Consider the following 72,089-nt stretch of genomic DNA (forward strand, 5'->3'; position numbering starts at 1 on the left):
AAAATATTTAATAAAAAAATAAATTAGAAATAAGGTGAGGATACTTATAAATCATAAGTTTAGAAAATAAAATAAAGTAAATATACGATACTTAAAAATATTATTAACAAATTTAAATAATTTAAAATTCTCGAGCAATATTTTTAAAACAAAACAGCTATTTATTTTATGATTAAACAATTATATATTTATCTATATTATACTAGAGAATAGTAGTTAATAATGATATAAAATAAAGTTACAAGTTAATGAAAATCCACATAAAACATAATAAGACTACATATTAGATTAGAAAAATAGTAAAATTAAAGAAAATTATTAGAAATTTACTATTTGAAATGAAAGGGAAAGACTATTTGAATTTGATATTAGAAATTTCTTAAAATTATGATGAGAATGCTCAAACTATGGATAATACCACGAAATTGAAGGCTTATTAATGAAAAATAAAATTTTATAAATACAAAATAAATTTTTAATATAGGTAATTTTATTAATGAAAATTAAAAATTAAATTTGTATCTTAAAACTAAAAATGAAAGAAAATTTACATAAAGAAATAAAATGAGAGTGAAAATACTAGTACAACATTTAGATATAATGTGTTCAAACAATTAAGAAAATATTCTTTTATGATTAATATCAAAATTAAGTGCAGTTAGTTTAAGTTTGAAAGCATAACATAATTTTTGAAACTACGGTCCACTTTAGAAAATAGAATGATAATAACTATTTGAATTTGAGATGAGATTTTTTTATTTCATAATTTTTTTATTTTTTCTGAAAATATTACTTAAAGAAATAAAATGACAGTGAAAATACTAGTACAACATTTAGATATAATATGTTCAAACAATTAAGAAAATATTCTTTTATGATTAATATCAGAATTAAGTGCAGTTAGTTTAAGTTTGAAAGCATAACATAATTTTTGAAACTACGGTCCACTTTAGAAAATAGAATGATAATAACTATTTGAATTTGAGATGAGATTTTTTTATTTCATAATTTTTTTATTTTTTCTGAAAATATTACGTAAAGAAATAAAATGACAGTGAAAATATTAATATAATATTCAGATATAATGTGTTCAAACAATTAAGAAAATATTTTTTTATGATTAAAATAAAAATTTAAAATCTAAATAAATTTTTAATGTAGGTAATTTTATTAATAAAAATTATAAATTAAATTTGTATCTTAAAACTAAAAAGGAAAGAAAATTTAAGTGCATCTAATACAAAAATAATTATAAAAAAACTCAATACATTTGGAACATAATAAAATGTATTAATATTTTAGACTAATTCAAAGTTACAATTTAAAATAAAATGTGATTTTATTTTGGTTATAGGTAAAACATTAATATAAAAATTAATTAAAATCGCGCGCAAGCTCGCCCCCTTATGTTATGGAAGAATTGAGCTTATTGTTGGGCTGGTTATTCAGAGCCAGCAATTGGCTATCGGATTTCGTCCCTCGACTAGAAGAAAATCGCTTCGGGGTCACTGTGGTATGGCTTAATTTATAGTAGGGAAGAGAATGTATAAAAAATAAAGGTAGTGTGAGGATACTTACAGTTTAAATTAATTTAAAATAAATAAATTAAATAATTAAATAATATTTAAAAATATTGCTTATAGATTTAAATGATTAAAAAATTCTGAATAAGAGGATACAAACATAAAAATATATAAATTTTAAGAATAAAAATATGTATTTATTAAAGACTATCAAAAGGATAATAAGCAAGACATTGAGTTAATTATTAAGCTAATAAAAGATTATATGATAGTATAATAATGTTAAATAATAAATAATACAATAAATGTAAGTAAAGAACAAAAAGAAAAAGAATTTGCATAAAAATGATGTGATGAATAAGACATATTTTGCTTTCGGATAAAAAGAGAGTGATAGTAAGAATTTTGATAAAATAATATGATCTAATATGCTTAAACAAGACAGATCACGACATGACATGTTTAGTATTCTATAATATTGCCAGTGAAACGAAATATAAGTACTAAAGTCAAGGGGTTGGGTTGCTACAAATAAAATAAAAATAGGTTGCTACAAATGAAATAAAAATAGGTTGTCCACTACGAGATTTGAATAATAATTTCATATCTTGCTTTTTAATTAATATCTAATGATTTTTTTAAACCTCTCCCAAATTAGGAGGATCTATAGTGTTTTCACACTTTCCCTCCAGCGTGACTCGAACCCAGGAGCAAGCCTCACTTGTCATCTAATGATTATATAATTTTTATATGAAAGGTTTATATTTTAAGGTTATTTACACATGATTCAATTAACCTACATCATAATTTGATATGATTTGTGTCCGCGCATCGCACAGCATGAAGAGATCAATGACTTTGATCATAAGTTCAAGGTCTGCCAAATAACCATATAAAGTAACATTAGTTACCATTCTCATCATTTGGAAATTTAATAAACTCACCCAACTTGTATTCAACTTAAATAGTATTCGAGAAAGAATGCAAGTTCACCATCTTGTTTTCCAAAAAGCGAAAGATTGGACGTCTCAATTATGTAATTAAATGCTTTTAAAAGGCGTGTGGCGAGAAGAAATGTTTTACCCGATATGGGGCAAGATGTAAGTCTCGAGGTGATGGGCATAAGTCAGATAGATCATTAATTTTTAAATTTTATAAATTAATATGATAGAAATAAATATAAAAAGAAGGTAAAATTATATAGAAATTATAAAAAATGTAAAAAAATAAAATAAAAATTAATGGAAGTATATATAGAACAATTTTCTTTTTGTGGGATTTCACTAGGGTTGTTGTTGTTGTTGTTGTTGTTGTTGTTGTTGTTATTGTTGTTGTATATTAGCAATTGACTAAAAGCTAATTAGAAATGCTTTATCTAATAAAAACTAATCACACTTTAAAAAATATTTAAGTAACAATTTATAAACTAATTTGAAAGAGTAAAAGAACTTGAAAAGAAAGAAAAGTGAAGAAGGAATATACAATCAGAAGCGTAGAATGATGGGTTTTTGCTTTATATTTTGCAAATTGATACTTTTTTTCTTTACTCGGAAGAAGATGAAGAGAAGAATAAAATCATGGCTAAGAACAAATAATCTATTGACTTTTAAGTTTTTAATATTTTTAATATAACTAGTCTTAGGGTACGCGCATTGCGCGTGTAATTATATTAATAAGAATAAACTTTTTGATAACAACATAAATAATATTCAAAAAATATTTTTGAATTGTAAAATAAAAAATTAACAAAAAATATTTCTTAAATATAAATATTGGTCGTATTTATATTTAGGGCTTTGCATCAACTACAAACTTCGACTTTAAACAGATTTTTAAAAAAAAAGTCTATTAAATAGTCACTCTATTAAAAGAAATTCTTATTATATTCTTTCAAATAAAGCCTTGCGAGGTATTTCAAAATTTTTGGTTATCTCAAAGAAAATGAAACAGTAAGGAAAATAAACATGTAATAGGCCTATCACGCACTACAACTATTTGGATGAGAACTTTTTAACCAATAGGCATTGTCACGACCCAATTTCACCTATAGGTTGTGATGGTGCCCAAACCAATAGCTAGGCAAGTCAACTAATAAATTAAACATATATCGATGAAATTTCAATCCAAGGAAATAATAAGACACTAAATTCTTCCAACGTGTGTGTCAAGACCTGGTGTCACAAGTGTATGAGCATCTAGTAGATTATACAAAACTCCAAGTACTGTCTGAAATGAAAATAGACAGAATAAAAATAATACAAGAAGAGGCACTGGTAGCTGCAGGACAGCTCAGAAAGGCAACTCACCAATACGCCCTTGGATAACGAGGATGCGCGATGATAGGTCATCCACTAGTATCTGTCTCAGATCCTGCACAAAAGTGCAACAAGTGTAGCATGAGTACGTAAACAACGTGTAGATAGTAAGTATCAAGCCTAATATCGAAGTGGTAGAGACGAGATAGCCGACTTTGACACTCACTAAGGGTCAACAATAATAAATGGAATAAATTATAATTATTCAAAGTAGCATGATTCACAGAGTTAACAATAATTTTATTCAATTAGCAGAAATAATAAAAATCTTTCAAATGCAGCAATTTTCAATCTATTAATTAAATCCTTCACTCTCAATAAATTTTTCATTTATCAAATAGCTTTACAAGCTGCAATAAACTATCCAAGTATCGTATAATTTTTTTTTATTATTAAGCACGATTTCTGTCGAGGTCGGCCCGATCTAGAGTTTTGTGTACACTGCCGAGGGACGTGCGGCACGATCCATAGATGCATCTATCCTGCCGAGGCGTTCGGCCCGATCCACAAGAAAGGAGGACATTTTCTTATGTACCTCCGGAATAAGAGTATTTATTATTTTATTCGAGAAGATAACAATTTATTTCAATAATTAATTAATCTAAACAAAAATTTAGCATATGAGAATTTCATCTTTTAATATCCTTATCTAACAATTCACAATATATATATATATATATATATATATATATATATATATATATATATATATATCAAATAATTTAATTAATAAAGAATATAATTTACACAAGTAATTCATGCTCTGAGTCCTAAACTACCCGGACTTTAGCATTTATAGTAGCTACGCACGGACTCTCGTTACCTCGTGCGTACGTAGCCCCCGCAAATAGCAAAAAATATTTAATTTAATTCCTATGGGGAAATTTTCCCCTCACAATATTAGACAAGAGGCTTACCTTGTCTCAAAATCCACTTTTCGATTACCGCGTCGCGTAACATTCTCGATTCGGCGCCGAAAAATCCGAAACTATCCAAATATTATACAAAATAATTAATATATGCTCAATAATTTGAAATTCATCTATTAAATAAATTACCCTATCCAAAATGGTAAAATCCCTAAAATTCATCCCGGGCCCACGTGCCCGGATTCTGGAAATTTTTAGATGAAAACGTTACCCATAATCTCAAGAACTCAAATATATAACTTCTATCCAATTCCATAACCATTTTTGTGGTCAAAATCTCATTTTTATAAAAATCTAGTTTTTTTTACCTAAACCCTTGATTTCTATGATTTACTAGTTATAATCTACCCATAATTTATGTATTTAACTCAAGGGGTGTAGAATTAACTTACCTCCAAATTGCTAGTTGAAATCTCCTCTGAAAGAGCTCTGAAATCGCCCAAACATAGAAGAAAAATGAATAAAAATGGACTGAGCTTCGTCCATTTTAAGGTTCTGCCTAACAGTGATTTTCGCATCTGCGACTCCGCATCTGCGGAAATGCCCTCGCAGATGCGGTTTTCCCTTAACCGGCTTCGCTCACACCTGCAGTCAGTGGCTCGCTTGTGCGAGTCTGCTTCTGCAAGTCTCACGTCGCACCTGCGCCGTTACCGCATATGCGCCCCTCTTTTTTGCACCTGCGCCTTCGCAGGTGCGGTCCTACTTCCGCTCCTGCTATTCTGACAGAACTGGGGAGCTTCAGCTTGGCTCTAAATTTTTAACCTAGTCCGAGCCTCGTCTGATTAATGCTCGGGGTCCCGCCCGAACATACCAACAAGTTTGAAATCATAAAACGGACTCGCTCGAACTCTCGGAACGTGTAAAACATCATCAAATCTAAAAATCATACCCCAAACCAAATTGATTCAAACTTAATGACATCAAGTTCTTCAATTTACTACCAACGCTTCGAAATATACTTAAACTACTCGGAATGACACGAAACTTTGCGTGCAAGTCTTAAATTACTATACAGCACTATTTCCAAAATCGAAATTCCAAACGGACTTCAATTACTCAAAAACCTACTCCAAACCAAATTTAAAGAACTTTAAATCTTCAAATAGTTGATGTTTCACTATTAAGCGCCAAAACGCTCCCGGATTATCCAAAACCCGATTCGAACATACGCCTAAGTCATACAAACCTATTGGAACCGTCAAATCTCGATTCCGGATCGTTTTCTCAAAATGTTGACCGAAGTCAAACTTGGCCTTTTAAGGTTAACTTAAGGAACCAAGTATTCTGATTTCAATCCAAACACTTCCAAATCCCGAACCAACCATCCCCGCAAGTCATAAATCAATAAAAGCACATACGGAAAGTTTTATTTTAGGGAACGGAGTTCTAAAAGTCAAAATGACCGGTTGGGTCATTACATTCTCCACCTCTTAAACAAATATTCGTCCTCGAACGAGTTTAGAATTGTACCTGGAATACCAAATAAGTGTGGATATCTGCTCAGCATATTTTCCTCGGCCTCCCAAGTCGCTTCCTCGACTGGTTGGCCCCTCTACTGGACTTTTACTGCAGAAATCCTCTTGGACCTCAACTTGCGAACCTGTTTATCAATAATGGCAACTGGCTCCTCTTTATAACCCAAACTCTTATCTAGCTGAACTGTGCTGGAGTCCAACACATGTGACATGCCGGCATGATACTTCCGGAGCATAGATACATGGAAAACCGGATGAACTCCTGATAGATTGGGAGGCAATGCAAGCTCATAAGCAACCTCCCCAACTCGTCCCAACACCTCAAATGGACCTATAAATCTTGGGCTCAACTTGCCCTTCTTCCCAAATCTCATAATTCCCTTCATCGACGAAACTTTCAAGCGAACCTTTTCACCTACCATAAATGATAAATCACACGCTTTCTGATCCACATAACTCTTCTGTCTGGACTGTGCTGTACAAAGTCGCTCCCGAATCAACTTTACTTTTTCCAAGACATCCTTCACTAAATCAGTACCATATAACTTAGCCTCACCGGGCTCAAACCACCCGATGGGTGAACGACATCGCCGACCATATAAAGCCTCAAATGGAGCCATCTCGATGCTGGATTGGTAACTATTATTATAAGCAAACTCGACTAAAGGCAAGAAACGATCCCACTGACCTCCAAAGTCAATCACACATGCCCTGAGCATATCCTCCAAAATCTAAACTGTCTGCTCTGACTTCCCGTCGGTCTGCGGATGAAAGGCTGTACTGAGCTCTACACGGGTCCCCAATTCACTCTGTACTGATCTCCAAAAATATGAAGTAAACTGAGGGCCTCTATCTGATATAATGGAAATTGGCACACCGTGCAACCGAACTATCTCCTGAATATAAATCTGGGCCAACCTCTCTGAAGTCTATGTAGTCACAACAGGAATAAAGTGTGCCAACTTGGTCAACCTGTCAATAATCACCCAAACTGCATCAAACTTCCGCAAGGTCCGCGGTAACCCAACTACAAAGTCCATAGTAATGTGTTCCCATTTCCACTCCGGTATAGTCATCTGCTGAAGTAGGCCACCTGGCCTCTGGTGCTCATATTTAACTTGCTGGTAATTTAGACACCTAGCTACATACTCGACTTTGTCCTTTTTCATTCGCTGCCACCAATAATGCTGCCTCAAGTCACGATACATCTTCGTAGCATCTGGATGAATAGAATACCGAGAACTGTGTGCCTCCTCCAGGATCTTTTTCCTCAGTTCATCCACATTAGGAACACATAGACGATCTTAGAGTCGTAGAACACTATTCGCACCAATAGTAACTTCCTTGGCACCATCTCATAGTACCGTTTCTCTAAGAATCATTAAGTGTGGATCATCATACTGGTGAGCCTTGATCTGTTCAAATAGTGAAGAGTGAGCCACAACACATGCAAGTACTCGACTGAGCTCTGAAATATCCAGCCTCACAAGTCTGTTAGCCAAGGACTGAATATCCGAAGCTAATGGCCTTTCCTCTACTGAAATGAAAGCCAAACTACCCATACTCTCCGCCTTTCTACTCAAGGCATCTGTAACCATATTTGCTTTACCCGGATGATATAGGATAGTAATATCATAATCTTTCAGTAATTCCAGCCATCTGCGCTGCCTCAAATTTAGGTCCCTCTGCTTGAACAAATATTGCAAACTGCGATGATCAGTATAAACTTCACATGACACCCCATAAAGGTAATGCCTCCAAATCTTAAGAGCGTGAACAATCACAGCTAACTCCATATCATGTACCGGATAATTCTTCTCGTGGGGCTTCGGCTGGCGTAAAATATATGCAATAACTCACCCTTACTACATCAGTACACAACCCAAGCCAACGCGTGAAGCATCACAATACACTGTATACATCCCCAAACCGGAAGGCAACACTAACACTGGTGTTGTAGTCAATGCTGTCTTGAGCTTCTGAAAGCTCACCTCACAATCATCGGACCATCGGAATGGAGCACCCTTCTGGGTTAATTTGGTCAAAGGTGTTGCAATAGATGAAAAACCTTCCACGAACCAACGATAATAACCTGCTAAACCCAGAAAACTCCTGATTTCAGTCGCCAAAGTGGGACGATGCCAATTCTGAACTATCTTAATCTTTTTGGGATCAACCTTAATACCATCACCTGATACAATATGCCCCAGAAATGCTACAGACTCTAGACAAAACTCACATTTATAGAACTTAGCATATATCCTTTATTCCCGCAATGTCTGAAGCACTACTCTCATATGCTGCTCATGCTCCTCCTTACTGCGCGAGTAGATCAAGATGTCATCAATGAAGACAATGACAAACGAATCAATATATAGCCTGAATACCCTATTCATCAGATCCATAAATATTGTTGGGGCGTTAGTTAAACCGAAGGACATCACCAGAAATTCATAATGACCATATCTAGTCCGAAAAGCAGTCTTCCGAACATCCAAATCCTGAATCTTCAACCGATGGTACCCTGACCTCAAGTCAATCTTAGAGAATACCCTAGCATCCTGCAACTGGTCAAATAGATCATCAATACGCAACAACGGGTACTTGTTCTTAATAGTGATTTTGTTCAGTTGGCGATAATCAATACACATCCGCATTGTTCCATCCTTCTTATTCACAAATAATACCGGTGCACCCCAAGGCGATACACTCGGTCTGACGAACCCTTTGGCTAGTAACTCCTCAAGCTGTTCTTTCAATTCTTTCGGAGCCATGCGATACGGTGGGATAGATATAGGCTGGGTATCTGGAGCCAAGTCAATACAAAAATCAATATCACGATCAGGTGGCATACCTGGAAGATCTGAAGGAAATACATCGGAGAACTCCCGAACTACAGGCACTGAATCAATAGCCGGAGTCTCTGCAGTAGTATCCTGAACATAAGCTAGATAAGCTAAACAACCTTTCTCAACCATGTGTTGAGCCCTCATAAAAGAAATAACCCGATTAAATAAATTAACAGGTGAACCCTTCCACTCCAACCTAGGCAAAGATGGAATAGCCAAGGTAACAGTTTTGGCATGACAATCTAGAATAACATGATATGGAGATAACCAGTCTATACTCAGAATAATTTCAAAATCGGTTATCTCGAGCAATAAGAGATCTGCTCTAGTTTCATAACCACAGAATATAATAATATAAGACCTGTAGATCTGGTTCACAATAACAGAATCGCCCACAAGAGTGGACACATAAACAGGAGTACTCAAGGACTCACGAGAAACACCAGGAATGGAGCGAATAGAGATGACACATATGAGTACGTAGATCCTGGATCAAATAATACTGAGGCGTCTTTGCCGCATACAGAAATAATACCTATAATCACGGCATCTGAGGCCTCTGCATCTGGTCTGGCCGGAAAAGCATAGAATCGGGCTGGAGCGCCAACTGGCTGGCCTCCACTTCTAGGATAGCCCCTACCCACTTGTCCTCCACCTCTTGGTGGTCGGACTACTGGTGGGGAAACTGATGCGGTAATCATAGGCTGCTGACCCTGCTGCACTGGTCTACCCCGCAGCTTGGGGCAGAATATTCGTATGTGATTGGGATCCCCGCACTCGTAACAACTTTGCGGTGCAATAAGCCGCTGACTAGAAATCTGGCCCTAGGGACCTGAATAACCACTGGAAGAACCCTAAATAGCCGGTGGGCGTTAAGAACTCTCTGGTATAGCACTGAAATAAGGTCATACTGGAGCACCTCGAGGAGGTGGTGGTGCTGGATATGGGGGCCTGCTGGACTGCCCTCTCACAAACTGACCTCTGCCCCCAGACGGAGCACCTCTAAACTCTCCAGAATACCTAAAGCGCTTATCTCTAGTAACCTTCTCTCGGATATGCTGAAGTACATCCTCAATTCTGCGGGCTATCTCCACGACTAGCTCATAAGAAGTTCCCATCTCAACCTCTCAAGCCATAGTGGCATGAATGCCGGTATGTAAACCCGCAACAAACCTTTGCACTCTCTCTGCCTCAGTAGGGAGTATCATAAGTGCATGGTGAGATAACTCATAAAACCTCGCCTCATAATCGGTCACTGACATCTGACCTTGCTGGAGCTGCTCAAACTGAAACATCAACTCTTCCCTCTGAGAGGGTGGAATATACCTATCCAGGAAGATACGGGTCAACCTGTCCCAAGTTATAGGAGGAGAATCTGCTGGTCTGCCAAGAACATAAGACTGCCACCATCTACGGGCTCTGTCCTCTAGCTGAAAAGTAGCAAAGTCTACCCACCCCATGAGACTCCAATATCCTCATGTTGTACAGTCTATCCTTGCACCGATCAATGAAATCCTGGGGATCCTCATGTCGCTCACCCCCAAAGACAGGAGGATGTAGTCTAGTCCATCTATCAAATAGTTTCTGAGGATCAGCGGCTGCAACTGGCCTGGGCTCAGGTGTAGCTGCTGCCACTGGCTAGGCTCCACCCACGAGTAGTGGACCCTGGGTCTGATATACATTAGCTGTTTGTCCATGAGCCTGCGCGGTAGGGGTATGTGCTCCCCCGCCCGCCTGGGATGTGTCTGAGTCTACCGAAAATAAATCGGCCTGAGTCATATTGTCCATGAATCGCAGCATACGACCCATAACATCCTGAAATCCCGGTGCAAATATGAAATCCACCAGAGCTGGCTCTGCCACAGGCACTTCACCCTGCTCCTCAATAATGGGATCCTTTGCTGGGCCCACTGGTGGAATAACCGGAACATTCCTGGGATGTCCTCGCCCTCTACCACGGGCTGGAGCCCTCCCTCGGCCTCGGCCTCTAGCAACTGGGGAGTAGCTCTTCCCTGGTATGAAACCTCATTAGAGTGTGTTCTCACCATCTGTGAGAGAATAAGAGAAAGATATTTAGTACTACATCAATTGCACGATTAAATATGAAGAAAGGTAGTTTCCTAACACCATATAGCCTCTCGAAGATAAGTACAGACGTCTCCGTACCGATCCGCAAGACTCTATTAGGCATGCTCATATCTTGTGAGACCTACGTGAACCTAGTGCTATGATACCATGTTGTCACGACCAAATTTCACCTATAGGTTGTGATGGCGCCAAACACTATAGCTAGGCAAGCCAACTAATAAATTAAACATATATCGATGAAATTTCAATCCAAGGAAATAATAAGACACCAAATTCTACCAACGTGTGTGCCAAGACTTGGTGTCACAAGTGTATGAGTATCTAGTAGATTATACAAAACTTCAAATACTGTCCCAAATGAATATAGACAGAATAAAAATAATACAAGAAGAGGCACTGGTAGCTGCAGGACGGCTCAGAAAGGCAGCTCACTATTACTCCCCTGGATAACGAGGATGCACGATGATAGGCCCTCCACTAGTATCTGTCTCAGATCCTGCACAAAAGTGCAGCTAGTGTAGCATGAGTACGTAAACAACGTGTAGCCAGTAAGTATCAAGCCTAATATCGAAGTGGTAGAGACGAGATGGCCGACTTTGATACTCACTAAGGGTCAACAATAATAAATGGAATAAATTATAATTATTCAAATCAGCATAATTCACAAAGTTAACAATAATTTTATTCAATTAGCAGAAATAATAAAAATCTTTCAAATGCAACAATTTCCAATCTATTAATTAAATCTTTCACTCTCAATAAATTTTTCATTTATCAAATAGCTTTACAAGCTGCAATAAACTGTCTAAGTATCGTGTAATTTTTATTATTATTAAGCACGATTTCTGCCGAGGTCATACGGCCCGATCCAGAGTTTCGTGTTCACTGCCGAGGGACGTGCGACATGATCCATAGATGCATCTATCCTGCCGAGGCGTTCGGCCCGATCCACAAGAAAGGAGGACATTTTCTTATGTACCTCCGGAATAAGAGTATTTATTATTTTATTCGAGAAGATAATAATTTATTTCAATAATTAATTAATCTAAACAAAACTTTAGCATATGATAATTTCATCTTTTAATATCCTTATCTAACAATTCACAATATATACATCAAATAATTTAATTATTAAAGAATATAATTTATACAAGTAATTCATGCTCTGAGTCCTAAACTACTCGAACTTTAGCATATATAGTAGCTACGCACGGACTCTCGTCACCTCGTGCGTACGTAGCCCCCGCAATTAGCAATAATTATTTAATTTAATCCTTATGGGGAAATTTTCCCCTCACAAGATTAGACAAGAGACTTACCTTGTCTCAAAGTCCACTTTCTGAATATCGCGTCGCGTAAAATTCCCGATTCGGCGCCGAAAATCCGAAACTATCCAAATATTATACAAAATAATTAATATATGCTCAATAATTCGAAATTCATCTATTAAATAAATTACCCTATCCAAAATGGTAAAATTCCTAAAATTCATCCCGGGCCCACGTGCTCGGATTCCGAAAATTGTTGGATGAAAACGTTACCCATAATCTCAAGAACTCAAATATATAACTTCTATCCAATTCCATAACCATTTTCGTGGTTAAAATCTCATTTTTATAAAAATCTAATTTTTTCCACCTAAACCCTTGATTTCTATGATTTACTAGTTATAATCTACCCATAATTTATGTATTTAACTCAAGGGGTGTAGAATTAACTTACCTCCAAATTGCTAGTTGAAATCTCCTCTCAAAGAGCTCTGAAATCGCCTAAACATAGAAGAAAAATGAATAAAAATGGACTGAGCTTCGTCCATTTTAAGGTTCTGCCCAATAGTAATTTTCGCATGTGCGGCTCATAAGCCGCTTCTGCGGCTCCGCATCTGCGGAAATGCCCTCGCAGATGCGGTTTTCCCTTAGCCGGCTTCGCTCGCACCTACGGTCAGTGGCTCGCTTCTGCAAGTCTCATGTCGCACCTGCACCGTTACCGCACTTGTGCCCCTCTTCTTTGCACCTGCGCCTTCGCAGGTGCGGTCCTATTTCCGCTCCTACGATTTTGACAGAACTGGGGAGCTTCAGCTTGGCTCTAAATTTCCAACCCAGTCCGAGCCTCGTCCGATTAATGCTCGGCCCCCCCGGGCCCCGTCCGAACATACCAACAAGTTTGAAATCATAAAACGGACTCGCTCGAACTCTCGAAACGTGTAAAACATCATCAAATCTAAAAATCATAACCCAAACAAAATTGATTCAAACTTAATGACATCAAGTTCTTCAATTTACTACCAACGCGCCGAAACATACTTAGACTACTCGGAATGACACGAAACTTTGCGTGCAAGTCTTAAATTACTATACGGAACTATTCCCACACTCGAAATTCCAAACAGACTCAATTACTCAAAAACCTACTCCAAACCAAATCTAAAGAACTTTAAATCTTCAAATAGTTGATTTTTCACTATTAAGCGCCAAAACGTTCCCGGGTTATCCAAAACCCAATTCGAACATACGCCCAAGTCCGAAATCATCATACAAATCTATTGGAACCGGTAAATCACGATTCTGGGGTCGTTTTCTCAAAATGTTGACCGAAGTCAAACTTAGCCTTTTAAGGCTAACTTAAGGAACCAAGTGTTCTGATTTCAACCCAAACACTTCCAAATCCCGAACCAACCATCTCCGCAAGTCATAAATCAATAAAAGCAAATATGAGAAGTTTTATTTTAGAGAACGGGGTTCTAAAAATTAAAATGACCGGTTGGGTCATTACAGGCATACTGCTTGATTCTTAGCATAATTTATTCATTTTTTTGTGATTTAGCCAATGTAATATAGGTAGAAAATATTAATAAAAATTTCTAAATATATTTACTTTTTCGAAAAATAAAGGAAAAAAGGACGTAAAGTCATAAAAAATTCAGTTTATAGGCATATGGTATATATGCTACTTCCTCTCTTCCGCAATGTCATGCATGGAATTTCTACCATATCTTTCTTTAAGTCTCCTAGCAAGCTCGTTAATACTTCATTGGTCTTCCATAAGTTATGCACAAATAATGTAAAGTTGCTAGAGAATACATTTTTTTTTGTTGTCAGAATTAAATTCGGTATCATTAATGAAAATCATCTTTGCCCTCTTCCCCCGTTCCTTCCTCATCATTGTCAACGTCTGATTTGCTTATGAGTTGAAGAACTGTTAAATATATTTGTATAAACCATGCAATCCACTTCTCAAATTTATTTAGTAAAGAGATTCCTTTGCAAACATGATTTTTTAAGTGATATTCTATTACAAAACAAGCTATATAATTTTAGTTAATTTTAAAGTCCTAAATCTTGGGCAAGTGATTTTTTTATTTATAAAATCTTGATTTAAAATCCAAAAATATTAAAACTTCCCAATATCCTTAATATTACAGCATATGGTTCATGCCTTTGTCACTGGAAGTTAGAAACCAATTCCAACTAATTTAGCTGAAGGCAAATAACTATGCTCCAAAAGAATAAACCCAATAACTAAAATTTTGTGAAATTTAACCTTGCAAGTAGGGGTTGGACTCCTTAATGATAAAAGTGCTTATCAGCGTAGATAAGTGTTTAAAACTAATAAGATCGTGAGACAGATAATTAGAAACTTACAACAAATATTATGTCTTCGTAATTTGTGTAGTCAATCAAACCAAAGTTTCTGATATGAATAATAAAATTTTGAATTATACACATAAGCACAGTCAAAGACAAGTGACTGCGTTCCTTGCATATTAGTTTTTGTGGAAATAATAGGGTGAAGTTATTTGTGTTGCTAGAATTAATCGGTTAGAATTTATAATAAAGAACAAAGACTCCTAAACTAAAAGGAATTTTAAGTTCGAACTTTTCCTACTTTTATTTTTCTTTTATTGTTGATTTTCTTTACAAATATGGTATATCACATAGTGCAAAATAGATAAAATTTAATATATTAAATCTAATTAATTTCAAACGCCTAAATATTAGAAAAATAATTAAAAGACTATTTCTAAATATTAAAAAAATAATAAAACGACTATTTTATCCAATGTGAACTCTTATTTAAAAGGATAAAAAGGGCGAACGATATTTTGCTAAGGGCCTTCGTTCATACGCGTAAAGATTTGATGTTATTTAATCATACTTTAATTATTAAATTTATATAAGGTAAAACTTTAATGATTTTAAAGTCCTAGTTATAAGGACTTCTTACTTAATTCAAATAAGGAAAATTTAATAAGTAATAAATCTGATTTAATTTAAAACTCCTAAATATTAGATAGAAGAATAATCAAATGACTATTTTGTCTAGTATGATATATATTTTTAAAGGGTAAAAAAGGCGAACGATATTTCGTTAAAGGCCTTCGTGCTTTTAATATAGTATAGATAATAAGTTGCTTTTATGCTATGGGGTATTAAATTATGGACTTGCAATTTTAATTCTAATTTTGAGAGGTTTTCTGGACTGACACCCCAAAGAAAAAACTCGCCCAGGCGTACACCCAAAACAATGGAGCTAACGCTTCACGATACGAGTCTTGGAGCAACGGTAAAGTTATTTCTGTGTGACCTACAGATCACGAGTTCGAGTCGTGTAAACAACCCTTAATGCTTGCACTAAGGTACGCTATCTACATCACACCTCTTAGGATACAGTCTTTTCCTATACCCTGCGTAAATATGAAATGTTTTATGCATCCTTTTAAGTGTGGCATTGTATAAGGTCAAAACTGGTTTCGACCTTCGTACGATTGGTGAAGATGGATCGAAGAGCGTCTTCATAATATCGAGGTGAGATTTGAAGAAGGCACGAACTAGCTTCGAGTTTCGGGGTCAGATTAAATACCGAGCTCGAGTCCAAATCGAGCTATGATGAGAAGCGATGGTATCAAGGTTCAGAGACAGAGACCAACCGACACCGAGCCTGATTCAATACCGGGCCCCGAGTCAGCATCGAGCTCAAGCCCGCATCGAGCTCTAAACCTATAAACCGACCAATACCGATCAATACCGAGTCCAATCAAGATCGAACCAAGAGACAAGAGCCGTTAAAGCCGCAATAAGAGAGAGAATATCAGCAGAAATTAGAGAAAAACTGATTTATCATGGGTTCTCCACTATGTATTTTTTATTATATCTAAAGTAGGATCTCTCACTATAAGAGGGGTGACTATTATTTTTGTAGGGAAAAAGTCATTAATACACTGTAACTCAAATACTATTGATATATTCCCATATTAAGAGATCATCCTTTTTAGCTTCATACATAATTCTATTTTGCTTGTTCATAAATCATCTTCCTTTCAACTCGGTTTGTATCTTTTCTCTATAGTCAATATTCGATATTTCTACTTACTCTTATGATTTGTGTCAAATTATATCACATACCCTTAGAACTACGTACAAATTTAACTCATCAGTTTTTCGGGTAAACAGTTTGGCGTCCGCCATGGGGCTAAGGCTAACAGTGGTTATTTGATACGAATCGGAAAAACACACCATTTTACGCTTATTTTTGAAAGTGTCTTTGATTTTGTATCAGCAACGACGAGCTCTTAATTAAATGGCCTTACCTATCGACAACGAAGCTGGCCTTCAAGGTGAGAACAACAACTTGACGCCAAGGGCCGAAAGGCCGCTTATCGACGCCGTTGGAGCTCGAGTCGAAGTGCCATTAGACGTTAATTCACATGTGGCCATTGAGGCAAACTTACGTTCTAAACCTGAAAATAGCATTCATGGTGGTACTCGGCCTGCAGCTCGAGATACCCATAGCATTGAGGAAAACGGAATCAGCTTGCGTATGATTTTTGAAATGTTGCAAGCTCAACAGGCAACAAAGGCTCAGTTGTAGAGTCAAACCCAAATATCGAGCAGGACGGAGCCCAGTCCACCCCAAGAAGTCACCCACAGAACGAAATCAGCTATAGTCAGGTCAAATGAGCAAGAGTCGAGGACTAATCCCAAAATTTCTAAGATGTTCGAAGAACTTACCAAACGTATAGAATCAGGAGAAAGGAGGATCGAGGCAAATGACAAAAAGGTGAAAACATATAACTCCAGGGTTGATCAGATCCCGGGGGCACCACCGATATTGAAGGACTTAGATTCCAAAAAATTCGTATAAAAGCCTTTCCCCCCAAGCGCGGCTCCTAAACCGATCCCAAAGAAGTTCCGCATGCCCGAGATTCCTAAATATAACGGAACTACTGACCCCAACGAACATGTCACCTCTTACACATGTGCCATTAAAGGGAACTATCTAGAGGACGATGAAATCGAATACGTATTATTGAAAAATTTTGGTGAAACCCTATCAAAGGGAGCAATGATATGGTATCATAATTTACCATCTAATTCTATCATTTTTTTTGTTATGCTTGCAGATTCTTTCGTAAAAGCACACGCTGGGGCCATAAAGGTCGAGACCAAGAATTCGGACCTGTTCAAGGTAAGACAAAATGATAACGAGATGCTAAGGGAGTTCGTATCTCGTTTCCAAATGGATCTACCACCAGTCAAAGACGATTGGGTTGTTCAGGCTTTCACTCAAGGTTTGGACGAACGAAGTTCGATGGCTTCACGATGATTAAAGCATAACCTGATCGAGTACCCAGCTATTACTTGGACCAACGTGCATAATCGGTATCAATAGAAAATTAGAGGCGAAGACGATCAGTTGGGTTCTGGACCCGCTGTTAGAAGGTACATCAATCGAGAATAAGGGCCGATCAGGGACCAATACCGACCATATAGTGGAGACCATAAGGGGAATGAATCGAGACGTAACCCCGAAAAAAGCAATAAAAGAAGTGATCGAAGTCAAGGTTCTCGGGGGATAATGAACATAAATAGGTTCGATAGGCATACCGCACCTAAGGAAGTACCACGGTTATCGGAGTATAACTTCAGCATCGATGCATCCGCTATCGTATCGGTTATCGGATGCATCAAAGACACTAAATGGCCTCGACCCATGCAAACTGATCCTGCCCAAAGGAACCCCAATCAAATGTGCAAATATCATGGCACCCATGGCCACAAAACGAAATATTGTAGGCAACTAAGAGAGGAGGTAGCCCGGTTATTCAATAAAGGGCACCTTCGAGAATTTTTAAGCGACATGGCCAAAAACCATTTCAAAAACAGGGATTTCGGTACGTAAAACGAACAGGAAGAGCCACAGCACATCATCCACATGATCATCGGTGGCGTCGATACCCCTCAAGGACCGGTGCTTAAACGCACTAGGACATCGGTTATGAGAGAGAAGCGACCTCGAACTCAGGATTACGCACCCATAAGAACCTTGTCCTTTAATGATGAAGATGTAGAAGGAGTCATGCAACCTCACAACGATGCATTGGTAATATCTATACTTATGAATAAAACTAAAGTTAAGCATGTGTTAATTGATCCATGTAGCTCGACCAACATTATTAGATCGAAGGTCATAGAATAGCTCGGTCAACAGGACCAGGTCATACCCGCAACCCTGGTTCTAAACGGATTCAATATGGCATGTGAAACTACCAAATGTGAGATAATTATGTCGATAAACGTGGCCGGGACCATCCACGAAACACAGTTCCAAGTAATCGAAGGCGATATGAGGTACAACGCCCTTTTTGGAAGGCCATGGATCTACAATATGAGAGCTGTACCTTCGCCCCTCCACCAGGTTCTTAAATTCTCAACATCGGATAGAGTCAAAATAGTGTACGGAGAACAACCGACCGTAAGGGAAATATTTGCCGTTGAAGAAGCAATTCTGATATCCTCGCCTTCATCAACAAAGGGGTCAGAATCGAAGAGGGAACGTGATGCCAATTAGCAATCACAAACGTCAGCTTCGACCTAACTAGAAAATCAGAAGATTGACGAAGATGATGAGCGAGGGATCCTTCGGTCCTTCGTAGTCCTCGATGATTCCGACGCTACCCAATCAACTGTTGATGAACTAGAGCAAGTCATACTAATCGAATATCTGCATGAACGAAAGGTATACCTGGGAACGGGATTAACCCCCGAACACAGGAAAAAGCTTATTCAATTTCTTATTGATAACATAGATTATTTTGCTTGGTCCCATTTAGACATAACAGGGATCTCACCTGAGATAACGACGCATCGGCTAAGCCCAGACCCTAGGTTCAAACTGGTGAAGCAAAAGATAAGACCCCAGTCCGAGGTAAAGCACGCATTCATAAAGGATGAGGTAACTAAACTTCTCAAAATAGGATCCATTCGGGAGGTAAAATATCTCGAATGGTTAGTCAATGTAGTTATAGTCCCTAAAAAGGGAACAAACTTAGAATGTGTGTAGATTATAAGAATTTAAACAAGGTGTGCCCCAAAGATTCTTTTCAGCTGCCTAACATCGATCGCATGATCGATGCCACTGCCGGCCACGAGATCCTTACTTTTCTCGATGCCTATTCCTGGTATAATCAAATCCAAATGAACCCGAAGGACCGAGAAAAAACTTCATTTATCACCAAGTATGGAACATATTGTTAGAATGTAAAGCCTTTCGGGCTAAAAAATACAGGAGCTACTTACCAACGCCTAGTAAATAAATTTTTTGAGGAACAAATAGGTAAATCAATGGAAGTTTATATTGATAACATGCTAGTTAAGTCCCTGAGCACAGAGGAACATTTGGCTCATTTGCAGGAAATGTTCGAGATTTTAAGAAAATACAACATGAAGCTCAATCCTGAGAAATGTACTTTCGGGGTCGATTCGGGCAAGTTCCTTAATTTCATGGTATCGAATAGGGGGATCGAGATCAACCCCGATAAAATCAAAGCCAATGAAGCCATCACCGTCGTGGACAGTGTAAAAGCCGTGCAAAAGCTAACTGGACGGATAGCTGCCTTAGGCCGATTCATTTCGAGGTCGTCGGATCGAAGCCACAGATTTTTCTCTCTACGAAAAAAGAATAACTATTTTGCCTGGACCCCGGAATGCCAACAGGCGTTAGAGGAATTGAAACGATACCTATCGAGCCCACCACTGCTCCACACTCCAAAGGCAGACGAGAAACTTTACTTGTACTTGGTAGTATCGGAAATCGCGGTAAGTGGTGTCCTAATTCGAGAAGAGCAAAGTACGCAATTTTCTCGTTTATTATGTAAGTCGAACCTTAGGAGAAGCAGAAATCATATATCCGCACTTAGAGAAATTGGCACTTGCTCTAATAAGTGCCTCTAGAAAGTTAAGACCATACTTTCAATGTCACCCCATATGCGTATTAACCACTTACCCACTTCGTAATATTTTGCATAAGCCCGAACTATCGGGCCGATTGGCCAAATGGGCCGTCGAACTCAGTGGGTACGATATCGAATATCAACCACGGACGGCAATCAAGTCTCAAATTTAGCGGACTTCGTGGCCGATTTTACGCGCAACCCTCGTACCCGAAGTTGAAAAGGAACTCTTGTTAAAATCGGGTACACCATCGGGGGTATGGACCCTCTTCACAGACGGTGCTTCGAATGTGAAGGGGTCCGGGCTAGGCATCATTTTGAAACCGCCCACGGGTAGTACTATTAGGCAATCTATCAATACTTCTACGCTAACTAACAATGAGGCCGAGTAGGAGGCCATGATTGCAGGTCTCGAGCTAGCTAAAAGCTTGGGGGCGGAAGTCATTGAAACCAAGTGTGACTCTTTACTGGTGGTGAACCAAGTAAACGAAACCTTCGAAGTTCGAGAGGATAGAAAGCAAAGGTATTTGGACAAACTGCAGGTAACTTTGCACCGTTTCAAGGAATGGACTTTACAACATGTACCTTGAGAACAAAATAGTGAGGCCGATGCACTTGCAAATTTGGGGTCATCGGTCGAGGAAGATGAGATCAACCGGGGGGCTATCGTTCAACTCTCGAGATCCATAATCGAGGAAGGTCACACTGAGATAAACTCCACAAGTCTAATCTGGGATTGGAGAAACAAATATATAGAATACTTCAAGAACGGGAAACTTCCATCGGACCCAAAGGAGTCAAGAGCTCTACGCACAAAAGCTACACGGTTCACCTTATCCAATGATGGAACGCTGTTTAGAAGGATGTTCGATGGTCCACTGGCAATATGTTTGGGACCGGGAGATACCGACTACATCCTACGTGAGATTCACGAGGGCACTTGTGGAAATCATTCTGGTGCCGATTCACTAGCCCAAAAAATAATCAGAGCAGGATATTATTGGATCGATATGGACAAAGATGCAAGGGAGTTCGTTCGAAAATGCGATAAATGTGAAAGACATGCACCCATGATTCATCAACCCGGGGAACTTCTCCACTCGGTCATATCTCCTTGGACTTTCATGAAATAGGGAATGGACATCGTTGGCCCCCTCCCATCGGCCCTAGGTAAGGCTCAGTTTATTTTGTTTATGACTGATTATTTCTCCAAATGGGTTGAAGCATATGCTTTCGAGAAAGTTAGAGAAAAGGAGGTGATAGACTTCATTTGGGACCATATCATATGTCGGTTCGGGATGCCATCCGTAATTGTATGCAATAATGGAAAGCAATTCATCGGAAGCAAAGTGACCAAATTTCTCGAAGACCACAAAATCAAAAGGATCCTTTCGACACCTTATCATCCCAGCGGAAACAGATTGGCTGAATCGACAAACAAAACCATCATCCAAAATCTTAAGAAAAGATTAACCAACGCTAAAGGTAAATGGAGAGAGATACTACCCGAGGTCCTATGGGCATACCGAACAACATCAAAATCTAGTACCGGAGCAACACCATTCTTATTGGTTTATGGCGTCGAAGCTCTTACCCCGGTTGAGGTCGGAGAACCTAGCGTTAGATTTTTGGTATGCGACAAATGAGTCGAATAACGAAATAATGAACATGAGCCTAGAATTATTAGACGAAAAATGAGAAGCAGCTCTTGTCCGATTAGCCGCCCAAAAATAGCGGATCGAAAGATAGTATAATCGAAGAACCAATCTTCGCCATTTTAAGATCGAGGACTTAGTGCTGAGGAAAGTTATCCTCAACACCCGAAATCCGAACGAAGGAAAACTGGGTCCGAACTTGGAAGGACCGTATCGGGTCCTCGAAATCGTCGGTAAAGGATCCTACAAGCTCGGTATGATAAACGGCAAGTAACTACCAAGCAATTGAAACGTGTCGCACCTAAAACGATACTACTGTTAAGGTACAACCTCCTATGTTCATTTATATTTCGAAATTAACCCTTGCAGGTGTTCGATCACAAACAAGAATGGATTATTTGTCTCGAAGCCTTTAAGCACGCGTTGCATTCTTTTTTCCTTTGACCGATTTTTGTCCCAAATGGGTTTTTCGGCAAGGTTTTTCATGAGGCAACTATTGATCGTGCTAACTTAGTACAATTCAATAGTATCCGAGGCCTCTTTATAATCAACCTCGAATACTGGGGGTCATTACCCTTAGATATATCAAGTAAGTTCGATTATCAAGTTCGACAGAAATATCAAGTAAGTTCGATTATCAAGTTCGATGCAAGGAAACGACAGGGTTTTGATAGGAAAAATTATAAGAGCCAAATGGGCAAAACGAACCATGCTCGTGTAGTTTACTCGTCCCCTGGTACAAAACATAAACACATGTATAATGACATAAAGAGAAATTTCTTCTTTGCCGATATCTCACGTCTCAAAATCCATCCTCTATATTATGATCTATTATGCAAACAGGCTTAAGGGCCGACCATTACCCCATAAATCGGAGACTGCCAGCCCAAAAATAACAAGACCAAGCCCCACACAAGCCTACGGGCTAACATCACTTCGAGTTCGAGCAATCACTCACTCAGCTACTAAAGCCTAAGGGTTACTCTTACTTCAAGTTCGAGCAATCACTCACTCGACTACTAAGCCTACATGCTAACATTATTTCGAGTTCGAGTAATCACTCACTCGACCAATCAAAGCCTAAGGGCTACTCTTACTTCGAGTTCGAGCAATCACTCACTTGACCAATCAAAGCCTACGAGCTAACATTACTTCGAGTTCGAGCAATCACTCACTCGACTACTAAAGCCTAAGGGCTACTCTTACTTCGAGTTTGAGCAATCACTCACTCGACTAGTAAGCCTATGGGCTAACACTACTTTGAGTTCGAGCAATCACTCACTCGACCAATCAAAGCCTACGGGCTAACATTACTTCGAGCAATCACTCACTCGACTAGTAAGCCTACGGGCTAACACTACTTTGAGTTCGAGCAATCACTCACTCGACCAATCAAAGCCTACGGGCTAACATTACTTCGAGCAATCACTCACTCGACTACTAAAGCCTAAGGGCTACTCTTACTTCGAGTTCGAGCAATCACTCACTCGACTATTAAGCCTATGGGCTAACATTACTTCGAGTTTGAGTAATCACTCACTCGACCAATCAAAGCCTGAGGACTACTCTTACTTTGAGTTCGAGCAATCACTCACTCGACTACTAAAGCCTAAGGGCTACTCTTACTTCGAGTACGAGCAATCACTCACTCGACTACTAAGCCTACAGGCTAACATTACTTCGAGTTCGAACAATCACTCACTCGACCAATCAAAGCCTAAGGGCTACTCTTACTTCGAGTTCGAGCAATCACTTACTCAACTACTAAAGCCTAAGGGCTACTCTTACTTAGAGTTCGAGCAATCACTCACTCGACTACTAAGCCTACGGGCTAACATTACTTCGAGTTGGAGCAATCACTCACTCGACCAATCAAAGCCTAAGGGCTACTCTTACTTCGAGTTTGAGTAATCACTCACTCGACTACTAAGCCTACGGGATAACATTACTTCGAGTTCGAGTAGTCACACTCGAACAATTAAAGCTTAAGGGCTACTCTTACTTCTAGTTCGAGCAATCACTCACTCGACTATTAAGCCTACCGGCTACCTTACTTTGAGTGCGAGCAATCACTCACTCGACTACTAAGACTACAGGCTAACTTACTTTGAGTACGAGCGAAGCACATACTCGACCAATAAAAGCCTACACTTACTTCGAGTTCGAGCAAACACTCACTCGGTTATAAAGACTATAAGGTCCAAATTCGGTCAAATTGCCTAAAGCCTCGAACTTATGAAAACTTTCATAAGGCACGAATGAAACAAAACCTTCACAAGGTAGAGAATAAAACAGAGACAAGTCGGGAAAGGAAAAGATCTTTATATATATATATATGCGAGTATTTACAACGTCCGATCAGGACCCTACACAAAAAATCAAAAAGGGAAAACTCCTAATTATCTCTGGGGATAGTCTCTTCTCCATCGGGCTTCTCCCCGCTATCAGACCCTCTCTCGCTCCCATAATCATCATCATCGGAAGCCAAGGCTCCAACATCGGCTTCAAGCTCTTTAGCCCTTTTTTTATCTCTTCGGTAAGATCAAAACCTCGAGCATGGATCTCCTCGAGGGTTTCCCTCTGAGATTGGCATTTGGCGAGTTCAGCAACCCAATATTCTCGAGTCTTGGCGATCTCAGCAGCCTCTCTCGCTTGTACCTGAGTGACTTCAGCATCGGCCCGATAGACGGCCACGAATGCATCAGCGTTGGTTTTTGCCTTTTCGGCTTTAGATCTGGCCTTGGCAAGTTCAGAAGCCAACCGAGCCTCAAGCTCCTATATTTTTCTTGCTTGAACTGAGATCCTCTCCTTTATGCCTTGAAGTTGACTTTTGGTCGATGATAATTGGGCTCGAGCAATTTCTTTTTCTGCGGTGAGACGGTCCATGCCATCTATCCATCCCAAGGCTTCCGCCCTTATCGTATCGACCTCCTCGCGAAGCTTCCCAATCACCTCAAGCTTCTGCTGCAGATATGAGATCGAAATATTAGCCACCGTTCCAGAATCGAACCCATGGGTTTTTAAGATTATCATTACCTGCTCGGTCAGGTCGGTCTGGCCTTGATGAGCCTTGGCCAAACTCGGCTCGGAAGTTCCTAATTTCCTCTTCCCTTTGCCCACATAGGAGTTTAAGGGCGTTTCTCTCCTCCGTAACCCTTCGGAAGGCGGCCTCGTACCGACTCAGCTCGGCTTGAGACCGAGAGCATGCTTCTTGATGAACCGCTGAGGCCTGCGAAGAAATAAGAAAAGACATTAGAAAAGAATAACGAACATAAAAGTGGTATCAATGAAGGGAGTTAAAACTTACCCGATTCAGAGCTTGCTGCACTTCGCAAAAAAGGCCTGACACATCACTAAGGCCAACGATATCCTCGACACCGGTAAACAAATCACGGAAATGGTCCTCCCCCTCATGAGATCGGCCTACTTCGAGGGTCCCCAAAGCTTGGGCTTCCCAAATCGCCCCTTTGGAAAAAGCAGGAAGAGTAGGTGAGTCCCCAATTACTATTGCCCCAATAGCTCGCTTAGGGCGTTCTCCTCAGTTCGAAGAACTTCGGGACCGGCCCTTTCAGATATACCCACCGTTTGTTGACTTCGGTGGAAGGCATCCTCAATCTCTAATGATTCAGGGACTCTACACGAATCTTTCTCCGATATCCCCTCAGTTCGAACTAGGGGCTTCATAAACCACCATCGATCCAGCTGCCTTTGGGGCATCGACGGTTTTCTTCACTCGGGCCACCAGAATGGAGCCGTCGTTTTCTTCTTCTTCTTCTTCGTCCCTCAGACGCCGAATAGATTCTTCGGTCAGAGGGATAATTTTCCTCCTTGGCTTACGAGCCGTCATTATCTTGGGTTCTGGATCCTCGGAAGCGGATGCCCTTTTTCTCTTATTTCCCTTCGTCGGTTTCGGAACCGGGGACGAAGTCTCTTCCTCACCAGACGAGGGCCTTATAACCGCATCTTTGCCCAAACCTATGTACAAGAAAATTGGTTAAGTATATGGAAAACATTATGTTCGAACCATCAAAGACATGGGAAAGAGGCCTACCATGATTTTTGGCCTATCATCGGCCCTTTGACAAATTACGCCACGAGCGCTCGGCGTATTTAGAGGTCGAAGCCAGGTCCCGCACCAAACTCTTAAGGTCAGGAACTACATCGAGCATCCAAGGAACCGTTGCATTGCAAAAAGGGATATCGGTGAGAAAGAAACGAAGGGGCAAAACAATAGGAGATAACAACAGAATTATACTTACGCTTCATGTTCCATTCCTCGGATATGGCATCTTCTCGGCCGGAATTAGGTTTGAAGTCTTCACTCGAACAAACCTGCCCATCTAGCCTCGATCATTGTCCTCGTCTATGCTCGAGAACAACACCTTGGTAGCCCGGCTCTGGAGTTTTATTAATCCACCTCGATAGAGGCGGGGCTGTACAGTCTAATAAGATGATCGAGGGTAAAAGGCATCCCCTCGATCTTGTTCACGAAGAAGCGGATCAGAATTACGATCCGCCAAAATGAAGGATGGATTTGGCCTAAGGTTATTTGGTATTGGCGGAAAAAATTGATAACGACAGGGTCGAGGGGGGCCAATGTGAAAGGGTAAGTATACACACTTAAAAACCCTTTCACATAAGTAGTAATATCTTCTTCGGGAGCTGGGATTATCTCTTCTATTTTCTCCTAGTTACAATCTTTCCTTAGCTGCTCGAGGTGTCCCTTAGTTATCGAGCACATATACCTCGATACTGGTTCACACCGACCAGGAATCGACGAGGCTTTATCGACCTTAAATCGGAAGTAAGAACACACGCCCCGGGAACACACTCCTCAAGTCGTGGCTCCACCGGTGTTTTGTCGACGACAGGTTGTGAAGAAGAAACTTTTTCTTTTTGAGGAACAATTTTAGATGTTTTTGCCATTTTGGATTTAGAGATCGAAGATAGAAGGAGATGACAAAGATGTGGTGTTCTAAAGAAAGATTTTGCAGTGAAAATCACAGAAGAAAGATTTTTGCAGTAAAAATCACAGACTTAAAGATGAACTTAGAAGATACGAGAAAGAGCTTAGAAAAATTTGGAGGTTGGAAACGTAAAATGATAAATGGTAAAAAAAAAGGGGGTTATTTATAGATTGAGCAATGTCGGTTCAATATCAGCAGTGGCTGACCACCGTCTGACACGTATTTAATGCCTTGGTAAATTAAACCGACGGGACAGCTATCACATATGTCATGGTCGGGCTCGATGCAAACGTCAGTGTATACCTAATAGAGCCGTTGGGAAATCATATCGTTTCTCGCCACATCCATTCCGAAAAATGAGGAGACTATCTGTATACAGTCAAAACCGGTTCGACCTTCGTACAATTGGTGAAGATGGACCGAAGAGCGTCTTCATAATATCGAGGTGAGATTTGAAGAAGGCACGAACGAGCTTCGAGTTTCGGGGTCAGATTAAATACCGAGCTCGACATCATTATCGAGCTCGAGTCCAAATCGAGCTATGATGAGAAGCGACAGTATCAAGCTTCAGAGCCAGAGACCAACCGACACCGAGCCCGATTCAATACCGGGCCCCGAGTCAGCATCGAGCTCTAAACATAGAAACCGACCAATACCGACCAATACCGAGTCAAATCAAGATCGAGCCAAGAGACAAGAGCCGTGAAAGCCACACTAAGAGAGAAAATCTCGGCGGAAATTAGGGAAAAACTTATTTATCATGAGTTTCCCACTATGTATTTTTTATTATATCTAAAGTGGGATCCCTCCACTATAAGAGGGATGTCTATTATTTGTGTAAGGAAAAAAGTCATTAATACACTGTAACTCAAATACCGTTGATATATTCCCATATTAAGAGATCATCCTTTTTAGCTTCATACATAATTCCATTTTGCTTGTTCATAAATCATTTTCCTTTCAACTCGGTTTGTATCTTTTCTTTATAGTCAATATTCGATATTTCTACTTACTCTTACGATTTGTATCAAGTTATACTACATACCTTTAGAACTACGTACAAATTCAACTTATTTGTTTTTCGGGTAAACATGCATATATTAGATGACAAAACGGAAGATCAATATAAACATAAAAGAGATAAGACGTAAACATAATAACCACGGATAAAACACATTTTGAAGTAGTTATTAGAGCATATACAACAACACGTAAGTATCATTACTATGTGTAGTTCCAATTTTATCGAACCCCTTTAATGAAAATATTACTATGACTTATCTAATGATAAAATGCTAATCAAACATTAGCATGCGGTTGCAGTTGTACTATCCGAAGAAAACTCTCGACCAAAAATTCCCCTTGCAGTAAAAATTCCAGTTTCACCCCTTTTTCTTTTCCTCTCTAAATCATCCCACATTTTTCCTTGCAAAAGAAATAGAGAAAAGAAAAAGAAAATCAGAACACAACAGTCTTATCAATTTCTACATTATTACGAATTGAAATAGACAAAAAAAAAGGGTTTTCAAATTCCCTTTCTTTTCTCTCTCCCACGTTTGGTTTCGTTTCTCTCCTCTATTTCTCCCCTTTCCCCACCCTGTATTTTCGTTTCCCTCATTTTCCTTAATATCTCCAATTCTCCGGGAAGCTGGAATTATAATTTCCATTTTTCCGGCGGAAATTCACCTCTATTTCTCAGCTACGCTACACATGTTCATTTTCTCCAGGTACTTTAGTTAATTTTTTGATCGCTTTTATCTTTTTATGCGCATTTTGATATGTATATTTTGTTCGTGCATGTGCATGGATATGCATTTGGTGGATGTTTTATTATTTTTGTTTGATGTGTCATATAAGGAAAAATAATCTCGACGTGAGGTGCTGTATTATTGTTTTGTAACATTTTGTTTGGGGAATAAAGCTCTGAATAATTTATGTGAAAGATGTATTTTCTCCTTTTTTTTTTCTATGAACATGGTTACTAGTCAGCTTGTGCATACCTTGATTGTTTCACCAATCACCTGCTAACTCCTACCAGCACAAGTACCGGGTAATATGCACATCAAGGCTTAGGCATATGAGAAGAAATTACCTTGTGTAATTATATTTTTCCTTTTTTATGATAACGGTGGTAATATAGTATTATTTTGTACAGCATAAAATGTGGAAAAAGATATAGGTATCAGCATTGCCAGGATAAAGGTATTGCACATAGCAATCCATGTAGTATTAATTATTATTCATCTCCATCTATTATTTTTTTAGAGTACAACAATGTATACCTAACTTTAAGGTATTGTGCCTGGGCTTAAAATTGAGAAATTTTGGTTGTTTTTTTTGTAGGAATTTGTATTCTGTGTGGCAACTGAGGAAAGGGGGAATTCATCATATGTGAATTCGAGGGATATACTTGTACATACATGAACAATCTATCAAAAAGGGAGGGATTGAGAGCTTGTTGTACAGGATTAATCAATCTTTTGGTTTGTGAAATTTCTGTTTTTGGTTTTTTAATTGAGGCTCGACGATTGATTTGAATGTGCATTAGAATATGGATTCTCAAAATTTGGCCCCGACGACCAGCCAGGTCAACTGTTGTGATTGCGGGTGCAGTTGTTCTGTGATGAACAGGTCCTACTCGGGGACTTGGCTCCGGTCAGTGAAGCGAAAATTTGATGAATATAATGAGAATAAGTTTATGATCCCAGGCTTTGTCTTACCTCTAAATGCTCGTATTGAAATCGAAAATGAATGTACAGCACTTAGGGAAATGGTAGGAAAGCAACAACAGACAATTCAGGATTTAAGTGCTGAGTTGGAGGAAGAAAGAAATGCGTCCTCCTCAGCAGCGAACGAGGCAATGTCAATGATTTTGAGGCTGCAAGGAGAAAAGGCAGAGGTTCAGATGGAATTTAAACAATTCAAGAGGTACACTGAGGAGAAAACGGCGCATGATCAGCAGGAGATAATGGCGTTGGAGGATTTATTATACAAGAGGGAACAAACAATTCAATCATTGACTTGTGAGGTGCAAATGTATAAGCATAGAATGATGAGTTATGGGCTGACAGAATCTGAGGCTGATGGTGATTGTGAGACGGAAAAGGGCCGTTTTAGTCGGAACAATAGTATGTCCGAGACTATCAATGGGCAATTTGAAGTTCCTCCATTTGATTACCCGCCGTTGAAATGCATTATTAATGAGAATCAAGTATACACAGAGGTTGATAATGAGGTTGTTGATGTTGAGAAATATGCATTTGAAGAGACCCCTCATTCATGCGATCAATTACGCGATTTGGAACATAGGATCAATCAGTTGGAGAGGACGCCAAGAAGTACCGATGGGGATCTTTTCAAGAACAACATACTTGAAAAAGTGATAGTTGGTCATTCCCCAAGGAGGACTAGACATCTTAGAAAGTTTTCAACTGACAGTTTAGGTTCTCCCTTTGTTACAACTAAAGAAATTAACTCAGATTTCATCTCAGATTCTCCAAGGTTTGGTGGAAATATTAGAAAAGCAGAATATTCACAAATAGAAGAGCGTTCAAACTTGAGGAAGGTGGATAATTCATCAGAAGTTGGAGATTACATGAGTGACCGAGTTTACACAATTGATTCTGTACATCAGAGGGCTGGATATGATGGTGTGCCAGAGCCCAAGGCTTCAGTTGGAATGGTTGACGATTATACCCCGAGGGATTCATTGAATCATACAGATTTTGGAGATCCAGAGGTCACGAAGTTGTACCTTAGGCTTCAGGCACTTGAGGCTGATCGGGAATCAATGAGACAGGCTATGATTGCTATGCGGACTGATAAAGCACAGGTGATATTGCTCAAGGAGATTGCTCAGCAATTATGCAAAGAAATGTCCCCAGCCGTGAGAAGACCTTCGAGGAAGCCATCTGTAATTGAGAGCTTTTCTTTCATGTCTGTATTCAAGGTATGATATTAATCTATGATCAACTTTTTCGGTTTTCCAGTAACTACATTTTCACATTTATAATGATGCCTAAGGTCGTTGTCCTGCTTGAAAAAACAAATTTTGGGTCATTGCAAGCACAATAGTAGCAACTATTTGACTGTAAACATATATTGATTCCATTTGATTGATTCTGTAAATTAATTACCCCATTCATGGCTATCACTAAATACTAATTACTTTCTTTGGTAATAATCTTGAGATTCTTAATAAAGATTATTTTCCTGTACATTTTCTACTGAGCATTAAAAAAGAAAAAAATGAGAATGGGTTGGATTGTCTCTTTTCAAAACCTCTACTAGACCTTGAGTTAGCTTCTGTGGGCATTGTTGTTTTTCTTGGACCAATTATGGGTGAGGTCTGGTATGGCTGAGAGCTGGTATATTGGAGTAATTTATGGTTAAGATTCAATAATATTTCCATCTTCCAAGTACACTTAAATCTTCAGTCAAGTCGTCCGATGATATTAGTGGATTAGTGTCTCGTGCTTATGTCTAAATAAGATGTTGAGCCCATCACAATGGGAAGAGCTGGTGCAAACCCATGTAATCCCAACTTTTAGAAGAATCACATTTCAAATGGTATGTTAGACAAGGTTACTTGTGATGTCAATTTGACACTACTTAAATCTTGATGCATTTTCATAGGCATCTTCCTTTATTTCCATGTTTGTTCATATTGACATGGACGATGAAACACAGGTCCCTTCTTTAGTTACTTTTGATGGGCATCTTGGACTCTAACAAATGTGCTAGGACTAATTCCATTTTTTGGATTATTTCTTTCTTATTTCCCACGGGGAGAAGGGGTTCTAGGGACAACAAATCATTAGTACCATGTGAATTTTCCTCTATTATATTGATGACACTAAAAGCAAACAAGGTAGACCTAAAGTCATGTAGTTAAGCTGTCTCAAAAGAACTACAATCCCTAGAGCTAATGCGGACCTAGCTTAGAATAGACACAATGGTACAAAATAAACCATATATTAATATGAACTAGTAGGACTCATGTTGTTACACACATTTGGTTTGGTTAAGGTTAAGTGGGTGATTTAGAGAACCTCCTAGTTTATAGAACTTCCTGTTTTGCCTTAAAAGGACAAATTATTTACCTGCACTAGATGACTTTGGTCCGAATAGAGTGGAATGGATATAGAGGATTCAGCTAGCCGATCTCAATTAGTTTGGGATTGAGACATTGATTGATTCTCGAGCTGCTCCATTCTTTACCATTTTTTACGGGAGAGGACGGATGGGGTGAAAATTAGCAAAACAATTTGTTTTATTCTTACATCAAAATTTCTTACCTGTCTTACTCCCTCCCCCCGGTTTCTATTTGTGTTATGAGTTATAATCAAAGCTGATTTATTTTGTATTCTTTTTTATTCAGTGGATCATATCTTTTGTTTTGTGGAGAAGAAAAGCGCGCAGATGCAAGTGAGTTGCTTGTTACAATTTGATTTCTTATCAAGAAATTGTTTCTATAATGATTCAACTTTCTTATGATTCCCTTACCATATAAAAGAAAAAAATCAACCTATTTCCCTTTTTGCCTGCTTGAGTTAGTTTCTTGTTTGGGCAAGTTCTAGTTGACACTCGATTAAATCTTGATACTTGTCAGGTACATGTTTGGATCGCCGGCCAGCAACGTAGGCTTGCTAATGCTTTTAGACAAGGGACCTCGTGTGGGGCAGTGGAGATGTATGTCGAGTACGCAGGTGTAAAACCAGCTCCTAGTTATTCCACATCGATTACTAAAGACTGTATCATAAACGTCAGTGCGAAATGGATTGTAGTCAGACTAATTGCTTTTTCATGTTACTTTCTTTTCCTCCCTATATTCCTTGCTGCTGCAAATTTGGGTTCACTCTGCGCTGTAACATTTTGCTGAATCAGTGGCATCAAAAATATAGACGTTCCACTGCCAGGTTGGGACTTGTGAATAACTGTGATCATATATGGCTTGTTGGATTCTGCTCAAGATTTTCTTTTTCTTTTTTCTGTATATTACAATTTGTGAATGAAATTTTTCTTCGTTACTTTTTCTTTTTTTTCAATCAGATGTTAATGCTACTGGACTTTTGTAATCGTGATCGAAGAACTTCCTTCTTATTCATGTAGACTTAGTCCAAGACTGACTAAGGTTAATAAAGCCTAGCCGGAACCTTCTATGTTTACATAATGTTGTTTTAGTTTCTGGTGAAATAGTGCGAACCCTTAAAAATGGAATCGGAAATTCTTGGCATTTCACTTTGCTAAATGTATTCGGTGTTTTACCTTCAAGTGAATGTTTTATTTTCTTTTTCCTGACCTAGATATTTGTTATACTACAAATTAATAGTAGTCTTTACTCTTCAGCACCTATCTCATGCCAATTATTCACTCATGTCAAGTATCCTCTTCCCACATAAAGTAGCTAAGGACTTGGAAAAAATAGAACCTGAGACGGCCTCAACATAATAAATCTATCACTAGACTCGAACATCCAACCAAGTGTGATGCATGAAAGTATGGTCGGAAAGCCGAGAAAATGACAAAAATGGTAACGTACCGTTTTGGGAGTAGGTTTGAAATAATTCCTTAAATACTACTGTACTGAGCATTTTGGTCCTTTAATTTTGTGATAATTTTTGTCACTTTTAAATATTGGGAAAAAGGTCAAATATACTTCTCTACTTTGGTATATTATTCACATATATCCTCCTTTATACTATTAGACCACATCTATCCTTACCGTTACCCAAATTTTTTAAGAATACCCTCCACCTAACAGAAAGCCATCAAATAAAAAAAATTATTTAAAGATAAAATACATTAACCCACAACCCGTTAAACCTATTATATAAAAATACGAAACCTAGATTTTTGAGATGTCGTAAACATATTTTATTCATTTTAGAGAAAGTGAGAATGATGGTGGCGGTAGGATTAGTAAAAACTTAAATTTTGGTTCTTAGTTGTTCATGGTGGCATTAGGATGTCGTGTTATCACTTTCGATTGTATTTTTGTGTGGTTATAATATGGCATCCCTTTGTCTAATGTAATGCACACTTGATAGTTGGTTTGTATGTTGGTAACAACTGATATATACTTTAACAATATTTGTGTTTGGTTAATACATGAAGTTAGTGTACTCATGTTGTTAAGTTACTTTCCAACTTGTTGGTGTACTTTCTTTTATTCTTGATGAATTCCTTATAGTGTAACTTGATATTAAATTGAATCTCCTCTGATTATTTTATAATTTTTGTTCATTATAAGTTCAATTGTTACTAAGGGGTCGTTTGGTAGGAGGTAATAGAAAAAATAATGCAAGCATTAGCTTTGTGCATTACTAATACCTTGTTTGGTATATTTTTTCAACTTATGTATAACTAATATTTGCATTAGTTATACATCATACTTGGTATTATCATATGTATAAGTAATGCATAGAAAGCCATGACATTAGTAATACCAAGGCTATTAATGCATGCATTAGTATTATTAAAGATAAAATTATCCTTAAAGTCTCTTAAAGCTAGAGAATATGGAGGACGTTTTTGTAAATAATTATTTTTCTTAAAAATTATGCAATGCATTATAATTTTTAATACACCACACCAAACAGTTTATAAGAAATAATATATGTATAACTAATGCTTGCATTACTAACCCATGCATTACTAATCCCTGCATTATTAATACACTGTATTCTGCACTATTCTTATACACCCTACCAAGCGACCCCTAAGAATTATGAGTATCACATCTCATAACTTGGAATCTAACTTTGGTTCTTAAGGCGTGATTTGACGATAATTACTCGTAGCTCAAATGCTTAAAGTAGAATAAGAAAATCATGGTGCGTAAATACTCATCAACAAAGGCTCACTATTGGAGGAAGAAATACCCCGGTAGTTGCCTTAAGACTTCAGAACTGTCAACCTAATAAGATACTATAAACATTCAAGTCATGGTGAAAAGAAAATCATGGTGAATACTCTGTACAATTCGACTTATTAAAAAAAAATAAAGAGAAAAGCTAGAATACAATAAACATACAATAAGAATATTAAAATAATTGTGACTAAATATATAAATGAATATATGATTTTCGGTATTTTTATGCCTTTCACTAATTCAATTCAACAAGTGACTATAAAGGAGATGACTAATCTTTGAGAAAAAAGTGTAGTAAATAAAAGGGGTTTAACGGGTTATTAATGGGTTTAAAAAAATAAGTATTTTTTTAATTTGGTGGCTTTTCGTTAGGTGGAAGGTAATTTTAAAAAGTTTGGCTAACGGTAAGAGTAGATGTGACCCAATAGTATAAACGGATGGTAGATTCGAAGAATATACTAAACTAGAAGGGTATATTTGACCTTTTTCCCTCAAATATTTAAAAGCCTATGGTTGTTGGGATAAACGGAACTACGAAAAAGAAATTTAAACATAACGAAAGTCCGATATTTCAGAAATTGCAACACAAAAAACTATATTAGACATCAAAATAAACAAAAAGAGATATAGAAAATAAGTTGCAGACACTGAAAATAGATCCAAAATCCCAAAAATTGCAAAAGACTATACCTCCAAATGTGAATTCTCATTAAATATTAAAGTTTCTGCTAAGTCAAATAACTAGAATTTGTAATATATTGGATAGAGACCATAAGTAATCATTTTCGGCAAATTTAGAAGTACCAAAAATTGCTAAGGGTATATTTAAAGGGTCTATTTTAAACATATCTAAACATAAGGGACCATTTTTGTCGTTTGGTAAAGCCTTTCTCCAGCTGAACTAAAAACGTCAAATGTCCAAATATAACCCTGTACTTTAGAAAAATGGTCTAAAAATACTTCTCGTTATACTATTGAGTTATCTATACCCCTGCAGTCATACTTTGGATTCAAATATACCCTCATTTAAACGGAAGGACACGTGTCATCGTCCTGTTAGCCAATTATAAATATCTCTTAATTAATTAAAAGACCCATTACCCATACCCGAAAAGTAATTTTCTAAAGTAATTTTTTTTTGTAAAAAATGGAAAAACTATTTTTTTTACTAAAAACTGAAAAAACAAAAATATTTTTTTTCCCCAGTTTTTACAAAAAAACTGCTTTAAAAAAAACTGAAAAATATTTTCTAAAACAATGTTTTTGTAAAAACTGAAAAAAAAACTGAAAAATAATTTTTTAAAGCAATTAAAAATGGAAAAAAACTGATTTTTTTTTTTACTAAAAACTGAAAAAAATTGAAAATATTTTTTCCAGTTTTTAGAAAAATATTGCTTTTAAAAAAACTAAAAAATAATTTCTAAAGCAGTTTCTTTTGTAAAAACTAAAAAACAAAAACTGAAAAATAATTTTCTAAAGCAATATTTTTGTAAAAACTGAAAAAATAAATATATTTTTTTCCCAATTTTTAGTTTAAAAAAAATTAAGTTTTTCCAGTTTTTAATTGCTTTAGAAAATTATTTTCCAATTAGTTTTTAAAAAATATTTTTCAGTCTTTTTTAAAGCAGATTTTTTGTAAAAACTGGAAAAAAATTATTTTTGCTTTTTTTCAATTTTTAGTAAAAATAAATTCATTTTTTTTAGTTTTTAAAAAAAAGAATTACTTTAAAAAATTATTTTTTGGGCCTGAGTAATACGTATTTTTAATTAATTAAAAGATATTTAGAATTTGATAATATAAGTATGATATGTGTATGGTATATTTGAACCAAATTACGACGGCATGTATACATAAGTCAATAGTATAAGGATAGGTATAACATTTTCGAATATATTTGGACCTTCGCAGAATGATGCTCTAGCGAACAGTAAACACCCTCGGAGCCTCGGCGGCTCAAACCACACTTCCCAACTCCTCTTGCTCCAGCCGAAACAATGCTGGGTTCCAAGACTTTGATATTCAAGAAGCAAAAACGAAAGAGGAAAAATGGCAAGAGCAAAAAATCAAAGAAAATTTATGTTTCCAAAAAAGAAGAAAAGATTACCAAATCACACCAAATAACACCAAAACAAGAAGTTGAAGAAGAAGATGATGAGGGTTTCAGCTTGAAAGCCTCAGCACAATCAGATTCCTATGGAGTTCAGCCGCTTGGGAATCTTTATTTCAACCCATCATATCATAATTCAAGAAACACTGGCCTAGGTAATCTCCAGACTTTAACTGATGAGCTTGTTCTTGATATTTTAGGCCTTTTAGAAGGTACCCATTTAGGTATTTTGTCAAATGTAAGCAAAGGTTTCTATATTTTTTGTAACCATGAACCCCTTTGGAGGAATCTTGTATTGGAAACTTGTAAAGGTGGGTTCTTTTTTAAGGGTTCTTGGAAGTCTACTTTTGTTAGTGCATATAAGCAGCCTTCAATTCCAGTTTTGAGTTCTGGTTTGAAAGTTAGAGACTTTTATTCTGATTACTTGTTTCAGAGTTGGTTATGTGCTAATCTTGAAATGAAACCTGAATGGTTAGAAAAGGATAATATTGTAAGGAGGAGAGGAATCTCTGTTGATGAGTTTGTTATGAATTTTGAGGAACCGAATAAGCCGGTTTTGTTAGAAGGGTGCTTGGAAAGTTGGCCTGCATTGGAGAAATGGAATAGGGATTATTTGGCTGAGGAGTGTGGAGATGTGAAATTTTCAGTTGGGCCGGTGGAAATGAAACTTGAGGACTATTTTAGCTACTCTGATCAAGCGAGGGAAGAAAAGCCGTTGTATTTGTTTGATCCAAAGTTTGCAGAGAAAGTTCCTCAGTTAGGAAAGGATTATGATGTCCCTATGTACTTCAATGAGGATTTGTTTAGTGTATTGGGTAATGAGAGGCCAGATTATAGATGGATTATTATTGGACCTGCGGGTTCCGGCTCGTCATTCCACATTGATCCGAATTCTACCTCTGCTTGGAATGCGGTAATCAAAGGATCCAAGAAATGGGTGTTGTTTCCCCCTGATGTAGTGCCACCCGGGGTTCATCCGAGCCCTGACGGTGCAGAAGTAGCAAGTCCCGTTTCAATAATAGAATGGTTCATGAACTTTTATAATGCAACCAAGAATTGGAAAAAGAGACCTATTGAGTGTGTCTGCAAGGCCGGGGAAGTAATCTTTGTACCTAATGGATGGTGGCATTTGGTCATCAATTTAGAGGATTCGATTGCCATTACCCAGAACTTTGTTAGCAGGTATGCTTCTTATATCTCTTATATATCCGGCACTTGATATTGTTTTCATGCTTGATGAGAAATTACCATTACCAGTTTCCTTAATGGCATGCAATGTTTCTGTTTTATAAGGAGATGGACACCAGTGGTAAATAAATGCAAAAATTCACAATTGATTAAATAGCTGTAACTCCATATCACATATATTTTCAGGTTAATGTTTTATGTTCTGGTCATTCACTTGAGTCATTGTTCTACATAATTTTCAGGTTAAATAAAACTATCGTTTGAGAGGAAAGGTTTATAGTGCTTTTATATCGTGCAGGGAGGGGGGTTGTTGGAAATTGTAACATGAAAGTCTTTCTTGCGTAAACTTTACCTTGAGTAGTACTTTTTTCTTTTATGAGCTCACTCTCTTGTCAAGCTTTAGAAAGTGATCAAGAAAGACAAACCCTGATAAGATGGACTTTACTCTTAGCAACTCCTATGTTCGAAGCAAGATGTTCTCTAATTAGACCACGAATTACAAATGTTTGGAAAAGTTCTATTGCTATTTCACGAGGCAATCTACATCAATGTAATGAAAGTGAAGGACCCGCAACAATGACAGAAGTCCTGAATAATCGATTTCTTTGTTGAGATTGAAATCAAGTTAAAAGGTTAGGTATAATGCATGCAGGCCAAGTCAAGAAAAGGATTTCCTTACTTTTCATTCAAGATAGACTAAATGATAGTGTGGCTGACATGGTAAAAGATCAAATCAGCCACACTTTTCTGGACCCTTTTTTTTGGGGAAAGGATAGTGGGTAGGGCTTTTCTTTCCCCCAGACTATCAGGAAGTCTTTTCCGCCGGACGACTCGTAAGAGGTGAGAAGGGCCCTTACTCCGTCCCAAACAGTGTATAACTATCGGCCCTACCAGGCAACATCGTCGGTTTTGCAGCCTTAGTTATGTGGTTTTTGTTGTGCTATGGATAAGACGATAACTTCCCTAGATATGTAGAAGTAGTATTAGTTGAGTGCACTTAGCTCGAACTTGGCGCAAGAGAGTTTTTCAGGACATCTCTCTCCCTTCCGGGTGTGTCTGTTTAGGATCTCCAGCGAGTTTGGAGAGGATAACTTGTTTCAGAACTCACCCGGCCAATATTAAGTTTCCCTTGCTCTGGCCAATATGTATTTTACTATGGATATTTACTAGCTGTTATTTCGTCTTGCAGGAGGAATTTACTGAATGTTTTGGAATTTCTAAAAAAGCCAAATGCTTGCACTCTTGTGTCGGGAACAAGTGACAGAGTCAATTTGCACGACAAATTTAAGAATGCCATTGAAGCATATCTTCCTGGAACTATTGATGAGTTGACTCTGAAAGACGAGGAGAAAAAAGCCCAGCAGAAGAAACCTTCCTTCTGGGAATCTGTCACTGATTCAAAAGCAGGCGCTTTCAAATTTTCTTTTTGATGAAAGGCCAGTGATGAGATCTTCACCAGTTAGTCCCCTGGCAGTGGACTTTTACCAATCTTCTGCGCGCACAAATGAAGCTGCATGGTCGAAATTCAGTCATTCTTTACATGACAAGAGGGATTATTAAGGCAGCTGTTCACATTTTATTCATTTATCTTGTACTTTCCAAGAGGGATCAAAAGTCTAGATCCTTATAAGAAAGGAACAACAAAAGTCCAGACAATTTTTGGCATGAGTTATTCATATTTCACTGTTGTTATCTCTGTCTCCCTTTGCTTTGTATCTTTCTTCTGGATTTTATGGTGTTCCTATTTTTCCTATAATTGCTGTTGTGATACTAATATTGTCTCTTTTTTGTCCTTTTGTCTTTTTGTTTTTTAAGCCGAGGGTCTTTCGGAAACAACCTCTCTACTCCTTCGGGATAGGGGTAAGGTCTGCGTACACACTACCCTCCCCGTACCCATTAATGGGATTTTACTGGTTGTTTGTTGTATCTCTGTTCCATTTATTGTATCAACAATATTGGCCTATAAATGAAGTCCTAAAATAAGGAAAGTAGCTTGGAGTCAAACTGCTATATAGCTAGCGCCTAGCAGGCTACTTTAAAATATCAAAAAGTAGCTTGTTTTGTTATTTGACTACCAATCCGATGTTGTACCTATTCTAGAATGTCAAAAAGTAAAATAAAATTAATACACCAAAATATAAAAAACTAAAAAGTTTGTGTCTTATTGCTTTTAGTTGGTGAATCCCATATGTTGATAATATAAGTAACAAATACTCCTATATTAATAGGAGACCTTTTAATGCCGAAGAAAAGGTTAATGCCAAACACATCTCCTCGAATGTTAATGTCAAAGAAACCTAATACTAAAATTTGAGACCTTTTTCTTTTCTCCAAATATTTCATTAATTCTTTAACTGACTGATTCAATCAGAATAAACACCAAAGCAAAAGTTGCATGTCTAATACTAAGGAAAAAGCATTATTGCACAAATCTACTGATTATGATATGTTTTTCATTGGTTATTTATATTATAATACTCATTATCTCTATTACAAAATATTTTTTATTGAATCTAAAGACTAGGAGACTCGAGAGCAATATTATGGAATGGAAATAACAATCCGAAAGGAGCAGAGCATTTTAGCAACGTCTTACACAAATGATAACTAATTACTCCATTGTTACAAGCATTTAATTGACGGAAAAGCAAAAGTAAAAATATCACAAAGTAACAATTCAGATGAAAAATATAACTTGGTTCTATAAATAAACTCTACACTAGAAATCTTAATAGAAAAAAAGGTGTTGATAAATTAACATATGCTACAGTTTGTATGGTAGATTATACTGTGTTTCAAGTTATATTGCCTTCGCTCCTTTTGTTCAAGAAAACAGAGAGGGTTTGGTTTTGTGCCGTTCATTCGTCCCACACCGGAAGAAGGTAAAACGAAGACAACAAAGATGTGCTATAAAAAGAAAGGGCCTTCACATTACAAAAGCATACCTTTCTCGGCCTTTTGGCTAAGATCAAGTGTAGTATCTGTTCTTATCAGTTTAATATCTGATATGTGAGCCATCGGCTCACACGATATTAACTCAATTTTTAAGGGGAAAGACCTATTAAGGTAGCTTGCTATCTGGGTCTTTGCGCGTCGCCTAGGCTTTGCACTACCGCCCAGGCCTGGCGTACCCCACCAAATTAGGTTTAACATTTTCAGTCTTTTGGGTCCAGTATATGGTGCGCGACTCTTTAAACGGAACAATCTTTAGTGGCGTAGTGGCCCAATATTATTGTGAACCACTTTTAACAAAACAAAAAATTGATATCGAAAAAAGTTTTTATCTATAATTTTCATGCATTATTGGTTTTTGGCATGGTATAATAACATATCTATATAATTAGAAGAAAATAGTCCTAGTTATAGATATTAGCATCAAATAGCCAATAAATATATATTACAATTTTTTCTTCTTCTTTGTTTTATATCAACATGTATATTAAAATTTTATTTTCATTCTTTGTATATAAATAATATTATTCTTTGTATATCGATAATATAAAATTATATATATAATTATTGCTGCCTTTATATCAATGTATATCACAATAAAAATATTGTATTATTTGTATATCACAGTGTATAGCACATCAGACATGTGTATACCAAAATAGATATCATAAGTTTATTTTTCTTCTTTGTGTATATCAAAAATTAATTTTCTTTGTCTACCAAAATATTATTTACTCCCGCAAATAATATTTTAGAACTTGCTTAAACATGCTTATATAAAAAAAAAATTCCCCTTTTGATCAATAGTTAATAATTATATTATTTATATATCACAGTGTATAACATAATAATAATAATGTGTATATCAAAAAATATTATTAAAATTTTATTTTCCTTCTTTGTATAATACATTTTAGATTAAAAACTCAAGTTCAAGACGACTCCACATGTGTATCCCCTATTGTAACCCGTGTATATCTCTATGTACATTAGTGATATCTCATGTATATCCATGAAAATTTGTGTTATATATAAGATATACAAAGTGATACACACGGGCGCCCATAAACAAATTGTGTTGTATACACGATATACAAAGTGATATACACAGACATCCTAAAAACTTGTGTGTGATATACACTGATCTACACGATATACACATGTCGCAGTTGGATTTTTAGGTCTGATGTTTTTACCTGAAACCAGTCTAAAATCACTTCTAATCTTACTCAAATTTTGTATATATCCTTGTTTAGATATTTTCAACCAATTCCAATCACACCCACTCATTCAATCCAAACAAAAAAAGGAAGGGAGAAGAAAAACGAAGTTGAAATATATTTTTTCCCTCTTAGTTTTTACTAATCTTGCTCAAATTTTGTATATAGTCTCGTTTAGTTATTTTCAACTAATTTCAATCACACCCCACTCATTCAATCCAACCAAAAAAAGAAGAGAAAAGAAAAACAAAGTTGAAATATATTTTTTCTCTCTTAGTTTTTGCTTCTGATTTTCTCTGATGTGAGATCAACCTTACCTTTTCATCCCACTGATTTTTTTTGCATAATTTGTTGGAATTTTTTGCTAAACTGTGAGAGAAAAGAGAAGAGATAGAAGAGGAAATACAAGGAGAGAAAAGGGGTGGAAAGCCAAAATAATCGTGTAGTTTTTTTTGAGAGTGAATATAAAAGAGAGTAATTTTTTTAAGATTTGGTTATATAATGCCAATTATTTGAGGCTATCTTTGCCAAACCTAATATAAGGCTAAAAAATTGTCAATTCCTGTTATGTGTTGTTATATGATGCCAATTTTTCTTCGTTAGGATGCCAATAACTTAAATACAATTTTTATACAATATTGTTCAACTTTCATACAATATTTAAATAAAAAAAAAATATAAACAACAGAATACAATTTTTCTAAAATTTTACTACAACTTTACTACAATTTCGTAAGTATAATGTATGTCATGTCTTCTTCTTCGAGTTTCAATCTGAAATTTAGCCAAAATCAAGTCTAATCTTCACCAAAATACTCTCAAAATTGAGATATAAACTCCAAATAATATTTTTAATTGTTTGCAACAACACCCAATCCAAACAAATAATGATTTTTGAAAATTCAAATTCGAATTCAAAGCTTCAAAACTTTTTAATGACTGTCAATGGTGGAATTGTTGCTCTCTTTTCCTTTGCTCTACATTATTGGAATTAGGGATTGAGAGATAGAGAGAGACGTAGAGAGAATTTCCAATTGTTTGCAACAATACTCAATTCAAACAAATAATGGTTTTTAAAAACCCAAATTCGAATTCATAGCTTCAAAGCTTTTTAATGACTGTCAATGGTGGAATTGCTGCTCTCTTTCCTTTGCTCTACATTATTGGAATTAGGGATTGAGAGAGAGAGAGAGAGAGAGAGAGAGAGAGAGAGAGCACATGAGGGAGAGAGAATAAGGATGAAAAATAATTGAATCCTAATATAAAAGGATACTCATTTAATTCCTAAAGTGTATATAATTGGTAAATTTTTATATAGGATGTAATTAAATTGAAACTTGAGTAGAGAGGGTAATAAAGTTTCAAATAGTGTATAGGAATGTAAAAATTCCTATATTTTGTGTGGTTATAAATCATTGCATAATTATTTTTTGGCACAATATTTTGTGTGGTTATAAATTATTGCATAAATCTTTTTTGGCACAGACTAAAAAGAAAATAGGGTCACGTAAATTAAAACGGAGGGAGTATTTATTATTTTCCCTTTGCCACTAAAAAGTTAAAATAAAATAAAATTATATCAACATTTGTCCTGGAATCAAACTTCCAAAAGTCATTGACAAATTATTTTAGTTTTCTGTGGTCTTTGTTGATGCAATTGATGATTAAATTGCATAAAAATAGCACGGGCTAGTCAGTTTTCGGGCTGGTAATTCAAAAATAGCCAGCGTTTGTAAAGTCATTAAAAAATAGTCACTATTTTGCTGCAACACGAACCGGTCCAGCATAATATACTGGAGATTGGAGCACCTGTGTATAAACTTCCAGCATATTATGCTGGACCGGTATATTATACTGGAACTCCAGTATATTATGCTGGAATATTTTTCGCATTTTGAACAGTATTTTCGTTCAGATTTATCTCTACATGAAAAGTGACTAAATTTCGATTACTTTTGAATCTGTGACTATTTTTTAATTATCACTTGTAAAACTGGATATTTTTGAATTTCTCCCTTTAAGTTATTAGATATGTGGTCCAAGCATTATGAGTGTATGAGTTCATATAATATAACCGTAATTATCACTTGTAAATTAATATGTTGGTGCATATACAGGTATAGTAATAAGAGGCATACCAATTAATCCCATTAGCCTTTTTCTTGCATTTGGAATGAGAAAAAGAACAATTCAACACGTGATAAAAAGCAAGGACACTTAAATCAGAATATCATAAAGATGTTTTAACATAGAATAGAATCATACATGAAGAAGAGTTCATTAAAATTCAAAATTTATATAATTATATACAGAAATCGGTATAATTCGATTTTACATATGGCAAGTTTAATCGTGCTATTGCGTCATTATGGCAAGTGGAACAGTGAGAATAACTACGTTGATTATTCGATTGAAGGGATACTGATAAGGGAGTATGCGTCGTACAATGATTTGGTTGCTTCAATTTCGAAGCAACTCGCCATAGATTTGAGCTCAAAGTCAATTAAAATTGAATATAAAATGGAAGAAAATTGCACGCCAATGGAAATACACAACGACATGGGTTACAAGGTGTATGTAGAGTTGAAAAAAGAGAACAGAGAATTCGGGATGTATCCTTTGTGTATTACAACAATAGACAAAGAAGTTGTAGCTAGAGGTAGTTTAATTCAAGGCGACCAAGTGCAAATAGACGAAGCAAATCAAAGGTGTAAATTTGATACAAATGATACACTTGCTCTTGAGTCTATCAATTCAGGCGAACCAATTGAGGTGTTCGAACTGGAAAGCGATTTGATTATTTCAAAAACTAATCAAAAAGAGGTTATGGCTGGACAAGTATATAAGGATAAGGCTACCATAAAAGAGGTGATGGAGCATTATGCAATAGCTGGAAGGTTTCAATTCCGGGTTGATAGGTCTAATGCTATAAGGTTTGAGTGTTCTTAATTACAACTTGTTGAACAACATGTTATATTGAATTGTATGGTTATGTATTCTGAATTTTTTGTATAATGTATTCATGGAAGAATTTTTCAAAATACATCATGTATAATACATGTATTTCATAATATATTATTTCCTTCGTTCTATATCTCTTTTATTAGTGTTTATGTAATTGAGTTTTCTGAAACAATTATAGGATATATACATATTTAACATTGTATTCACATGTATATATGTGTATTTTATAATAATATGTATATATGTAACATTGTATTCACATGTATATGAATGTATTCTGTAATCATGTATACTGATCGTATGTATTACATAAATATATTTGCAGCTATACATTATTATGTATGTCAGAGGATTGTGAATGAAGATTTAAGGCTTCTAGCATTAACAAATCACAAAAGTTCAAAGTGAGAGAGTTCAATGATAAGCATACATGTCCATTGAAGGATAATGTGTATGAGCAACGTCAAGCAAGTAGTAGCCTTATCGGTGGTATGATTAGGTCCAAGCTTCCTAATCATAAGAGAAAATACACCCAAAGGATATAATTGATGATGTGAAATCAGATTTTGGTGTAGATGTTAGTTACATGTTGGCGTGGCGGGCTAAAGAAAAGGCAATGAAGTTTTTGAGAGGTGAACCGGCTGATTCATACAATAAATTACCAGGGTACTTATATATAATGGATATGACATATCCTGGTTCGCATATTAGAATGCTAAAATCATCAATGTATGTGTATATATCTTTGTATGCTTTTATAAAGGGGTTCAATCATTGTATACCCATTGTGGTTGTGAATGGCAGCCACCTAAACTCGGTATACACAGGGACATTCGTCTCGGCCAACACGTTGGATGTTGCAGGTGAGTATGTTAAAAACAATATATATATATGGATTATAATAAAATTTGATAAGTTTACTGCCTAATAAAGATTGAATGAAATTTTGTTAATATGTATGCAATTATATTTACAGGTCATATAATGCCACTAGCACATGGTGTTGTTGATTCAGAGAACGATGCTGCTTGGTCGTGGTTCTTTGAGCAATTCAAGGAAGCATATGGTGAGAGGAAAAACATGTGCATCATTTCAGATAGGAATGAGAGCATCATCAAATCTGTATCGAGAGTGTATCCAACAGTACCACATTTTGCTGGTATATAATATCTATGGAACAACGTATATAAGAAATTCAAAAAGAGTCATTTAAAGTTGAGCGAGATATACTTCTCGATGAAAAAGACAAATACTCATGATGAATTTGATAGTCTAATGGAGAAGGTGGAGAAGATAGATATTCGGGTGAAAGAATACTTGAAATTAGCTGGATACGAAAAGTGGGCTAGGTTGTATGTACCTGTTAACCGGGGATGGACCATGACGTCAAATATTGCTGAATCAATCAATGCCGCACTTGTATCAGCAAGAGAATTGCCAATATAAGACTTCCTCGAAGAAGTTAGGAAGATGTTTGGACGTTGGAATTGCAGCAATCGGAAATAAGCTTCACACACGTACACACCGCTTGGACAAAATACCAGGAGATGCTTACTCTAAATGAGGCAATGTCTACACGTATGACTGTAAGTTTTTTTTTGCTTTAAGTCCTTGTATCATGTATTTAGCTCTGGTATAACATGTATTTATTTCTGATACAATTTTTACTATTCACATACAACATGCTCATTATATTATAGTAGTTGTGCATGTTTTCTGTTTTATGAAATGTTTTAAAAATTGATCATTATATGTATACATTACTTGTTTATATATTTGCATTTCATTGGTTGAATTCAGTGGTTTTGTTTCTAATCAGATGCATTTCCTAAGCATATAGACTATATGTTAATGTATATCACTGTATTCATCAGTTAGATGTGATCATCTTTAATAGTCTACCAACCTAAATATAGACTGTATTCCACTGTATTCAATAAATGTTATTGTATATCACTGTATGTTATTGTATTTTATACATACATATATGTTTGTATTTCATACAAATATATATTATATTTAGATTTCTGAAAGTTAAATAAAAGTTTACTGTTGGATATTTATTTTTAATTGTATACATCTATATTGTATTTAATACGTCTATTCTTTGAGATATATATGACTTTTTAAAAATGTTCAAAACTTATAGTTCTATATTTAAATGTAGGTTGTACCATCAACTGAATATTTGCATATGGTGAACGATGAAGGAAGACATTACACCGTTTGCCTCCTAGAGAAAAAGTGCAGTTGTAGGCGGTTTCAAGTTGGCGAATTACCATGCCCACACGCTTGGGCTGTCTTGAAGAGCAAGTTTCTAATGTCAGAAGATTATTGCTTGGACTATTACAAACCAAAGTCTGTTGTAATGACATACGAGGTGCCTGTGTATCCGCTGCCTGACCGAAATGAATGGAATATACCGGCACATATATCAGAGAAAGTTGTCTTACTACCCAAATGGAAAAGACCTCCTGGAAGGCCAAAGAAGAAGCGCGATAAGCCGTTCAGTAAATTTTTGCAGAAGAAAAATCAACATTCGTGTAGCATATGCGGGTAGGGAGAACATAATAAGCGTACTTGTAGAAATGCTCCATGTAGGAATTAGTTCATGTTCTGATTTGTATTACTGCAATAACGATGTGTCATAGATTCCTGTGACAATTTAAATAATACATATTAATTTATTGGTGTATTGGATTATTGCGTGATGAATGTTTTTAGTACAGTTAGTAAAAATATTATTTAGTAAACTGCTGAATACATACTGCATTTATATTTTAAATAAATATGATTACATACATGTGCAATTATATCTGAATACATATATACAATCTGCTGAATACATATGAATACAAACTGCATTATATGTACACTACAATCTGCTAAATACATACATAATGCTTAATTTATAGTGGAATATATATGAATACATTATGTAGATAAATTTTAATACATATGAATACAAACTGCAGTACATATACAGTACAATCTGCTGAATACATAATGCTTAATATACAATGGAATATATATGAATACATACTGCAGATATATCTGAATATATATATACAATATGCTGAATACATATGAATACAAACTGCAGTTATATATACACTACAATCTGCTGAATACATATGAAAACATAATGCTTAATATATAATGTAATACATATGAATACATACTGTAGAATATATTTCATATTTTTTAAGTCTGGTCAAAATGAAGTGAAGGCTGGAGAAATGCAAGAAGGAAATAGGGACTTTGCTGGAGAACTATCAGTGACTCTTGTTGATGCAAGGAAACTCTCTTATATCATCTATGGTATGAATTTGTTCATCTATCAATAGTGGCATCAATCTTTCCTAGTTCTGATTTTTGCTTCTTTGTAACACTAAAAATTTGTCAGTTCATTTCTTCATATTCTTTTAATAGTAAAAAAATATTGTGTACATATTCTAATCTGGTGAAAGAAAAAAGAAAGAAGGTATTTGTTTGAAAATCAGTCGAAGATCAATGTGACTTCCATTGCATGAACAACTACTTTGAATACTATATACATCTGATGACTATATTCCATAGTTTACTAAAGGATTATTTTTAGTAAACTGCTGAATACATACTGCATATATACTTTGAATACATATGAATACATACTGCATATATCATATTGTATACATATATACATATGCTGAATACATATGAATACAAACTGCTGAATATATACTGCTGCACAAAATAGTGAAACAAAGTGAAGCTTTGAAATTATAAGATGCTGAATTAACACTTTGAATACAATGCATAAAGTGAATACATGAGTTGTTCTTAACAGAAGACCATCTTTACCAAAACAATATTCAAAAAACTATCTTCACACAGAAAACTATCTTCAAAAACTATATTCACCAAAAACTATTCTAAAACTATCTTCACAGAAGTATCCGAATCTGTCATTCGTCTAACAATCTTTGTGGGTGCTTCATTGTCGCTTATGGCATCGGCGTCTATCTTTCGCATAGCATAGTCTCAAAGAAGGGCACCATATCTTTGAAGGAGTAAATTGGCGTCAAATATTATTTGTGGAACCAATCCATAAGTGCTCAAATACTCTGTGTATGTCACGACATGCAACCCACAATCCCTAAAAATGTAGATTGACACAATTAAATAAAACTCATATAATTAGTATTATAAATGATACTAGAATACAAAAAGGAATGAATTCATACATGCTCCCAGCCGTTTGTTGAGGCACATTCGAAATAAAAACAATAGCAAAGGGATCAGTTTGTGCTTTGTCATTGTATGCTGGTTCACAAGACCAATCTATTCCTTGCTTATCTCTGTAGAAACCACTGATCGATAGGTATAGAGGTACAAGCTTAGCAAGCTTATCTATCTCAGTACACACATAAGCATCATGGCCTGCTGATCGGTAGGAGTCATATACATTGATACATCTTTCCTCAAATGAGACAACTGCCAATAGCCAATGAAGTTTGTCCTTCAAGTTGACTGGTATCAAGACATTATCAACCATATGTCATGGTACATTAGCTAGCAATCTATAGCCCCTTATGTATTCACATATGATAAGTAGGGATTTTGACCGCTTATTTGCTCTCTTTTACTTGCGTTTTAGCTTAAAATGCTTAAAGGTATTCTCGAAAACTAATGAAATGTGCTTTTGTACAGGAACATTGGAAAATGAACCAAAGGAATCAAAATCAACTCATAAAGGAGTCAAAAGTGGACAAGGACCAAAATAAGGCAAAAGGCCCATAGTGCGGACCGCACAATACTGTGTGCGGCCACAAAACAAAGGAAGAGCCATGTCAGTTATTTTTCAGAGTATGCGGACCGCACAAATATTGTGCGGCCGCAGAAAAGGAGATTCAGAGAGCTAGTTTTTGGCAAGCTAAAGTATTGGGACCGCACCATAATTGTACGACCACAGAATGTTAAGTGCGTCCGCACTCAATATTATGCGGTCCGCAGAAGACAAAGATCAGAGAGATGGGATTTCAAGTTCAAGAAGAAATGCGGACCGCACCATTTTTGTGCGGCCGCATAATCAAGAGCGCGACCGTACTCATTTTTATGCGGTCCGCAGAAGCCTCACACAGTCAGAGCCAAGCAAGAGTGCGACCGCACTCACAAATATGCGGTCCGCAGTAGTTGAAGGAGTGCGACCGCAATCCAGAATTGTGCGGCCGCAGAACTGGAACTTGTCAAGCCAAGTCTCGTTGTGTGGACCACACACATAATTATGCGGCCGCACAACCTCCGCAGGGGCAGTTTTATCAGATATTTTCAGCTTAGTATAAATAGAACTTTTTGTCATTTTTAGGGTAAGTTTTGTTTTGGGAGAGCACCTGAGCCGTTTTCCATTACTGTTTTGAGTAATATTGTACTAGATTAGCTTCTAAATATTAGATTTTCTTTCCCTAATCAATTATTATGCATTCTATCTTAATTTCTTCTTGTATTTTTTTATTTTTCATGAGAAGCTAAATTTCTAGCTAGGGTTGTGGCCCAACCCTAGTGTGGGTAATTAATAGGTGTTTGATTTAGGACTTGTTTGTGATTGGGTTAGTGATATTTAGCCTAGTTCTTGCTTGAATTCAAGAATTAATAGTTGCAAATACTGATTCATGCCTAATTGACTTAGTCTCTACTTGAGAAAGAGAGACTGAGTCTAGAAAAACTTGGCTAACAAGAAATTGGAGTGAACTCAAGAAATTGATATCCCAAATTAAAGGGTTGAATCTAGAGATAGTAAGACCCCACTTGAGCAGTTATCACTTATTTTGTGCAATACCCATTTGGACTTGAGAAAGTCAAATTGGGCAAAACCACTAAAACTACCGAGAGGTATAGATTGGGTAATTACGTGTGATTGCTATATTACAACCCCGACCAATCAGGCTTGTCCTAGAATTTTCAACCCATTAGGTAACCACCTAGGTGGAAGTCACGACCCTAGGTCTTTTATCATTTGGAAAACAACCAAAACCAAAAATATTGTCTTCTAGATTTATAATTGCAATCAATAGTTTAAAGTAGAAGTAGAAACAACAAACAAGAATGTGGAAGTGTAATCTAAGGCATATTGTACAATTACACTAAATATATACCTAATCCCAATTCTAACTCCTTGAAGATTCGACCCCGACTTGCGTTGGGTTTTATTATTGCTTCGACCGCCTCACTGCCTATATTTGTGGTGTGAGTTTGGGCGACATCATTGTTTTGGCACTGTTACCGGGGAGTTAAACGGATTTAGCTATATATCTAAATTTTTGTGTGATTTGTCTTCTTTTCTTTCCGAGTCACTAATTTTGTTTTTAAATTGCTTATAGGTACGATAATGGGTCTCAACAACAAGCCCATTGGTAATTTGCCATTGGGGGAGGATGTAGACGATGATCAAGGAGATGAGGTTCTTCCCGAACCTCAAGCAAATAGGAGAGAGCGATCGCCTATTTGCTTGATAATGTTCCCGTCCCTCCCCCACCTCCACCAAGAGTGGCAGCGCCCCGGATGTTGCCGAACGAGGGTTATGCAAGTGCTATAGTCCCGCCCCGCATTAGGGCGGGCAACTTACAAATCACCAACGTGATGCTTACACTACTTGAGCAACGGGGATTCTTCACCGGGGCTCCAAATCAAAATGCTTACAAGCATCTCAAGGGGTTCGTCGATACTTGTTGGGGGAGAAAGCAAACCAATGTTTCCGAGGATGCGCTGAGGTTGAGGTTATTTCCTTGATCTTTAAGGGGAAAAGCATTGGACTGGCTATAGAGATTGCCCAATCATTCCATCCATATATGGGATGAGTTGGCCGAAAAATTCATTGCCTAATTCTTCTCTCCGGGGCACATGGCTGCACTACGGGATGAAATTCTAGCGTTCAAGCAAGAGCCCATTGAGTCATTGCATGAGATTTGGGAAAGATATCGTACCATGGTTAAGAAGTGCCCAAATACTGATATGACCAAGGCCATGATCAAACAAACCCTCTACAAGAGGATCAACACAACAAATCAATGTGTGGTAAATCAACTCGCCGGCGGGAACTTCATGAACACACCTTATGCCGAAGCTTGTGAAATTTTGGATGAGATGGCGGATACCTCATCGGCATGGCAAAGTAGGGCCAATGTTCTGCAAGGTGACCCCGATGTCATTCACCTATACAAGGAACTATATGATCATGGGCAAGCTATCGCAGAGTTAACAACCACAATGAACTAATTGGCCAAAGCTCAGCTGCAACAAATTCAAGGGCTAAAACAAGTGAATGCGATGGAAGATGTAAATATGATGATGAACAAGAGAAGGCAAAAAGGTCAACAAGGGCAAAGCCATCCGGAACAATTCATGCAAGATGATAGTGGGTATGACCAAGGTGATTCGTATAATGAGCTAGAAAAATAAGTGCAATACGTCAACAATTATCAAGGTCAAAGAAACAATGCTCAAAATCAACAACAATGGAGATCACAAGGAAATCAAGGAAATTGGAACAACCAAGGCCACCAAGGCAATTGGAGTGGTGGCAAGAACAATCAAAGCAATTGGAATAATCAAGGAAACCAAGGCAATTGGGGTGGCAACAATCAAAGTAATTGGGGAGGTAATCAAGGAGGGTGGAATAACAACAACCGGGGATCGGATTTTCAAAGGCCTCTGATATTCCAACAACCGAGCAATCCACCCCTATCCTTCTCAAGACCCGAGCCCGGGCTCTTCTAACAATGAGATGGGACGGAATGAAAGTATGTTCAAACAAATGATGGAGAAAAATGCCGACTCCGATGCTCAATTAGCCTCCCACAACACTTCAATCCGAAATTTGGAGGTTCAACTTGGCCAAATCTCACAAGCATTGAACACTCATCCTAGGGGGCACTACCAAGTGATACGGTGGTGAACCCGGGGGGGGGGAGGGGGGAATAATACGGGACATGCTATGGCCGTGATTATGAGAAGTGGAAAAGGTAGAGATGCAACCACCTCAAATCAAAGAAGAATTGTGGATGATGATGTTGTAGTTCAAGAAGATGAAATTCCAAACAATATGGTTCAAGCTAATGACGAAGTGAGAATTGATATTGATGAAAATGTGGAGGAGACGCAAGAAGAGGTGAACCGGTCTAGGGAGCACATGATTGACATACCGGAAAGGTAGTGCCAAAGTCTAAGGCATCAATGCCAAAGCCTCCTCCTCCATACCCTCAAAGTCTTGCAAAGAAAAATAGTGAGAACCAATTCAAAAAGTTTATTGACATGATGAAGAGTTTGTCTATCAATGTACAATTGGTTGAGGTGTTGGAACAAATGCCAGGTTATGCAAAGTTTATGAAGGACTTGGTCACCAAGAAGAGGTCTATGAATTGTGAAACTATCAAGATGACACATTAAGTAAGTGTTATTGTGCACTCAATGGCTCCGAAATTGGAAGATCCGGGGTGCTTTTACAATCCCTTGCACTATTGGAAGCACCGACTTTGCCAAAGCTTTATGTGATTTGGGGGCAAGTATCAACTTGATGCCCTACTCTGTGTTCAGAACTTTGGGAATTGGGCAACCAAGACCCACATCTATGAGGTTGCAAATGGCGGATCGGACTATGAAGAGGCTATTGGGAATTATTGATGATGTGTTAGTCCGTTTTGATAAGTTCATTCTTCCAGCAGACTTTATGATCCTTGATTGTGAGGTTGACTACGAGGTGCCTATTATCTTGGGTACACCTTTCCTTGCTACGGGGATGGCTCTTGTTGATGTGGAAGCCGATGAGCTCACTTTCCGGGTGGGTGACGAAAAGGTGGTTTTCCATGTATGCAAATCGATGAGGCAACCAAATAGAAACGAAGTTTGTTCACTCGTGGATTTAGTGACCTATGTAATTGTTGATAATGCTAGTGCTGTGATGAATGTTGAGGATACCTTGGAAGCTATGTTACTTAATCATGATGATAATGAGAAGGAAGGCATTGTGGAATGTGTCAATGCTTTGTAAGGAATGGGGTCATATACTTATGAACCCCGAAAATTGTCCTTAGATGTTGAGAACCGGAAGACTCCTCCAACAAAGCCCTCAATCGAGGAGCCTCCCACTTTGGAGTTAAAGCCTTTGCCTTCACATCTCATGTATGAGTTTCTTGGCCCTTGTTCCACTTTACCTGTTATTCTTTCCTCTTGCTTGACTAACATGCAGGTAGATTCTACTTTGGCGGTGCTCCAAAATAGGTATAGGTTGGACATTGGCGGATATTCGGGGTATAAGCTGATAAGTAGGGATTTTAGCCTATTAATTGCTCTCTTTTACTTGTGTTTTGGGCCTAAAATGCGTGAAGGTATTCCCGGAAACTAACTTAGTATGCTTGCTTGCAGGGATTGTTCAAAATGAACCAAAGGAGCCATAATCAACTCATAAAGGAGTCAAAACTTGAACAAAAACCAAAACTGGGCCAAAAGGTGTGGAATGCGGACCGCGACAAAAGAGTGCGGCCGCGAAAGTATCAACGCGGACGCAACCATTATTACGCGGTCCGTGATATGAAAAATCAGAGAGATGGTTTTTTAGGCACAAACATGAACGCGGACCACGACAAGAAGATGCGGCCGCGAAAGTACCAACGCGACCACGATGAGAATTTTGCGGACCGCGGTTGCTAAGGTTTAGAGAGTGCATAATTCAAGCAAAAATGAGAAGGGCAGTCCACGTTAAAGTTATGCGGCTGCGGAAGTCTCTCACGCGGAGGCGGTAGAAATTTTGCGGTCCGTGAAATAAGGTTCAACCCAGGTCAAGATGTGAAGAAACGCAGACCGCATTCAGAATTAGTAGGTCGCGAAAGCAAGTGTGCGGTCGCGGTCAGAATTACGCGGCTGCGAAACTTCTGCAGGGGTATTTTTGTCCGAAAATTTTAGCTTAGTATAAATAGATCTTTTTGTCAATTCTATGTTATGTGATGTTTTTGCTCAATACGTGAGACGGCTAGATATTCCTTTTTGGGCAATTATGGATTATATCTTCTTCTTATCTTTGATTTTTGGTATTATTATGAGTAGCTAGACTCATAGCTAGGGTTGTGACTCAACCCTAGTGTGGGTATTTAATGGGTCTTGAATTTTAGGGCTTGAATGTTTATGGGTTAGTGATATTTAGCCTAGTCCTTGCTAGAATTATAGAATTAGTGATTGCAAACACTGATTCATGACTTTGTGATTTGGTCTCTTCTTGAGAAAGAGGGATTAAGTCTGGGAAAACTAGGCTAACAAGGAATTGAGGTGAACTCAAGAAATTGATAGCCCCAATTAAGGGGTTAAACCTAGAGATAGTAATACCCGACTTGAGCTAATATCACATGACTTGCATGAATACCCAGTTGGACTTGAGAAAGCCAAATTGGGCAAAATCACTCAAACTATCGAGAGATATAGAGTGAGTATTTGGGTGTGATGGCTATATTACGATCCCAAATTAATCAAGCTTGCACTAGATTCTTACTACTCGTTAGAAGTCCACCTAGGCGAAAGTCACTACCCTAGTCCGTTTAAACACTTGAAAACCAACATAAAAAAATATTGTACTTAGCTTTAATCTTGGCATACAATAGAAATAGAAATAGAAATAAAATCAACACCATCATGTTTGGAAGTGCAATTAGGAATAACACACGCATCTAGACTTAGATATAAAACTAATTCCAAATCAATTAACTCCCTGTGGAAATCGATCCCGACCTTGTTGGGTAAAATTGCATCGACCATCCTCGCTATTCAATAGTGGTGTAGGTTTGGACCCGATCAATTTTTGGCGCCGTTGCTGGGGAGTTAGACGGTCTTAGCTATATATCTAACTATTTGTGTTTTTTTTCCCTTCCGTTTTTCTAATTTTTGTGTGTCAATTTCTTTTAGGTACCAAGTGGCTCTTAACGAGGTCCTCGGACATATTTGTCAGGGGGGAGGTAGATGAAAATGAAATGGATGAGGTTCATCTTGAACCTCAAGTACAAAGAAGAGGCCGCCCGCCTTATGACAACGTTCCAATCCCCCCCCCACCTCCTCCAAGGGTAGCACATCGGTTGTTGCCCAATGAAGGCTACGCAAGTGTAATTATCCCGCCCCAGATTCGGGCGGGCAATTTTCAAACAACCAATGTCATGCTTACTCTATTGGAACAAAGGGGTTTCTTCACCGGAGCTCCACATCAGAACGCATATACGTATCTCAAAGGTTTTATAGACACATGTTGGGGGAGCAAGCAAACGAATGTATCTGAAGACGCTTTAATATTGAGGCTTTTCCCTTTCTCACTTAAAGGGAAGGCTTTGGATTGGCTTGAGAGGCTTCCCAACCATTCCATCACCATGTGGGATGAGTTGGCTGAGAAGTTCATAGCAAAGTTTTTCTCTCCGGGTCATATGGAAAAATTGAGGGATGAGATCTTAGCCTTTAAACACGATTCAAATGAACCCTTACATGAAATCTGGGAGCGGTACCGGACAATGGTAAAAGAATACCCCAACAATGATATAATGATCCAGCAAACATTTTATAGGGGTATCAACACAACTAACCAATGTATGGTGAATCAGCTCGCAGGGGGTAACTTCATGAACACGCCATATTCAGAAGTATGTGAAATATTAGATGAGATGGCAGACACCTCTTCAGCTTAGCAAAGTCGGGCCAACATTTCTCAGGGTGACCCTAATGTTATCCACCTTCACAAGGAACTCCATGATCACGGACAAGCCATAGTAGAATTGACAACTACCATGAATCAGTTAGTCAAGGCACACCTTCAGCAGGTTCAGGGGCCAAAGCAAGTAAATGCCATGGAAGGAGTGAATGTAATGGTTAACAAGAGGAGACAAAGAGGTCAACAAGTTCAACACAATCAGGATCAATTTGAGCAAAGTGGTAGTGGGTACAACCAAGATGACTCTTATGATGATCAATTTTTGGCGCAAAGTGAAGAGGTTCAATATGTGAATAATTACCAAGGTCAACGGAGTAATGCTCCAAATCAACAATGGAGATCACAAGGAAACAATCAAAATTGGGGCAACCAAGGCCAAGGCAATTGGAATAGTGGAAACAACAACAATCCGAACAATTGGGGGAACAACAACCAAAATTGGGGTAATCAACAAGGCAATTAGGGAGGAAACAATTGGGGAGGCAATGTAAACCAAGGGGGTTGGAACAACAATAATCAAGGGAACCGGGGGTCGGGCCCTCAAAGGCCCCCGATGTATTAACAACCCAACAACTCGCCTCCATATCCGTCACAAGGGCAAAGTTCTTCCAACAATGAGATGGGACGGATATAAAGTATGTTCAAACAAATGATGGAAAGAAACGCCGACTCTGATGCCTAAATAGCCTCCCACAATACTTCTATCCGCAACTTGGAAGTACAAATAGGTCAAATTTCTCAAGCGTTGAATACTCTCCCTAAGGGGGCACTACCAAGTGATACAGTAGTAAACCCGAAGGGTGGGCACAATACATGCCATGCTATGGCGGTGACCAAAAGAAGCGGTAGAGGTGGAGATGCAAGTACCTCTAATCCAAGAAAGATTGTGAATGATGATTTGGTTATGCAAGAAGATAATGAGATCCAAGCCAATGATGAGAATGTGAATGATGAAGTGAGGATAGACATTGATGACAACGTGGAGGAGACACAAAATGATGTGAACCCGTCTAGGGAACACGTGATATACATACCGGAAACGGTAGTGCCCAAAGCCAAGGCTCCTTTGCCAAGGCCTCCTCCACCATATCCTCAAAGGCTTGCAAAGCAAAATAATGAAAACTAATTCAAGAAATTCATTGATATGATGAAGAGTTTGTCCATCAATGTGCCTTTGGTTGAAGCTCTAGAACAAATGACGGGATATGCCAAGTTCATGAAGGACTTGGTAACAAAGAAGAGGTCAATGAATTGTGAGACAATCAAAATGACACATCAAGTGAGTGCCATTGTGAATTCCATGGATCCAAAGCTAGAAGATCCCGGTGCCTTTACAATTCCATGCACTATCGGTAGTGCCAATTTCGCTAAAGCCTTGTGCGATTTGGGAGCAAGCATTAATTTGATGCCATATTCTGTGTTCAAGACATTGGGGATTGGGCAACCAAGACCTACTTACATGAGGTTGCAAATGGTGGACCGAACAATGAAGAGGCCATTAGGGATAATTGATGATGTGCTAGTTCGGGTCGACAAGTTCATACTTCTCGCAGATTTTATGATACTTGACTGTGAGGTTGACTATGAGGTGCCAATCATATTGGGGAGACCTTTCCTAGCAAAAGGGAAGGAATTGGTTGATGTGGAAGCTGGGGAGCTCACCTTCCGGGTGGGCGATGAAACAATTGTGTTCCACGTGTGCAAGTCAATAAGGCAGCCAAATAACAACGAAGTATGCTCTTTTGTGGATCTAGTGATGGAGGTGATTATTGATGACACGAGTGCTATGATCAATGTGGAAGACCCTCTGGAAGCTGTGTTGTTGAATCAGGAGGATGATGAGAAGGAAGGCTTGATAGAATGTGCAAATGCTTTGCAAGGAATGGGGTCCTACACATATGGACCCCGTAAACTTTCCTTGGACCTTGAGAACCGGAAGACTCCGCCAACAAAGCCCTCAATCGAGGAGCCACCAACATTGGAGTTGAAGCCCTTGCCCTCACATCTCAGGTATGAGTTCTTAGGCCCTTGTTCCACATTACCTGTTATTCTTTCTTCGTGCTTAACTAACGTGCAGGTAGATTCCACCCTTGCGGTACTTCAAAGAAGGAAGAAGTCAATATGTTGGACATTGACGGATATTCGGGGTATATGCCCGGCCTTTTGCATGTACAAAATCATATTGGAGGAAGATTCCAAACCCTCCGTGGAAGATCAAAGGAGGTTGAACGAGGCCATGCAAGAGGTAGTCAAAAAAGAAATCTTCAAGTGGCTAGATACAAGGGTTGTGTACCCCATTTCTGATAGTTTATGGACTTCGCCGGTACAATGTGTTCCCAAAAAGGGGGGTATGATTGTGATCACAAATGATAGAAATGAATTGATTCCCACAAGAACTTTCACCGGTTTGATGGTATGCATGGATTATAAAAAGCTGAACAAAGTGACCCGCAAAGACCATTTTCCATTGTCATTTCTTATACATGTTGGATAGACTTGTCGGGCGTACTTATTATTGCTTTTTGGATGGTTACTTCGGGTACAACCAGATTCTCATTGCACCTGAAGAACAAGAGAAAACCACTTTCACCTGTCCGTATGGCATATTTGCATTCTCGCGGATGCCGTTTGGTTTGTGTAATGCACCAGCTACCTTTCAGTAGTCTATGATGGCAATATTTATGGATATGGTGGAGGACTTCCTCGAAGTATTCATGGATGATTTCAGTGTTGTGGGGGATTCATTTTAAGAATGCTTGGATAATCTTGACAAAGGGTTGGCCCGATGTGAAGAGACTAACTTAGTGCTTAATTAGGAAAAGTGCCATTTTATGGTCGAGGAGGGCATTGTCGTCGGCCATAATATCTCAAAGAACGGTATTGAACTGGACAAAGCAAAAATTGAAATGATTTCAAAACTCCCGCCTCCTATTTCCGTCAAGGGAGTGAGGAGCTTTCTTGGTCACGCGGGGTTTTACCGAAGGTTCATAAAGGATTTCTCAAAAGTGGTGAACTCTTTGTGCAAGTTGTTGGAAAAAGATACAAAGTTTGTGTTCAATGATGATTGCATGAAAGTTTTTGAGCTTCTCAAGTATAGATTGACTACCACTCCCATCATTACCACACCCAATTGGAGCTTACCATTTGAGCTCATGTGCGATGCTAGCGACGTTGCGGTAGGAGCGGTTTTGGGGCAAATGATCAATAGGATATTTCATCCAATTTATTGTGCAAGCAAAAAAATGAACGACACACAAGTCAACTATACGGTGACCGAGAAAGAGTTATTAGCCATTTTTTTCGCCATGGAAAAATTCAGCCCGTACTTCATGGGTGCCAAAGTGATTGTGCACACCGATCACGCGGCACTTCGTTATTTGATGAGTAAAAAGGACTCTAAGGCTAGGTTGATAAGATGGGTTCTTCTTCTACAAGAATTTGACCTTGAAATCATAGGCCGAAAAGGGAGTGAGAATCAAGTGGCGGACCACTTGTCCCGCTTGAAGAGGAGGGAAGGCCCCATGATGGCTTCGCGATTAATGATTCATTTCCGGATGAACAACTCCTCTCCGTGTCTGTGACTGGGACACCTTGGTTCGCCGATGTGGCTAACTTTATTATGACCGGCATTGTCCCGAATGAGCTCTCTTCAAATCAAAGGAAAAATCTCAAACGGGACTGCTTGGATTATTATTGGGACGAGCCATATCTTTTCAAAATTTGAAATGATGGTGTTATCCGTAGATGTGTTCCGGAAGAAGAGCAATCGAGTATTCTTGAAGCTTGCCATTCCTCGCCCTATGGTGGTCACCATGGTGGGGCGAGAACTGCTACAAAAGTCCTAAGCTGTGGATTCTATTGGCCTACCTTGTACAAATACGCTAGCGAGCTCGTTAGGCATTGTGATGAATGCCAAAAAGCCGGTGGAATTTCCAAGAAGAATAAAATGCCTCTCACCACCATCCTTGAGATTGATATTTTTGATATGTGGGGCATTGACTTTATGGGGCCATTTGTGAGTTCATGTGGGAACACTTATATTCTGGTTGCTGTTGATTATGTTTCCAACAATGAGGCACAGAGTGTGGTGGCTTTCTTAAAGAAAAATAACTTCACACGGTTCGACACCCCAATGGCTATCATTAGTGATGGTGGTTCTCATTTTTGCAACAAAGCCTTCGACACTTTACTTTCTAAGTATGGTGTCAATCATAAGGTGTCAACCCCTTATCACCCACAGGCTAGTGGACAAGTTGAGGTCTCCAACAGGGAGATCAAGAGCATATTATCCAAGACTGTCAATGCAAACCAGACTGATTGGTCAAGGAAACTTGACGATGCTTTATGGGCCTATCGTACAACTTACAAGACTCCAATTGGTATGTCTCCATATCGGTTGGTATTTGGAAAAGTATTCCATCTTCCGGTTGAATTAGAGCACAATGCCATGTGAGCGCTAAAGAAGTTGAACTTTGAATGGGATTTAGCTGCCAATCTCCGAGTAGATCAACTAAATGAACTTGATGAGTTCCGGTTCCATGTTTATTCCATCTCATCCTTGTATAAGGATAAGATGAAGTACTTACATGACAAATATATCCGGAACAAAGAATTCAAGGAGGTTAACTTGGTTCTTCTATTCAACTCTCGGTTACGGATGTTTCCGGGAAAGCTCAAGTCAAAGTGGAGTGGCCCTTTTGAAGTGGTGCATGTAACTCCGTTTGGTACTCTAGATTTGAAAAACAAAAATGGTGAGATCTTTAGAGTTAATGGGCACCGAGTGAAGCACTACCTTGGCAAGATTGATGATAGCCACATAGTGGCCTTGATCCATTTCATATGATGATGGTAACATGCGTCGTGCCGCGACGTTAAATCAGGCGCTTCTTGGGAGGCAACCCATGTGTTTTTCTTTCTCTTGATTTTCTTCTTAGATTAGGCATTGTTTTAGATAACTGGTTGTGAAGTGTATGTAGGAACTGGTTGTGCAGTGCAAGATTTTGTAAGGAAAAATTTGACTAAGTGTTGGATGTTCGCGAACCGCGTCCAAAATTTTACGGTCCGCGTGAGCATTTCGCGACCGCACTTTTTTTGTCCGCGGACGCGTACTTGGAAAGAGCAAAATTCCAACTCTCTGAAGTTGGACTGTCAAAAATCCTTCAAAGATCGCGGTCGCTCTCCAATTTTTGCGGATCACGTTGAATTTCGCAGTCGCCGCCAATATTCCGCGGACCGAGCCTATGTACTTGAAGCTGGTCTACATAAGGTAACATAGTGCGGACCGCGATAGAATTTTGCGGTCGCTCTCAGGTAAGGCGGTGGGTTCCACAGTTGATTAGTATAAATAAGGGTTCTTTAAGCATTTTACAATTTTCGAACCCTAACGTTTCACCGCACAAAAAAAGCACTTTTCATCTCATCCTGCTCTCAACTTTCATCTCATTCACATTAAGAGTTCATTTCCTACTACAATTTTACAACTGGTATGTTCAATTCCATGATGTGATTTTATCTTTTTTCTTTTCTTTTCTCTTTGTTTTAATTTTTCTTTGTTAGTTAGGGTTAGATGCATGCCATGATCTCAAATTAATGCTTAATTGATACTTAAATACATGTGGGTAGTGTTTATATGCCTAATGGGGGTTGGGGTTAGTAACTTTGCATGGTTAATTGAACTAATTTTTGCACACTTAGTGAAAACCTTAGTTATCAGTGTTCTTAGTACTGATATTATTGGAATTTCGCGGTCGCGGTCCATTTTACGCGGTCCGCGATAGGGTAGGCGGTCGCGTTCATTTTTTCGCGGTCCGCGCTACCCCAGCTTTTAGTTACTGAGGGATTGCTAAGAGTTCGCGGTCGCGGTCACTTTTATGCGGTCCGCGGTTGGTCCTTCGCGGCTGCGTTCAAGTTTTTGCGGTCCGCGCTTGTGAACTTCAAAGAATATATTAATTGCTTTCGCGATCGCGTTTATTTTTTCGCGGTCCGCGATTGGTCATTCGCAACCGTGTTTAATTTTTTACGGTCCGCGTGTGTCCAAGATCAGAGAGTCAGTAGTCTGAACCTGACCTCTTCGTGGCCGCGTTCACTTTTTAACGGTCCGCGATGGGCATTCCACGGCCGCGTCCACTTTTTCGCAGTCCGCGATTCCCTGTTTTGAGAAGCTCTATTGTTCATTTCATCTGTACTACTTTAAGGCATGATTGAACCCCAATTCTAATTATTTTTCACTAATTGTGTGTTGCAAAAAATGGTGCGATCTCGTGGAGGAGCAGACAAATCAAAAGGGAGGGCAGAATCCTCCCGAGGCTGGGGAAAAGGAAAACAGGCTTTGCCCTTAGCATCTCAAAGAATCCTGCCGATTCATTAGACACAAGTGAATATCTCCCTTCCCAAGAGATTTCTGAGGGGGAATCTACACAACCTCGACAAGAGGCCCAATCGCAACCCTTTCGCCTAATCGATGAAGCTACATCCTCTTCTGGGTTGTCTGATGGCTCAGAGGGAGGTAGTGAGGCATCAGAGCCATCTCCCCCACCCGCTGCAACTCCGGCCTTAACAACTTGTCCTATCAATGTAGATGAGGATGGCGAGGTCCCGGATGATGGGAGAGGGGGTGATACTAATGTGGGTGGTCTTGCTAGATCAAGAAAGCCCGAGGTGTGGGAGGATAGATTCGTGAGCGAGAAAGCATACCTCAAATTCCGGGAATGGTGGCCCTAAAGGTCGCTCACCCTTGAGCGACAGTTTATAGAAAAAGATCTCCTTCCTCACAATCCAAATGTCAAGAGACAGTTTGAGGAGAGAAAGGGGTGGAAGTACTTCACCAGCAAGGTTCCGGATGCCAATGAGTACCTTGTCAAGGAGTTCTACGCAAATATTGCCCACATAAAAAAGGGCACCACTGTGACAAAGGTACGGAACTTGAAGATACGGTTTGATGGAGACACCTTGAAAAAATATGCCGGTTTTGAGGATGTGGAAGCTGTACAATATTTGGAGAAGATGGACCTAGATGAAGCAGCCCGGCCTTGGCTAGCGGAAGTAATAGCCATCACAGGAACAACATCGGCCTGGCTTGCAGCTGGAGTCCCAATCGCCAGAAACACCCTCAACTTTGAAGCCAAAGGGTGGTGCACATTTGTATGCAACCGGCTTGATCCTAGCCACCATGATAGTATCATCCCACTCTCCCGGGCGATCCTAATAGCCTCCATCATGGCGGGGTATCCAATCAATGTGGGGAACCTTATGTCCCACCACATCTCCAAAGCAACCGGAAAAGGAGAAAATTCCTTCCCCTACCCCAACTTTATCACTATGTATCTCGAGGACCAAAGGGTAGATGGGAGGCACTATGACACGAAGGTGAAGCCGAAGAAACATTTTTCCTGGTATAGCCTCCAAGCATCGGACAACCCTAAAGCAAAGGGTAAAGCCACTACCTCCACTGGCCAGTCTGAAGAGTCAAGGGTAGTGGCCACCGGGTCAGATCCTTCCACAGTAGCGAGACCATTAGCTGCCATTCCTCCTCCTTCATCCGGGCCATCCATCATTGTGCCACTATCTGTGCCCTCATCTTCAACTTACCCCCAGACTGCACTACGGGTTTCTCAGACCTTATCCAACATCAACAACTGGATGCATGCAGCTACATCAAAGCTGTCTGTCCTATCCAGGGCATTAGCAGCACAATCAACCTTAACACAGCTTTAGGTACATCCATCAGTGGAGGATTCATTGAAGGAGCTTTTGCCTAATCAGAAGAAGCTCCTGGACAGCCAAACGAAGATCCTGGAGACTTTGGATACTCATGGCAAGGTGATCAAGGATCTGGGCAAGCAGGTAAAGAAGATGAGAAAGACTCAGGCCTCAAAGGAGTCAGTGGAGAAGCTGAAGAAGGAGGTAGAGAAGTTCACTTCTGCTGGAGATATCCCACTTGACTTGCTTATAGAGGAGACTGCCCCAGCAGCACAGGTAACAGAGCATGAGGCAGACAGAGCTCCAGTTAGAGGATTTGTGGTCCCCCAGTCAAAGTATTTGGAGATCCAGTTAGAGGACCCGGAGGGAGCTGATGATCCTATGCAGTCCGAGGACCCCACTCATGTGCCTAACCCCATGAAGACAGAGACCACATATGGAGTTTTCTATACTCTCTAACCCTTCACTGATCTTATTTTGATATTAGCATTGAGGACAATGCTATCTTTTATTTAGGGGGGTGGTCCATTTTGATTTGGTGACATTGGTATGTAATAACTATGATACTATTTTTCTTTACCTTTATTTATCTTTATTTTCACTTTCGTTATTTTTCACTTTTGATATGTATATAACTTTACCATTCGATGTATATATTCATTTCCATTTTGTATATATTCGTTTCACTCCATTATTGTACATATTCATTTTACTGTCCGTAGTTTACTTCATAACTTCTTTAGTATTTTTCCTTAATAGCTTAGCTTCTTATTTTCTTTAGTAGCTTATTTTTGAGTTTTTAGCTTCTTTTTACATTCTGCGTGATCAATAAGCCTTTGGTTTTCTTAATGCCATGGTTCTTTCCAAAGGTGAAGGTTGTGTGAGTCGGGTGGCTCTTCCCAACGATGGATGGCGTGACAACCTTCTTAAGGGATAAAGTCCGTTTTCTTTTTGTTTTGATGTATATAGTAGTAGTAATGAATAAATGTGTCTCAAGAAGTCTTCACTTGATACTAACACATTTACCTTCGACCTCATAGTTAGAGACAAGTTTATTGGCAAAGATTAGCTCTAGTTGTGACCTTTAGACTCTTGCGTTGGCTAAAACAATCATCGAGTGGTTTCCTTGAGCCATTTGTAATTTTCAATCTTAGCTAGGGTTGTTGTGGGTCCTCGACTCTGTTCTCTTTAACAATCCAGCGACTTGAGAGGTGAGGTATTGAATTGCAAATCCAAGTCCCGTGCCAAAAAAAAAAGTCTAGAACTTGCCGTGAATGTTTGTCTAGGCAAAATTCTAAGTGTAGCTCAACTTGATAAATGATTGTAGGCTCTCCTTGGTCCAAGTTAAACTTTGAAAGCTTCCGTAGCCTACCAATATATTATCCCTAGTCAACTCCTTTGAGCCTAAGCCTTTTTCATTCAATAGCCACATTACAAGCCGTTATCCGTTCTATAATGACCCTCTCTTGGCACCCAATCTTTCCTTAGCATTCATGATGAACAATTGGCAAAAGCATAAGTTTGGGGAAGAGACGAGTAAATTGAAAGTGATAAAAGGTTCAAAGAAGAAAAAGAATTGTTGAAAAGGAAAGGCAAAGAAAAGGAAGAAAAGCCAAAAAGAAATACGTCAAAAAGAAAGAGAAGGTTGAAGGGATTCAAAGAACATAATGATGAAAGGCAAGGAGTGCTGAGAAAAGGAGAAACATGATTGTCATGAGTAAGAAAGAGTGACAGTTTGTCTCTCTAGTTCCACTAAGGAAGAAGAAAAATGACTCAAAGAGTCAAGAAAGTATGAGCTGAAATGAGAAAATGGAGTGCTTAAGGAAAGATGAAACCATCATAGTTCGTTATGTCCTACCTTGATCCAAAAGCCTTCATTACATCCCTGCTAAAGCCCTATATGATTTCAAGTTGAGTGAGCTTACATTAGAGATAATTTACATATGGGGCAAGCTTATGGCACTTAGAGCCGGACTTGTGGCATTCTTTTGAGAGTGATGAGCACACTTCTTCACAATCCTTGTTTTGAGGGTTACATTCTAAAAAGCAAGATTTGCTCATGGAGAGTAGAGGAGGAAGAGTTTGGGATCCACAATGACCTACGTGAGAGAGCGTGCTTCCTTCATGAATTGAATCAACTCTTGATGCTCTAGTGTCACATCAAAACTATGGAACTCAAAAGGGCATAACACAATGTTGTTAATAATTCATTTGTGTTGAGGGTAATTGTTAGTCCCAACTGATGCTTGATGAAGGCACCTTAGGCCAGCTGAAATATCCTTTTCTTTTTCTTGTGGAGATGGGAATTACCTTATTTGCTTGAGGACAAGCAAAAGCTTAAGTTTGGGGGAGTTGATAAATAGGGATTTTAGCCTATTAATTGTTCTCTTTTACTTTTTGGGCCTAAAATGCGTGAAGGTATTCCCGGAAACTAACTTAATATGCTTGCTTGCAGGGATTGTTCAAAATGACCCAAATCAGCCATAATCAACTCATAAAGGAGTCAAAACTTGAACAGAAATCAAAACTGGGCCAAGAGATGTGGAACGCGGACCGCGACAAAAACATGCAGCCGCGAAAGTATCAGCGCGAACGCGGCCATTATTTCGCGGTCCGCGATATGAAGAATCAGAGAGATGGTTTTTTAGGCACAAACATGAACGCGGACTGCGGTTGTTAAGGTTTAGAGAGTGCATAATTCAAATAAAAAAGAAGGGCGGTCCGCGTCAAAGTTACGCGGCCGCGGAAGTCTTTCACGCGGACACGGTAGAAATTTTACGGTTCGCGAAACAATATTCAACCCAGGTCCAGATGTGAAGAAATGCGGACCGCATTCGGAATTACAAGGTCGCGAAAGCAAGTATGCGGTCGCGGTCAGAATTACGCGGCTGCGAAACTTTTGCAGGGGTATTTTTGTACGAAACTTTCAGCTTAGTATAAATAGATCTTTTTCTCAATTCTAGATTATGTGATGTTTTTGCTGAGTACGTGAGACGGCTAGGTTTTACGTTTTGGGCAATTTTGTACAACATTTACTTTATAACATTAGATTTTTATCTTTTAATTTAGTATTATGGATTGTATCTTCTCCTTATCTTTGATTTCTGCTATTATTATGAGTAGCTAGACTCATAGTTAGGGTTCTGACTCAACCCTAGTATGGGTATTTAATGGGTCTTGAATTTTAGGGCTTGAATGTTTATGGGTTAGTGATATTTAGCCTAGTCCTTGCTAGGATTATAGAATTAGTGGTTGCAAATACTGATTCATGCCTTTATGATTTGGTTTCTTCTTGAGAAAAAGGGATTAAGTCTGGGAAAACTAGGCTAACAAGGAATTGGGGTGAACTCAAGAAATTGATAGCCCTAATTAAAGGGTTAAACCTAGAGATAGAAATACCCGACTTGAGCTAATATCACATGACTTGCATGAATACCCAGTTGGACTTGAGAAAGCCAAATTGGGCAAAATCACTCAAACTATCGAGAGATATAGAGTGAGTACTTGGGTGTGATGGCTATATTACGATCCTAAATTAATCAAGCTTGCCCTAGATTCTTACTACCCGTTAGAAGTCCACCTAGGCGAAAGTCACTACCCTAGTCCATTTAAACACTTGAAAACCAACATAAAAAAAATATTGTACTTAGCTTTAATCTTGGCATACAATAGAAATAGAAATAGAAATAAAATCAACACCATCATGTTTGGAAGTGCAATTAGGAACAACACACACATCTAGACTTAGATATAAACCTAATTCCAAATCAATTAACTCCCCGTGGAAATCAATCCCGACCTTGATGGGTAAAATTGCATCGACCATCCTCGCTACTCAATAGTGGTGTAGGTTTGGACCCGATCATAAGCCCCACCTTTTGCATGCACAAGATTATTTTGAAGGAGGATGCCAAACCCTCCGTGAGCATCAAAGAAGATTGAATGAAGCAATACAAGAGGTAGTGAAGAAGGAGATCATAAAGTGGTTGGATGCCGGGGTTGTTTACCCCATTTTCGATAGCTCATGGACTTCTCCGGTGCAATGTGTCCCAAAGAAAAGGGGCATGACTGTGATAACTAATGACAAGAATGAATTGATCCCTATAAGAACTGTCACCGGGCGGAGAGTGTGCATGGACTATAGGAAGCTCAACAAAGTCACTCGGAAAGATCATTTCCCGCTGCCATTTCTTGATCAAATGTTGGATAGGTTGGCCGGACGTGCTTTTTATTGCTTCCTGGATGGATACTCCGGCTACAATCAGATTCTTATTGCTCCTGAGGACCAAGAGAAGACCACTTTCACTTGTCCATATGGTACCTTTGCATTCTCGAGGATGCCATTTGGGTTATGTAATGCACCAGCGACTTTTCAACGGTGTATGATGGCTATTTTCACCGATATGGTGGAAGATATTCTTGAGGTCTTCATGGACGATTTCTCCATCGTTGGGAATTCTTTTGATGATTGCTTGAACAACTTGGACAGGGTATTGGCAAGATGTGAGGAAACTAACTTGGTTTTGAATTTGGAGAAATGTCACTTCATGGTCGAGAAAGGCATTGTCCTCGGTCATAAGATTTCAAAGTATGGTATTTAGGTTGATAAGGCCAAAGTTGAAGTGATCTCCAAACTCCCTCCCCTACATCCATGAATGGAGTGAGGAGCTTTTTGGGTCATGCGGGGTTCTATTGCCAATTCATCAAGGATTTTTCTAAGGTGGTGAACCCTTTGTGTAAACTTTTGGAGAAGGATTCCAAGTTCCATTTCAATGAAGATTGCATAAAGGCATTCGAGTTGCTTAAGTTCAAGTTGACTACTACTCCTATTATTACCGCACCGGATTGGAGATTTCCTTTTGAGCTCATGTGCGACGCAAGTGATGTGGCGTTTGGAGCGGTGTTGGGGAAAGACCATGAATGATGCCTAAGTTGACTACACAGTGACCGAAAAAGAGTTCCTTGCTATTGTCTTTGCTATGGAGAAGTTTCGCCCGTACTTGATGGGTACAAAGGTGATTGTTCATACTGACCATGCGACGCTTCGATATTTGATGAGCAAGAAGGATTCTAAGGCAAGGTTGATGCGGTGGGTACTTCTATTGCAAGAGTTTGATTTAGATATTCAAGACCGTAAGGGTAGTGAAAATCAAGTGGCGGACCACTTGTCTCGATTGGAGGAGGAGGGGAGGCCACATGATGGCCTTGAGATAAATGATTCATTTCCCGACGAGTAACTCCTAGCCATTTCTATGACCAGGATGCCATGGTTCACCGACATTTCCAATTATCTTGTGAGTGGCATTGTACCAAATGAGTTCTCTTCAAACCAAAGGAAGAAGCTCAAACGGGATTGCCTTGACTATTATTGGGATGAGCCGTATCTTTTTCGGATATGTACCGATGGTGTGATCCGACAATTTGTGCCGGAGGAAGAACAAATGGGTATTCTTGAGGCTTGACACTCTTCACCGTATGGTGGTCACCATGGTGGAGCAAGAACGGCGGCAAAAGTTTTGAGTTGTGGATTCTATTGTCCTACTCTCTACAAGGATGCTAGTGAGCTTGTCAAGCGGTGTGATGAATGCCAAAGGGCCGGTGGGATCCCAAAGAAGAATGAAATGCCTCTCACCACCATTTTGGAGATAGATATTTTCTATGTGTGGGGTATTGATTTTATGGGTCCGTTTGTTAGCTCTTGTGGAAACACCTACATTCTAGTTGTGGTGGATTATGTATCTAAATGGGTTGAGGCCATTTCTTTTCCCAACAATGAAGCAAGAAGTGTGGTGGTATTCTTGAAAAAGAACATCTTTACGAGATTTGGTACCCCAAGAGCCATTATTAGTGATGGGGGTACGCATTTTTATAACAAGGATTTTGATACCTTACTTACAAAGTATGGTGTCACTCACAAAGTATCAACCCCTACCATCCTCAAGCAAGCGGATAAGTTGAAGTCTCTAACCGGGAGATAAAGAGTATTTTGTCAAAGACAGTCAATGCCAACCGGACGGATTGGTCAAGAAAACTTTATGATGCTCTTTGGGCTTATAGAACGGCCTACAAAACACCGATCGGGATGTCTCCATGCCGGTTAGTGTTCGGGAAGGCATGCCATCTTCCGGTAGAACTTGAGCATAAGGCCATGTGGGCTTTGAAGAAGTTGAACCTTGAATGGGATGTCACGGCAAATCTAAGGGTGTCACAATTGAATGAGCTTGATAAATTCTGGTATCATGCCTACACAAGCTCGTCCCTTTACAAGGTGAAGATGAAGTACCTCCATGACAAGTACATACACAACAAGGAATTTAAATAGGGTGATCTTGTGCTATTGTTCAATTCCCGGTTACGGATGTTTCCGGGCAAGTTGAAGTCAAAATGGAGTAGCCCCTTTGAAGTGGTGAATGTAACCCCCATTGGTGCTCTAGATTTGAAAAATAAGAATGAAGAGGTGTTTAGAGTCAATGGACACCGGGTTAAACATTATCTTGGCAAGGTTGATGATGGCCACATTGTGGCGGTCCTTCATTTCAAATGATCGGTAATTTGCGTCGTGTCGCGACGTTAAATCAGGCGCATCTTGGGAGGCAACCCATGTATCTTTTTCTTTTTCTTGTTTTTCTTCTTTGTTAGATAGCTTTGTTTTGTGATAACTAGTTTTGAAGTGTATGCAGGAATGAGTATGCATTGCAGGGACTGTGCAAGAAAACAATTAACTAAGTGTCACAAAAGTACGGACAACACCAAAATTATGCGGACCGCACAATCACTCTGCGGCCGCACAATTCTGTGTGCGGTCGCACAACTGGAAGATTATAATTGCATGCTCTCTGAAGTTTGGCCTGTCAAAAATCCTTAACAAAGTGCGACCGCACAAATTCTGCGGCCGCACTCACTTTTGTGCCATTCACAGAACGTCTTCGAAAGAATAGGTAATGAGTGCGGACCGCACTAAAAATTGTGCGGCCGCACTCAGGTAAGTTCTGGGCCCGACAGGTCAAAGTATAAATAGGGCTTTTCTAAACTTTTTATACTTTACTTTCTCTGAACCTTCAAGCCCTAAGCAAACACAGTGCATCCCCCAATAATTCTCAAACTTCAAGAATTTTATATCTTAGATTCTCACCTGCATCCTCCATCACTGGTATGTTTATTTCATCTTTAGATTTTTCATCTTCTCTTAGTTTTGTTCTTTTGTCTAGGGTTAATTTCATGCCTAAAAATGTCAATAGTTAGTCATCTTTGCTCAAAATCATGTGGGTAGCTTCATAATTGTTAATCGGGGCCTGGGTAAATAGCTAATCATGCTTGATTATTAGGGCCATGTCTAATTCTTG

The 72,089-nt window shown here is 38.4% G+C and overlaps 3 protein-coding genes and 1 non-coding gene across 5 annotated transcripts; all 4 read left to right on the plus strand.

The window, feature by feature from the left end:
* Positions 1-28,441: 28,441 nt before the first annotated feature.
* LOC104098772 (myosin-binding protein 7) lies at positions 28,442-33,280 on the plus strand. 2 transcript variants are annotated; one of them, XM_009605592.4, is made up of 5 exons: positions 28,442-28,757; positions 29,186-29,232; positions 29,374-30,979; positions 32,411-32,457; positions 32,642-33,280. In XM_009605592.4, exons 3-5 carry the CDS (start codon positions 29,582-29,584, stop codon positions 32,742-32,744), a joined length of 1,548 nt encoding a protein of 515 aa, XP_009603887.1. In that variant the 5' UTR covers positions 28,442-28,757; positions 29,186-29,232; positions 29,374-29,581; the 3' UTR covers positions 32,745-33,280. The 2 variants fall into 2 exon arrangements, with proteins under 2 accessions (XP_009603887.1, XP_009603886.1); XM_009605591.4 differs by lacking the exon at positions 29,186-29,232.
* Positions 33,281-36,789: 3,509 nt separating this feature from the next.
* LOC104098773 (arginine-specific demethylase JMJ22) lies at positions 36,790-39,891 on the plus strand. The gene is made up of 2 exons (XM_009605593.4): positions 36,790-38,193; positions 39,389-39,891. Exons 1-2 carry the CDS (start codon positions 36,899-36,901, stop codon positions 39,627-39,629), a joined length of 1,536 nt encoding a protein of 511 aa, XP_009603888.1. The 5' UTR covers positions 36,790-36,898; the 3' UTR covers positions 39,630-39,891.
* A 1,249-nt stretch (positions 39,892-41,140) lies between these two features.
* LOC117277356 (U2 spliceosomal RNA) lies at positions 41,141-41,335 on the plus strand. The gene has a single exon (XR_004507627.1). It is a non-coding gene; the product is annotated as a U2 spliceosomal RNA (small nuclear RNA).
* A 5,236-nt stretch (positions 41,336-46,571) lies between these two features.
* LOC104098777 (uncharacterized) lies at positions 46,572-49,356 on the plus strand. Its single transcript, XM_009605597.2, has 4 exons — positions 46,572-46,754; positions 47,503-47,845; positions 48,561-48,656; positions 49,268-49,356. Exons 1-4 carry the CDS (start codon positions 46,572-46,574, stop codon positions 49,354-49,356), a joined length of 711 nt encoding a protein of 236 aa, XP_009603892.2.
* Positions 49,357-72,089: the final 22,733 nt, after the last annotated feature.

Source organism: Nicotiana tomentosiformis, chromosome 2 (assembly GCF_000390325.3).
Source record: "Nicotiana tomentosiformis chromosome 2, ASM39032v3, whole genome shotgun sequence".
Lineage (NCBI taxonomy): Eukaryota > Viridiplantae > Streptophyta > Magnoliopsida > Solanales > Solanaceae > Nicotiana > Nicotiana tomentosiformis.

Bases quoted from the DNA above. Each gene is read 5' to 3' on its own strand.
- LOC104098773 (XM_009605593.4), top strand. From the start codon at position 36,899: ATGCTGGGTTCCAAGACTTTGATATTCAAGAAGCAAAAACGAAAGAGG. The intron at 38,194-39,388 runs GTATGCTTCTTA...TTCGTCTTGCAG, and splicing joins ACCCAGAACTTTGTTAGCAG to GAGGAATTTACTGAATGTTT.
- LOC104098777 (XM_009605597.2), top strand. From the start codon at position 46,572: ATGAAAAAGACAAATACTCATGATGAATTTGATAGTCTAATGGAGAAG. The intron at 46,755-47,502 runs GTATCAGCAAGA...ATTTAAATGTAG, and splicing joins AATCAATCAATGCCGCACTT to GTTGTACCATCAACTGAATA. The intron at 48,657-49,267 runs GTATGAATTTGT...CTATCTTCACAG, and splicing joins ACTCTCTTATATCATCTATG to AAGTATCCGAATCTGTCATT.
- LOC104098772 (XM_009605592.4), top strand. From the start codon at position 29,582: ATGGATTCTCAAAATTTGGCCCCGACGACCAGCCAGGTCAACTGTTGT. The intron at 30,980-32,410 runs GTATGATATTAA...TTTTTTATTCAG, and splicing joins CTTTCATGTCTGTATTCAAG to TGGATCATATCTTTTGTTTT. The intron at 32,458-32,641 runs GTGAGTTGCTTG...GATACTTGTCAG, and splicing joins AGAAAAGCGCGCAGATGCAA to GTACATGTTTGGATCGCCGG.